The following is a 72089-nucleotide window of genomic DNA, read 5'->3' as shown; positions in this document are numbered from 1 at the left end:
GGTTCCCTTATCCTTTCTCAATACATTATATTCCTTCTATGATCCTCTCTTATAATCCTTTAATTTAAATCCTTTTTATCCTGCTACCTTATACTCAATTCTCTCCGTATGTTGTGGATTTCCGGGAAAAATCAAAGTGTTCGGAATTGGATTCTGACGATCTTTACATACACTTATATACCACATAGAGTACTAATAATATCCCATAAGATCAATAACAGAACCCCTACATAGCGTGGCATGAAAAGTTTTCTCGTTCAGCAAAACACTATTCATAAGGGTTTCAAAATTTCTCAAAAATTGGGGTTATTACACTAACCATACGGAGTACATACATGTCGTATCAAATTCTTCTAAGGAGGCAACATAATCACCATTCCATGATTCATGAAGAACACTCCTGAACTTGGCGTACATATGACATGAAGCAGATAAAATTGCAGAAGAGTTTCAATAAAAGCAACGATAGCAGGTTAATACCATTATTAACCATATGTCTTTATTAGGAGACATGAAGCTCAAAGGTTCATTTAGTCCTTTCGTAATATGGTCCTGGCTTATCTCAAGATATGACCTTATAAGATAGATAGCCCGCTCACGGAGATTATATAAATCAAATCTTTACCAAACTACTATCACGGTTGAGTATCGCACAATCATCAGAAGGAATGTCAATCTTTCAAACCATAATACAATCTTCACGGATTTAACCATTATCACTGTATTCCTCTGGCACGAGCGCCTATAATTGTCCTCTTACACTTAAAGTGTCGGCCACCTCTTTGGCCTTTCCTTATAGTAAAATTTCCTTACAATCAATATCATTTTAACCACCTCCAATTAAATTTTCTACCTTATTTCAAATCACTGCTTGTGTGAAAATGCTCTTCCTTAAGCATTGGTGAGAAAAAAAAATATCACCATTTTTCCATAAGTTATTGCCTCGGTCTTTAGAGGTTAACATTATCACGACTGACTCTTGATCATACTTAGGACGTCTCTTATCTTGGGTCCTTCTTGTTTTCACCAATCTTGACCTTCATTGGGTTCAATCTATACTTTCTCATGGTTTAACATGTGCCCCACTTGGCATTATTATTATTACGTCATATTTTCTTTATCAAAATTTCTATTCTTGAGAATTTTGAATATTACCTTTTCCCTTGTAAAACCTCTAAGGTTATCCTTAAATTCTTCATCATGTACTCTCTAGGTACATGGTATATCAAGATACCATTTACTAATACTAGAACTATTGTCTATATAGTTTGAAAACTTTCTCCACTGATCTTTAAAGGTTGTTTTTGCCTTAGTCCTTCATTCTGTACCGCCCAAACTTATAATGTCCCTATTAAGGGTGAAATGCCAACCTTTATGCATTTCCCCATGGTTCATCTCAAGTTATCGAAGTTCTATCCTTAATTCCACCTTTAAAAGGTACTTCCACTCTTCCATTGATAAATCAATTCATCTATCCCTGACAAGGGTATCTTATTCAATCATTCCCACCTCGATAGTCTATACTTAGTGTCATGGTAACATCCTTTTTCCAAACTGAGGTCAATCCATATGGCCTCCAAAAGATAACAATGGTTATCTTCTTTTCTTGCATGATTTGGTAATGATAGCAGGGATGTTCTGGAAGATATTGGGCGTGTTCAACGTGAACTTCTTAGTTCTAACTATTCATTTACCTCGGTTATTTATCTCAACAGTCATCTCAATGTTGGAATACCTTTTCTACCTGGCGTCTCCCTTTTTGGGTATCATACCACCGGTCTTACACTTCATATTGTTGAAGGTCACTTCCTTCATCCAATTTTCCTAATTTCTTACTTTCTTGTCTCATCAGTCTATCCGCGTCTCATTATTCATCCTTCAAACTATCTCAAGGTTTCCTCGAATCCTCCCCACTTACAGGGGATAAAATATATGTATCTCTTATGCCTTCAACCATCAACTTTAACTCATGGTGAATCACCCTCATCCTGACGATTACATACTTTTCTATTTCTATTGCTACGAGTCTTTAGGATTTCCTCATACCCAACTCCCTTATCATTCCTCAAAATCTATTGTCTTTATTTTCCTTTTCACTTCAGTTTCTTTTTATTTTCCTTTCTATTACAATCATTTCATGAACCCACTACTCATTGACTTCAAGCATCACGTCGTTCTAGGATTCTTGTCATCAGAACGAATCTTGACAACTTTTACAACTTAGCTTCATAATTCATCATACTCGTCCGCCTTTGATCTGGCTCTAAAGCTTTTACACTATCTCCATAACCTTGGGAATTACTTTCCCGAAAACAATTGACTGAACTTTAATCAGTTTATTCTAACCTCTGGCTCCGTGCCTTTCTTGGTCTTTCACCAGCGGGTGGCCTCTCTCTTAGGGAGGTAAGTGATAAAAACAGTCTCTTATGATTTATCAATCATTTAGAATCTCAAATGATTCCTATATTTCCTTTAGCCAGGCTCTTGCCTCGACTGGGTCAGCTTGTTCCTTGGAACTCTGAGAGCTTAGCGACTTAAAGGTCCTGAAAAAAATTTTAACCGCATTGTTTCCTCAAGGTGGTGGTTGGGGATAATAGTCTAAGTTCTGTTTAGGAAGGTCCATGAACTGCCCAATAGGAGTACCATCTTGGTTCTCCCTGTCTTGTTCGACTTCTGTTTTCTCAGTATGAAATGTTTTAACCTTCTCCCATAATTGGGATTATCTTATACGTTAAAAACCTTATTTTCCACTCTATTATATTATGGGTTCCTTCTTTCTTGATGGCGACCTCCCTGACTATCACATTCAGGGTCTGCCCTAATCTTATTCCTCAACTATGGCTTTCATCCAAGATCTCATCTTTAAGCTCTCGAACGTTTGGAACCCAAGTTCTGTAGGAATACCTTATTATTCCTTTATCATCTTTCTCGGTATTAATCTCTTCTCTATTCATTGGCTCTCTGCCTTCATTCATTACTTTCTCTAGGCACAATCTAATCTTTTCCAATAACTCTGGCTGCATCTAGATCTCAAACAGCTTTTCAATTCCGACTCTAGTTACCCTTACTTCTATTTCCATTCTCTCGAAATCTCTTATCAACTCTCCCAATGACATTATCATCTTGAGTCTCTCCTTTATACTAAGGGAATTAGCCACCATTTTGGCTTCCCATGGATGATAAAGAATCTCATAATCGTAATCCTTTATTAGCTCTAACCACCTCCTCTGGCGCATGTTGAGCTCTTTCTATGTGAAAATATACTAGAGCACTTATGGCTTATGTAAATCTCGCACTTCTCTCCATACAAGTAGTGCCTCCAATCTTTAGGGAAAAACTATTGCCACGAGCTCAAGCTCATGGGTGGGGATATCGAATTTTATATTCCCTTAATTGTCTTGACGCGTACGTGATTACATTGTTGTGCTGTATAAGAAGCACCCTAATTCCTTATGCGAAACGTCACAACACATCACAAAATCTCCTTTTCCATCCGGCAACGCCAACATAGGGGCTGTCACCAATCTTTGCTTCAGTTCTTAAGAGTTGTTCTCGCATTTCTCTGTCCATTCGAACTTCTCAGTCTTACGATTAAGCCACGTTAAAGGGGCTACTATCTTTACAAACTTGAACGAACCTCCGGTAGTGACCGGCCAATCCTACCTCTGGTAGTCACCCTAACCATGGTCAACAATTCCTCAGTGGTCCTTTATTCATTCTTGTCAGGATCCTCCTCAGCAACAATCCCTTCTAGGAAAACATCCTCAACCGCTACATCCTCAATATGAACATCATCCGGTCCCGCATTAGGACGCTCTATCGGATCCACAATCTGATCTCCAATTGTAATAAAACATCATCGCGTTGTTGCTCCCCAACTCAGGGTTCAGAGTCCCGCTACCAAATACGATAACGAACTACGCTTCTATCACGATATTTATAAGGGTTTCCAATAAAGGTTTTAACTATCAGTACTATGTTAGGTAGTCTGACTATGAACTTGGCAAGAGTTCTTATTATCTTATTAAACTTCTTATCTTAACGTCGCATCATCTCTGAGGTTTATAACTCTTAGCTCTGATACCATTTCTATAACGCCCCTAAATCCGGGGTCGGGGATCCGGGTAGTCACGAGTTCCATTTCCCTTAATAACACTTAATCTTAATAAACAACCAACTACTGCGTACTGTTACCCCACAATATACACACACACACCACAAGTTATAGTCTCAGAGATGAATACCAAAAATAACACAAGTCATTTTATTCCACATTTATAAGCCATTACACCTCAAAAGGGTTTCTGAATAAATTTACATTTCTTTGCCATTATTACAATTCATATAGATACATAAGTCCGATACAACAAAAGTTAAAAGTCTAGCCTACTGGTAGTTCCTACCTCAGCTACAACGGCATCAACGCCTACAGGAAACTGCGGAACGTTTCCTAATCGCTCACGAATTGGGAGCTTGATCCTATTCATCTTGTCTATCTGTTGTTGTGTGATGAAAGAAAAAGCATGGGTGAGCAACAAGCCCACCGAAATAATATGTATAATAACTAACAATATATGAGCACTCTCATAGTACTCATGAAAGTCTTGGTCAAAAAGAAATGAACCAAGTTTAATATCTTAACGCAACTAAGTCGCAAAATATTCAGTATATATGTATATATACTTTTCAAAATCTTGGAAGTCCTCTTCTATGCATAATATACACAGAGTTCCAGTTTATAACTGTATAAAAATATCGTTGCAAGGTGATCTCATATATCTAATCTTGTCTCAACGTTTTTCTGAAAATCTTTGTCATGCATAAGATAATCATTAACCAGATAAGTTGAAAAGATGAAGTTACGAGATACTCCAATATACTTATATTTTTTTTTCCGAATATTAATTGAACTACCACCGTTCAAGGTATAAATAGTTCATCCCATAGATGAAGCTACAAGATAAAACTTATATAGAATCAATCTTTGAAATATCATCAAAATGAAATGAAGTTACGAGATACTTCATTTGATGAAAACATTATTTTGAAAACTCGACCCTGCCAACACTCAACAATCGCCCAGCCGTAGCCTTTCTATCGAAGTGCTCTGGGTAGTGTTACAGAAATATCAATTGGATGATGAACTCATTACGGGAGTTTGCCGCGCCAGGAAGACCACTCACGATGATCAGTCGCAGTAGTGCAACCCTACCATTTTCTACATGCAGAGGAGAACAGTCGGATTTACTTGTCAACCGAACATTGGACTCCTAAGGAATGGACCGTCTTAGCGGATTTTCCGGGCTATTTGGGCCAATAAATAAGGACGGGCCTGCGCCACTCGACTACTTACGCCACTCCTAGTTCAGATGAAATCCATGACTCTGAAACGTAAAGTTCGTCCCCCTTTCCCAAAGTAGCAACTTGTTGATACGGCTCCACCAAGAAGTCGTATCTAGTTGGAAAGAAAAGCTCACCGATATTTCCCAGGTGATGCCTGTTAATGGATTAAACTCATTCCAAGAATTTTACTTCCCGAGTGTTGGGTAAGTAATCAAAAACCCTTTTTATCAAAATAACAACCTTGTTGCGAATATAAAAATACATCACGGAGCCGGATCCCTCAGATTTTTAAGCGAGTATTTAAATCCCCTTCGAAAGGAAGATCTTAAATCTAAAAACGAGTTTTGGGATCCGCTCTAACTTTTAAAATCATTTTGAAGACTCGAAAACATTTTTAAGAATGTTTAGTGTAATGCTGATTTAATAAAATAAATCAGTCCCAATATATTAGAAAATATCAGAATATTATTGTTTAAATAATATTCCCATAAAGGATAATCTTTATAAAAATAGTTGAAGTAGAAGTTTCAAAACTTATACTTGAAATGAATAATAATAATTAACCAAAGATATACTTATACGAAAGTACGATCTTTATTTGAATAATCGAAAATAAGTTTGATTATCGAAACATTATTCTTTAATAAAATAAAGAATATTATTTAACAAAATAAGTGGAGTCGTAAGTCCTCGAATGAATATTCAAAATAATATTCATCAAGTAAAATAAGCGGAGTCATAAGTCCTCGAATGTATATTCAAATAATATTCATTAAGTAAAATAAGCGGAGTCATAAGTCCTCGAATGAATATTCAAATAATATTCATTAAGTAGAATCAAGTTATCGAATAAACCTTATTCGATTAATAGTTTTGAAAACTATTCATATATATATATATATTATACTCGGGAACATCGACTCCCGGTTTAGAAAATGTTCACCTTTGGGTCCCCTATACTAAGGGTATACACAACTATTGTTTATCTCTAGCATAGGTATTATGCAATTTACAAGCATTTGTATCAAAAATTAGATATCAAGATTACGAAATAGACATGCATATATACCATATCAGCATGCTCCAATATATCGCAAGATTTGCTAATAACAATCATGCACTTATCACAAGATAATGCATATACATATATACATCACAACAACAGTATAACGGGTAGAAGATTTGCCTGAGCGACTGGGGGTGATAAAAGGCCTGGGATGAGTCTGGTAACCTATAAACATCATATAAGTTGGAATAAACCAAAGTCGCTTAAGAATCTATACTTTAACCAATAAGACCCTAACGTTCATTTTTGCGCTTGACGATTCTCTTAAGTCGCTCGAGTACCCTCGGCTCCACCATTTTTAATAAATTAACCATTAAGAATTTTAAGGCGATTATTTCGCGAGTGCCCTACCAACTGCCTAATCCACTTTACATAATTGTTTCATACCCCAATTAGTCATTTAAGGGCCTTAACCAAGGTTTCAAAGTAAGGCGAGGGGTAATGGTTCGTTCGCGAAACGCCATTACTTAAAACGGTCGTTTCTCCTAAACCGTACATCGGATTCAAGAGAACCACATACCAAAATGAATCTTGTAACATGAACTATCTAATAATAGCAATGGTCAAAACCTAACAGTGAGTTCACGGGTCCTGAAGTTAAGAACAAAAACAGTCTAAAGTAAATCGGGCATTACGACGACTATGTTTACGCGATTACCAGATTTATACCACTCCAATCAATCCACAAATCAACCAACAATCATTACTACAACCAAACTCCATCCATACTTTACTACAACAGCCCCAACATCTCAAGATTTCCAATTTATACTACTCTCAATCATGAACTAAAAGTTATACTTAGGTCCATTAATCAATAATCAAGATTTACAACTTCAAACTCATTACAAATCCAACCACACTCTAAGTATACAAGAATCATGCTTCTCATGAACCATACCAAACATAAAAACTCTAAATATACAAAAGCAGGGCTAGGGTATGAGATTATACCTTCCTTGGTCAGTAAAAGTAACTAAGGAGCTTAGAATCACCTTTGAAAATCCTTACCAAAGCTATATCTAAACAAAAACACAAGATCAAAATTTCAAGATCTTGAAAACACTATTCACCCTCTTCTTACATGAATTATTGGAAGAGATTGTGAAGGAAATGGAAGCTTAGATTCATAGGATAGCTATATCTATGCATAAGGAACCTTGGATAATTACCTCACAAATTAACAATGCTTGGAACTTGAATTTGGATTTTCTTTTCTTTGAAAATGGTGAAGAAACCGAGAGCTTCTTGCTTGGAAATGAGAAGTCAATTTTTGTGTTATGTTTTTCTTGGTTTGGTTGATATCTTTTTGTTTGTTAATTAACTTTTTACCATGGTAAAGAATGAATGGTTCACAATCAACCAACCAATCCCTCTTTTTTGTCATACTTAAGTCACCATGCTTATGTCATCTTCCCACACTTGTCTTCTTCTTGTTGGTGTGATGACATCATCATCCACTAACCTCTTTGATTAAATCCTAATTACTTGGCTAATGATCGCTGATCTATTATACGGTTCGCTTAACTTTCGTTCTCGTTTATCGTTTGAGGGATCATACCCGGGATCTCATTACTTAGGTTCCCTTAAACCTTTCTCAATATTTTATATTCCTTTTATGATCCTCTCTTATAATCCTTGAATTAAAATCCTTTTAATCATGTTACCTTATACTTAATTCTTTCTGTATCTGGTGGGTTTTCGGGAAAAATCAAAGTGTTCGAATTTGGATTCTGACGATCTTTGCATACACTTATATACCATATAGAGTACTAATAAGATCTCAGAATATCAATAAAAGAACCCCTACATAGTGTGGCATGAAAGGTTTTCTTATTCAGCATAATCAGCAAAATCACTATTCATAAGGGTTACAAAAAGTCCAAAATATTTGGGTTATTACACGTGCAGTTTGGGAAGATGTTCAATCGATGACACATTACCCCTGGGTCAACATCAACCATGTATGAATAACTCCATGCAAAGACGTCAAGATTTTTAATCAAAAAATGGGTGAGCCTTTCTCACATCTCACAGCTTAACTGAGATCCCACCTATAAAACCTTGCTTGGATCATCTTTATCGATTGGAATAGATATTGTGTCCTCGGCCGACCCCGTTTTCTCAACAGGCATAAGGATCCTAGGATCCAGATCCAAATCAAAGTCCCGGGGTCTTCGACTTCCATTCTTGTATTTGAGGGCGCGTCCCTACAGATGGGAGCATCCCCCTCGGGACAAGGCATAGTTTTATGTATTGCAGGTGTTGAGGATGCGTTCTCAATTGAAGGAGCATTATTCTTTGCAAACATGGAGGGCACGTCCTTCTGAGGAGCATCAACCTCATATTCATTTTCACACTCCAAGGGCGCATCCTGTCTTTGAGGAGCATCCACCTTGGGGTTACTTTCCAGGATCTGTAAAATCTCACTCCTTCCTTCCAACTTTTTTCCATTAATTGCCTTCTGCACAATATCCTCTTCATGATTCACCATGACTTCCTCCACACCGCGAATCCTCAAAACATTCCCCAGTGTCAAGGCAGGAGTGTTGGTTATATGAGTTTCTTCTTCCTCTGGATCCACCACAAAATAATGGGCATGAACCTCTCCATTCAGTTTCACCTGAATGTCTGTCGCATCTTCAACGGGAAGAACCTTTCCTTCATACCTTCTCCTGCGAAATTCTTTAACAGCCTTGTGATAGAAATCATGTGGTTCGTATTGTGACCCCCTCAGACTGCCCACTTGGCATTGGAAACTTTATCATCAGATGATGTATCGAGGTTATCACCCTGAATGCTCGCAAACAAGGCCTGCCCACCAGCACATTATGCACAGACTTGTTAGAGCGAAAACACACGCTAATATTCACGCAAGTATACGCGTTCGCAAGTAATATAGAATACTTTCTAGTTCATTCCCACAGAGACTCAGACTAATTTATTATCTAATTAAACTCACTCACCAATGTATGATTACTTCTCAATATTAAGACACTAACACTAAGAATTGTTGACTAAATATTAACTACAATTATCTACTTAATTAATCACTTAATTAACACTTCAAATTATCAATAATAAAACACTCATGAGATCACAACTTCATTACTACTTCCTTCAATAGTCATTGTTATTACCTTTAGCATGTGACAGTGATGATATTAATCGAATAACACAAAACTGATAAAAGCCAACTTTCATTGTACTAATACCATTCTACCAACATCCACAATCAAGATAGAAGTTGAATAGTCATCAATTATGTTGAGTTCCTATATGTCTACAGAAATTGACAACACAACGATTTAAGCACAAGTTATTCCTTTTGATTACATAGGGCAAATAAAACTGTTAGAGTTACCCACTAATCATGCACAACGTACATGAACCTATGCTAGCATGGCAAGTTCTAAATCTCAAGATCCACCGTCGCTTCACAAGAGATTAACACCCTATCTTATATGTTCGCGACGCACATAAGACGAATACGCACAACCAAAACTAGATATCATACAATCATCACACACTAAAGTATTAAACAATTAACTAAAGAATTCCATAATAAATCCGTTGCAACCCCATGATCACGATTAGCCCATAATAGCACTTATCGTCATCATGGGTTCATATGAAATCATGATAAACAAACACAAGAAAATATAACTAAACTAATTATATTAAATCAGAGTACGTCACAAGAGTAAATAGGTTCAAGGTAAGAAAACTAGCATCCAACGTTACAACGAAACAAGAATCACAAGAAAATATGCTTCTTCTTCGTTGCTGTGCACTAAACGGTCTTCTTCCTTATCTCCTTCGCTCCTTGCGTAATACCACGATCCTCCCTCTTGAAAACGTCTCCAAATCTACTTATATAATAGTCCCATAAAACTCAGATTACATAGAAGTGGAAGCCAAACAGAAATAGAAGTCCTAAAATAAATTATTTTTTTCCCCGACCCTGCGCGGCCGCTCAGGATAGCTGAGCGGGCGCTCAGGACCCTTCTGGAAGATTCCTGAGTTCGCTTCGTTCCTTCGCCGTAATCTGCCCATTTCTTCCCTCTCTCAATGATGAACACATGCCAAGGCTTATTCTTGACGATTACTCCCCCGAAATGCAACTAATACCCTGAAATGCATAAACACTAGAAAAACGCATCAAATACACAAAATACTTGATTTCAAGACACCAATTTAAGCCATTTTAAGAATAAGTGGTATAAAATGCCACTTATCACACCCCCAAACTTAAATCGATGCTTGTCCTCAATCGTCACAGACTCAAAAACAAATAAAAAACATGCATGAATGCAATCTATATGAAAATGCAGTGATCCCCCTTACTACGAATAAACCAACCAAATTTGCAAGATCTCAACAAATGCAGTTAGACAACTAAAGATCAATAAACTCATGCCAACAGACATACAGCCAGAAACGTGGTGTGTGCAAATGCTTAACATGATATGCTTCGGAACTAGACCAATTATTATGACTCGACTATCCTCAAGGCAATCACATGATCATACAAAGAATAAAAATTCTAGGCACAAAGTGATATACAACACTACAAGAATTCTGGAGCTTATTACGGAATCATGCTTTTTATTCACAACACAAATGCTTATTTGACCGTGCAATGAGTGAGGTCCACAAAAGACTTATACAATGGTATCCATGTAACGAGCATTAGGTTAGCGGATCCCAGACTCTAAAAGCCTTAGGTCACTAGGCACAAAGTCCCCTAAGAACTTAATAACTCGAATACCAAAGAGCCCACTCTTGATCAATTATGCATAAACAACACAATTTTTTTTTTTTTTTTGAACTTAAAAAAAAATTTCTGGCAGTCGACCCCTGAGCGGGCGCTCAAGGGGTCACTGGAAATTTTTTTTTCAGCCCTGATTTTCTGATTTTTTTGTGTTTTTGGATAGGTTATTAACTTCTAAGGGTTCCTGTAACAACAATTCATAGGTTGCCTCCCACGCAGCGCTTTTTTTTCGTCATTAGCTTGACGTTGCGTACCCTTCTCAAGTAGTCAACAAATTGGCGCTAGCCACTTCTCGGTTTGTCATGTCCGCATAGTAGTGCTTCAAACGCTGACCGTTAACCTTGAATGCTTGGTCAGGATCAATCTCAAAAAATTTCCACCGCTCCATGTGGAAACACAGTTTTGATAATAAAAGGTCCCGACCACCTCGATTTCAACTTCCCAGGAAAAAGTCGGAGCCGAGAGTTGAATAAGAGAACTTGTTGCCCCGACACAAATAACTTAGGATGTAGCTTCCTATCGTGCCACCTCTTCACCTTTTCCTTATACATTTTGTTATTCTCGTACGCTTGAAGTCGAAATTCATCAAGTTCATTAAGCTGAAGCATTCTTTTCTTACCAGCTGCATCTAAATCCAGGTTCAACTTTTTCAATGCCCAGTAGGCCTTATGCTCAAGCTCCGCAGGTAGATGACATCCTTTACCGTACACCAACTGAAACGGGGACATACCAAGTGGAGTTTTGTATGCTGTTCTGTAAGCCCAAACAGCTTCATCGAGCTTTAAAGACCAATCCTTCCTTGAAGGACAAACAACCTTCTCTAGAATGCGCTTTATCTCTCTATTAGACACTTCCGCTTGACCATTTGTTTGCGGATGATAGGCAGTAGCCACTCGATGATTCACATTATAACGCTGCATCATAGAAGTGAACTTACAGTTGCAGAAATGCGACCCTTCATCACTTATGATTACCCGAGGTGTTCCAAACCTTGTGAAAATTTGCTTATGAAGAAAATTTAGCACTGCCTTTGCATCATTTGTCGGTAAAGCTTTAACTTCTACCCATTTTGAGACATAATCGACTGCCAGCAAGATGTACTGATTATTGCAAGATGAGATAAAAGGCCCTATGAAATCGATTCCCCAAACATCAAAGACCTCGACTTCAAGCATCACATTTAATGGCATCTCATCCTTTCTTGTCAAATTTCCCACTCTTTGGAAACGATCACACCTTAAAACAAACTGATGAGCATCCTTGAACAAAGTGGGCCAAAAAAAACCTGCTTGCAGAATACGAGCTGCCGTCTTCTCACCACCATAGTGTCCACCATAAACCGTGGAGTGGCAGTCTCGTAATATCCCCTCCGTCTCACAGAACGGGATACATCTCCTGATGATCTGGTCAGCTCCCTGTCTAAACAAATATGGTTCATCCCACATATACCACTTCACCTCATGCAGAAACTTTTTCTTTTGAGCGGAGGTCAAATTAGGAGGCATTACATTGTTGACGAGATAGTTTACAATATCTGCAAACCATGGTTCTTCCTCCTGAACTGCAGACAACTGCTCATCCGGAAAAGATTCATTGATTAGTGTCCTATCTTGTGAAGTAGAATCGGGATTCTCCAACCTAGAGAGATGGTCAGCTACTTGATTCTCAGTACCTTTTCTATCCTTGATCTCTAACTCAAATTCCTGAAGTAAAAGCACCCAACGAATGAGTCTCGGCTTCGAATCCTTCTTGGAAACCAGATAGCGAATAGCTACTGTTACTTTTGTACCAAGTAGATAAGATTGAAATTTCTCGAAACCAAAGACTATAGCCAATAGCTCCTTCTCAGTAGTGGTGTAGTTCATTTAGGCCCCATTTAAAGTCTTACTCGCATAGTAGATCACATGGAAGAGATTTTTCTTGCGCTGTCCCAGAACTGCACCTACCGCATAATCACTCGCATCACACATCATCTCTAATGGTTCTTTCCAATCTGGTGCTGTAATAACTGGTGCAGTGATCAAACTCTTCTTGAGAGTCTCGAATGCTGACAAACATTCCTTATCAAATTTGAAAGGCACATCTTTCTCAAGCAAATTGCACAACGGCTTAGATATCTTTGAAAAGTCCTTGATGAATCGCCGATAAAAACCCGCATGACCAAGAAAACTACGAATTCCTTTCACAGAATTAGGTGGTGGAAGATTTTCAATGACTCCCACCTTGGCCTTGTCCACCTCCAGACCCTTGTTAGAGACCTTATGCCCAAGAATAATGCCACGCACCATAAAATGATATTTCTCCCAATTGAGCACCAAATTAGTTTCCACGCACCTTTTGAGTACGGCGCGCAGATTATTCAAACATTCATCATATGAATGTCCAAAGACGGAGAAGTCGTCCATTAACACTTCGACATTATTTCCAATCATGTCAGAGAATATAGCCATCATACATCTCTGAAAAGTGGCTGGGGCGCCACATAACCCAAACGAAACTCTGTGAAAAGCAAACGTGCCAAATGGACAAGTGAAGGTAGTTTTTTCCTGATCCTCTGGTGCAATACAAATCTGATTATACCCTGAATAACCATCCAGAAGACAAAAATACTCATGACCCGCCAACCTGTCAAGCATCTGATCAATAAATGGAAGATGGAAGTGATCCTTCCTTGTGGCTTTGTTCAATTTTCAATAATCCATGCATACTCTCCATCCTGTAACTGTTCGAGTGGGGATGAACTCATTCTTTTCATTTACTACCACAGTGATACCTCCTTTCTTAGGTACACATTGTACGGGGCTTACCCACGAGCTGTCAGAAATAGGATAAATGATGCCTGCATCCAGCCATTTCAGAATTTCTTTCTTCACCACCTCCTTCATGATAGGATTCAGTCTTCGCTGCTGTTCCACAGTCGGCTTACTACCTTCCTCTAGCAGAATTTTATGCATACAATATGAAGGACTTATCCCCTTGATGTCTGTTATGGTCCATCCAATAGCCGATTTGAATTCTCTCAAAATCCTTAAGAGCTTGTCTTCCTCACTACCTGAAAGGTCAGATGAAATAATAAAAGGTAAAGTAGATGCATCACCTAAAAAAGCATACCTCAAGTGTTCAGGTAATGGCTTGAGCTCCAAGGCAGGTGCTTCCTCTATTGATGGTTTGAGCTTTCCTTCAGCATTCTTGAGGTGAAGTACCAAGAGATTCAAATGGCATGTCCAGCTTTCGCTTCCAGGGAGAAGCGTTCAGATATTGTAATTGCTCATTGCCATCTTCATCGTCGCTGTCAAAATCCCCCACTAAGGCCTTTTCTAATGCATCAAACATTAGCATGCGATCGAGTTCCGAAGTAACCACAGAATCAATCACATTCACTTTAAAGCACTCCTCATCTTCTGTAGGGAATTTCATTGCCTTGAATACGTTGACGATATAATAACAAACTCACAAAGATAATAAGAACTCTTGCCAAGTTCATGGTCGGACTACTTAAAGTAGTGCTGATAGTTAAAACCCTTAGGGGCACCCTTATAAATATCGTGATATAAGCGTAGTTCGTTATCGTATATGGTAGCGGGACTCCGAACCCTGAGGTTGAGGAGCAACAACGCGATGATGTTTTATTAGTTATTGGAGATCAGATTGTGGATCCAATGGAACACCCTAATGAGGGACCGGATGATGTTCATATTGAGGATGTAGCGGTTGAGGATGTTGTCCTAGAAGGGATTGTTGCTGAGAAGAATCACCTGAAAACCCGTAATGGTTAATTTATTAAAAATGGTGGAGCCGAGGGTACTCGAGTGACTTAAGAGAATCAGTGAGCGCAAAACGAGCGTTAGAGTCTAAGTTGGTTAAAGTATAGATTTACAAGTGACTTTGGTTTAATTCCAACTTACTTGTTGTTTATAGGTTACCGGACTTGTCCTGAGCCTTTTATCACCCCCAGTCATTCAGGCAAGTTTTCTATCCGTTATACTGTTGTTGTGATGTATACGCTTGTATATGCATTATCTTGTAGTAGATGCATGATGGTTATATTAACAAATTCTTGCGATATATTGTAGCATGTGATATGGTACATATGCATGCCTGTTTCGTATTCTTGCTATATATATCTGTTGATTCAGTTGATAATACCTATGCTAGAGAATAGCGGTAATTTGCATATACCCTTAGTATAGGGACCCAAAGGTGAAAACATTTTCTAAAAACCGGGAGTTGAGGACCCCGAGTAGATTTGATATATATATATATATTTATATATATATATATATATTGTTATAGTTTTCAAAACTATTAATCGAATAAGGTTTATTCGATAACTTTATTTTATTAATGAATATTATCTTGAATATTCATTCGAGGACTTATGACTCCTTTATATTATTTATTGAATATTACTTGAATATTCATTTGAGGATGTATGACTCCATTATTTTATTTAATGAATATTAATTATAATATTCATTCGAGGTATTATGACTCCGCTTATTATTTAATAATAATCTTTAATTTATTAAAGAATAATGTTTCGATAATCAAACTTATTTTCGATTATTCAAATAAAGATAGTACTTTTGTATAAGTATATCCTTGATTATTTAATTTTCATTCAAGTAAGAGTTTTAAAACTTCTACTTCAATTATTTTTATACAAATTATTCTTTATGGAAATATTATTTAAATAATAATATCCAGATATTTCTTTTTATTGAGACTGATTTACCTTATTAAATCAGCATTATTCCAAACACTCTTTAAAGTGTTTTCGAGTCTTTAAAATGATTTTTAAAAGTTAGAGCGGATCCCAAAACCCATTTTTATATTTAAGATCCTCCTTTCGAAGGGGATTTAAATACTCGCTCAAAACCTGAGGGATCCGGCTCTGTGGTGTGTTTTATATTCGCAACAAGGTTGCTGTCTTGATAAAAGAGTTTTTGATTACTTACCCAATACTCGGGAAGTAAAATTCTTGGAACAAGTTATTCCATTAACAGGCATCGCCTGGGAAATATCGGTGAGTTTTCCTTTCCAACTAGATACGACTTCTTGGTGGAGCCGTATCAACAAGTTTCTACTTGGGGAAAGTGGGGACGAGCTTTACGTTTCAGAGTCATGGATTTCATCTGAACTAGGAGTGGCGTAAGTGGCCGAGTAGCGCCGGCCCAGCCGTATTATTATATTGGCCCAAATGGCCTGGAAGTTCCGCTAAGGCGGTCCATTCCTTAGGAGTTCAGTGTTCGGTTGACAAGTAAATCCGACAGGTTCTCCTCTACATGTAGAAAATGGTGGGGTTGTACTACTACGACTGATCATCGTAAGTGGTCTTCCTGGCGCGGCAAACTCCCGTAATGAGTTCATCATGCATTTGGATAATTCTGCAACCCTACCCGTAGCATTTCGATCGAAAGGCTACTAATGGGTGGTTGTCGAAGCATTGACAGGGTCAAACAGTTTTATTGGTGTATCCATTGAATGAAGTATCTCATAACTTCATTTCTTTTCAAAATATTTCAAAGATCAAATATTTTCAAGTTTTATTTGTGGTCTCATCTATGGGATGACCTCGTGAATCTTATTATACTTCATCATGTTATGGGTTCCTTCGATCTCGATGGCGACTGCCCTGACTATCACATTCAGGGTGTGCTCTAAATCTTATTCCTCAAACTAGCTTTCATCTAAGATCTCATCTTTAAGCTCTTGAACATTTGGAACCCAAATTCTGTAAGAATACCTCATTATTCCCTTATCATCTTTCTCGGTATTAATCTCTTATCTATTTGTTGGCTCTCTGCCTTCATTCATCACTTTTTCTGGCACAATCTGTTCTTTTCCAATAATTTGAACTGTATTGCAATCTCAACCAGCTTTTCGGTACCGGCTCCGGTTACCTTCACTTCTATTTCCATTTTCTCAAAATCTCTTATAAACTCTCCAAAAGACATTATCATCTTGAGTCTCTCCTTTTTACTAAGGACATCTGCCACCACATTGGCTTTCCCCGAATGATAAAGAATCTCCCACTCATAATTCTTGATTAGCTCTAATCGCCTCCAATATTTAGGGCAAAACTATTGCCACGAGCCCAAGCTCATGAGTGGGTATATCAAATTTTATATTCCCTTAATTGTCTTGACGCGTACGCGATTACCTTGCTGTGCTGTATAAGAAGCACCCTAATTCCTTATACGAAGCGTCACTACACTTTCACAAAATCTCATTTTCCATCCGGCAACGCCAACATAGGGAACGTCACCAACCTTTGCTTTGGTTCTTAAAAGTTGTTCTCGCATTTCTCTGTCCATTTGAACTTCTCAGTCTTACGAGTAAGCCGCGTTAAAGGGGCTACTATCTTTACAAACTTGAACGAACCTCCGGTAGTGACCGGCCAATCCTACCTCTGGTAGTTTCCCTAACCATGGTCATCAATTCCTCAATGGTCCTTTATTCATTCTTGTCAGGATCCTTCATGGGATCCTCCTCAACAACAATCCCTTCTAGGACAACATCCTCAACCGTTACATCCTCAACATCAACATCATCCGGTCCTGCGTTAGGACGCTCTATCGGATCCACAATCCAATCTCCAATTAGTAATAAAACATCATCGCGTTGTTACTCCTCAACCTCAGGGTTCGGAGTCCCGCTACCATATACGATAACGAACTACGCTTCTATCACGATATTTATAAGGGTTCACATAAGGGTTTTAACTGTCAGTACTACGTTAGGTAGCCCGACTATGAACTTGGCAAGAGTTCTTATTATCTTAGTTATTATCTTAACGTCCCATCATCTCTGAGGTTTATAATGCTTAGCTCTGAGGTGAATAACAAAATCTGCAGGAAAGAAGAGCTTATCCACCTTGATGAGCACATCCTCCACTATGCCCCTTGGGTAAGTAATGGAACGATCAGCCAACTGTAGAGACATGTATGTGGGTTTTGGATCAGGCAGATCCAGCTTTTTAAAGATCGACAACGGTATCAGATTAATGCTGGCTCCCAAATCATAAAGGCACTTGTCAAAAGTCAAATTTCCAATGGTGCAAGGAATGGTGAAGCTACCTGGATCTTTCAGTTTCTGTGGTAACTTTTGCTGCAGAACAGCGCTGCATTCTTCCGTGAGAGCAACGGTCTCAAGGTCATCCAGTTTCACCTTCCTTGAAAGAATACTCTTCATAAACTTCGCATAACTAGGCATTTGCTCCAGAGCCTCAGCGAAAGGTATATTGATGTGAAGTTTCTTGAACACCTCCAGAAACTCACCGAACTGTCTATCCAGCTTTTGTTGGTGCAATCTCTTAGGAAAAGGTGGTGGAGGATAGAGCTGTTTCTCCCCTGTATTAGCCTCAGGCAGAGTGTGTTCAACAGTAGTCTTCCTTGGTTCCGCCGCTTTCTCCTTTTGCTTAGCTTCTTCATCTCTAATTTCAGCTTCTCCTTCTTTTGCCTTTTCAGCATCAGCAACTTTTCCAGACCTTAAGGTAATAGCCTTGACTTGCTCTTTAGCTTCCTTCCTGCCTGGTACTTCTGTGTCACTGGGAAGAGTGCCAGGTTGATGATTGAGCACTGCATTGGCTAATTGACCGATTTGATTTTCCAAGGTCTTGATAGAAACCGCCTGACTCTTGCATAACAGCTTAAGTTCCTCAAAATCAGCACTAGTAGGTGCAGCTGTACTTCCCTGTTGAGGGTATGATTGCCTTGTAGCATACTGCTGTGGTTGCTGGAATCCAGGTGGGTTAAACTGTTTACTCACTCCTTGCTGATATGGTGGCTGAATAGCATTCTGATAATTCCCCCAGCTGAAATTTGGATGATTTCTGTTATTCGGATGATAGTCGCTGGCACAGGCTGCTATTGTCGCTGATAATTATTCACATACTGAACAGATTCGTTGACAAGAGAACACTGATCCGTAGCATCAGAACCTGCACAAAGCTCACAAACCATAGCTATTTGATTAACTCCATATGTAGCCAGAGAATCAACCTTCATTGATAGCGCTTGAAGCTGGGCTGCAATAGCGGTGGCTGCATCAACTTCCAGAATACCTGCTACCTTACCTGACGTCATCCTCTGAGTTGGGTTTTGATGCTCATTTGCAGCCATAGTCTCTATAAGATTATAAGCCTCAGTATAGCTTTTAGCCCATAAGGCGCCTCCAGCTGCTGCATCGAGCATGGGCCGTGATTGGGCCCCCAAACCATTATAGAAACCAGTGATCACCATCCAATCAGGCATTCCATGATGTGGACATTTTCTCAACATTTCCTTGTAGCGTTCCCAAGCCTCGCACATAGATTCTGTAGGTTGCTGCGCAAACTGAGTAAGAGCACTCCTCATAGCAGCAGTCTTTGCCATCGGATAAAACTTCACCAGAAACTTTTACGCAAGATCTTGCCACGTAGTGATGGACCCAGCTGGTTCAGAATGTAACCAGTCTTTAGCCTTGTCCCTCAGTGAGAATGGGAAAAGCCTCAACTTGATAGCCTCATCAGTCACGCCATTATACTTAAAAGTACTGCAGATCTCGACAAAATTCCTTATGTGCATGTTGGGGTCTTCAGTCGCCGCTACTCCAAAAGAAACAGAATTCTGCACCATCTGAATAGTGCCCGGCTTCATTTCAAAGGTGTTAGCTTGAATAGCCGGATGAAGAATGCTTGACTGAATGTCATCAATTTTTGGCCGAGAAAAATCCATAAGAGCTGGATCAGCTTGAACAATCAATCACCCATGTTTACTGGTTCTTTCCGCTCAGTTCCTGAAGCCGAATCTTCAAAATCTAACTTCTCCGGAATATCAAGAACTTCGTCTGTCTCCTCAGCTGTATCTAAAGTCCTCTTGCGAGTACGAGAACGAGTTTGCATAAACGCTTGCTAAAGTACCTGAAACACAACCGGAAACAATAAGTAACTACTATGTCCTAATCACTGAGTCCTAATGACCAATGATGGTAAGTACATAAACTAAACAAATACGCCGAGTCCCCGGCAGCGGCGCCAAAAACTTGTTAGAGCGAAAACACACGCTAATATTCACGCAAGTATACGTGTTCGCAAGTAATATAGAATACTTTCTAGTTCGTTCCCACAGAGACTCAGACTAATTTATTGTCTAATTAAACTCACTCACCAATATATGATTACTTCTCAATGTTAAGACACTAACACTTAGAATTGTTGACTAAATATTAACTACAATTATCTACTTAATTAATCACTTAATTAACACTTCAAATTATTAATAATAAAACACTCATGAGATCACAACTTCATTACTACTTCCTTCAATAGTCATTGTTATTACCTTTAGCATGTGACAGTGATGATATTAATCGAATAACACAAAACTGATAAAAGCCAACTTTCATTGTACTAATACCATTCTACCAACATCCACAATCAAGATAGAAGTTGAATAGTCATCAATTATGTTGAGTTCCTATATGTCTACAGAAATTGATAACACAACGATTTAAGCACAAGTTATTCCTTTTGATTACATAGGGCAAATAAAACTGTTAGAGTTACCCACTAATCATGCACAACGTACATGAACCTATGCTAGCATGGCAAGTTCTAAATCTCAAGATCCACCGTCGCTTCACAAGAGATTAACACCCTATCTTATATGTTCGTGACGCACATAAGACGAATACGCACAACCAAAACTAGATATCATACAATCATCACACACTAAAGTATTAAACAATTAACTAAAGAATTCCATAATAAATCCGTTGCAACCCCATGATCACGATTAGCCCATAATAGCACTTATCGTCATCATGGGTTCATATGAAATCATGATAAACAAACACAAGAAAATATAACTAAACTAATTATATTAAATCAGAGTACGTCACTAGAGTAAATAGGTTCAAGGTAAGAAAACTAGCATCCAACGTTACAACGAAACAAGAATCACAAGAAAATATGCTTCTTCTTCGTTGCTGTGCACTAAACGGTCTTCTTCCTTATCTCCTTCGCTCCTTGCGTAATACCACGATCCTCCCTCTTGAAAACGTCTCCAAATCTACTTATATAATAGTCCCATAAAACTCAGATTACATAGAAGTGGAAGCCAAACAGAAATAGAAGTCCTAAAATAAATTATTTTTTTCCCCGACCCTGCGCGGCCGCTCAGCATAGCTGAGCGGGCGCTCAGCTTTCTGCTGAGCGGCCGCTCAGGACCCTTCTGGAAGATTCCTGAGTTCGCTTCGTTCCTTCGCCGTAATCTGCCCATTTCTTCCCTCTCTCAATGATGAACACATGCCAAGGCTTATTCTTGACAATTACTCCCCCGAAATGCAACTAATATCCTGAAATGCATAAACACTAGAAAAATGAATCAAATACATAAAATACTTGATTTCAAGACACCAATTTAAGCCATTTTAAGATGTTCTAAGTGGTATAAAATGCCACTTATCAAGACTCATGATCCAGCACTTTGAAGTCTATCATTTCAGTTATAAACAGAGCCCCTTCCCCAAGCATGATAGGAAGTCTAATCAAACCCGTAACCCTTACCGCTTCTCTAGTAAAGCCGTAGACGTGTGCATCTTCAAAATTCATGTCACTATCTGGGAAACCCAATTTCTTGTACGTGCTGTAATACAAGATGTTCGCAGAGCTTCCGTTGTCCAAGAAGACCCGATGCATGTTCATCGTCCCAATGAGCATAGTTATTACCAAAGCGTCGTTATGAGGATGATGTACCCATCTCGACTCTTTTTCCCTGAAAGTATATTCAGCAGATTCCCCTTTGAATATTTTTGGAGGTCTATCTTCCAAGCTATGAATGTTGGTGAGTGTTAGGTGTCGTGCCTCTCTAGAGTTTTTCTCCAAAGCCCGATTACTATCTCCAACAAATGGATGTCCTCCAAAAATCACCCTAATACTACCAGCTCTTTGGAACTTAACTTCGGCTGGCTTTTCATCGATGTCTGTTTGTGGGGGATGTCTCTCATATTTCCCCTTATCGTTGCTTCCTTTGCGTTGCTTCACCTTGTCAATCCATTCTCCCAGATACCCAGTTTTTATCAACTCTTCAATCTCATCCTTTAAGTGACGACACTCGTGGGTATCATGACCGGTAGACTCGTGGTACTCGCAATATTTTTTCCTGTCTCTACTCTGGCACGAGGTAAGGCAGTCTGGTTTCTTGAAAATTCCTATGTCCTTATCTACCTCAAAGATGTGATCAATGGATGCTGCCAGCGGAGTGTAATTGTTTACCCTCTTTTCATAGTTCGACGGTGGACTCCACTCTCTCTGCACGTTCACGGCATTCACCCTATTAGGACTCCGAGCATTTCGTCAATAATTTGGACTCACTGACCTGCCTCTCCTCTTAGTTTGCCCCTTTGAGTTGTTGGTATAATCATTCTTTTTCGTCTCAGCAAGTGATTGCTCAATTGCTTTGAAGGACTCAGCATGCGCAAGTACATCAGCTAACGACACAGGGTCTTTTCCTTGCAAATGTTTCCAAAAATCTGTTCCACGCGCAGACCAGCTATAAGAAGTATTTTCAATGTTTCGTCGGTTGCGCCTCTCACCAAGATAGACTCTGCATTGAACCTTTTGAAGTATGAGGTCAAGCTTTCTACTTCCTTCTGTTTCACATTATCCAGTGTGGTAACAGGAGGCGTATACTTCACCGCAGCTTGGAACTGAGTCAAAAAAAGTTTTCATTTGTTCCCAAGATGTGACAACTCCTGGGCCAAGTTTCTGGAACCACTATTGAGCACCTTTTCTAAAGGTTGCCTCCAAAATATGGCACTATGCTAAGTCGGGTACCTGATATACATCCATATCAATGTTGAAACGTCCCAAGAATTCCACGAGGTCAGAGTTTCCATGAAATCGCAAGTTATTGGCCGTGTTCCTGTATCCCACAGGTAGCTCCGCTTCTCTTACAACAACAGAGAAAGGGGATGGGGCTTGCGCAGTTGATGTCACCCTACCTCCTTCAAGATGGTTGAGAAACCTCTTAAGATCATTCACATTCAATGTTCCTACTCCAGGAATGGTTTGAATGTTGACTTGTTGAGGTTGCTCCACAACTTGTTGTTGTTCCCCTTGGTTATCCCCCGGGTGTACCGGTGGATCTCGCCACCCCTCGCCCTGAGGCTGCGGCTATGGTATATTGCCATCTTGATTTTGAATATTCTCCTGTGCACAAGGTTCCTCCTGGCCGCGTCTTGGTATCTCATTATTTTTTACAACCTTTCTTGAATTTAGATGCCATCCCGGTCATGAGGAAGCGTCCTGTATCCATTACCCGTAGCACTGTGAGAAGCCACGAGAACAATGACAGGGGCTTCTTCAGTTGAAGGCGCGCCCTCTCGTCTCCCATTATATGGCGCTCTCCCATGCTGGTATCCCATCCTTCCTTGTTCATTCCTTTGATAGCCTCTGTTGTAATTTCCAAACCTTCCACGTGGAGGGGCACGCTTGTGTTCGCGGTGCCACACCCTATCATTCCTCGGATATGTAGGGGGCACACGTTGTATCACGGGGCCTCGCTTCTCCACTATTTCCTTCTTTTTACCATTCTAGCACCAACATCCTCAAATTGTCATCTTCCAACCTTATGCCAAGTCTCCTATTTAGAGTTAAAATATCTCTTCTTTCCTCATCTTGATTTTGAATATTTTTTGCATGATGACGCTCGTTCATCGGACGCCCAGACCTATGTGGGTGTGGAACAACCTGATTGTCGATATGAGGTCTTTCTCTCCCGTCAGTATCCTCATCGATAAGCTCCACAATAGCTCTATATCATCAGAGTATTCCAAGCGCCGTGGAGTGATTCACAGTTTTCCTCCGTTGGCCTGGCCACGAGCATCCCGGGCATCTCCTTCAACCACGGGTGCTTTCCCCACGGCGGGGCAAACGACGATCCCTCCTAGTTTTGCGACCCTCCACCGTGCTCAGCCTCGATTGAAAGTTGTTCAGAGTGTCCCCTATACGATACAACTGCTCCAAGATATCAGTGCTGCTGATGAGAACCGGAGGTATTCCCCCCATATCTGGAGCTCTCGGAGGATCTACTATATTTCTGGGGATGTAGGGTTCATGGCGAGTGTAGCCACTTTCATCATAAGAACTTCCATCATGACTATAAGACATCTTTTCCTCCCAAGACTATGATCTTAATCAGACCCCTCCTTCTAGTGCCAATTTGTTGATGAGGGAATCGGGTAACAACAAATTTCGAGGTTTCTCGCCGGGATTAAGATCTACGATGGTGATTCTTCGCCAGAAAATCAAGTGGTGTATAGTAGTTGTATGTTAATTAGTGGTTGAGATTGATTAGGGATAGTGGTGGCTCCTTTTCAGCTCTCAATTTCTCCCCCTCTCAATGTGCCTACGTACCCTTTATATAGGGATCAAGCCTGACGTAGTTCTTAGGGAACAAGAAATCGAATGGGCTTAGACTTCTTATTTCTAGGCCCGGTAGAAGCCCTTCTAGAATCCATCTTCCCCTAGCTTTAGGAATGTCCAACTATGAGGCCCAACCGCGAAGGCCCAAGGCTCGTCCGTAATCGTAGGACTTCACGGATAATGCATCTCCCTGCGCAAGGATAACACTCCGCTACAGCTATCTCCCTTGATTTACGAGCGCATGTATAGCCACGGTTCACCCCAAATGCCGGACACGTCCCTGTCCCCCGAATGAGGATAACCCACCAGATAACAGGACAGGTGATCCCAAGCTCTTGGGTGCAAAGTGCAGGATGATTCCAAAGTTCTCCAATGAGGAAACTCGTTGAATACAAGAACAGAGATCCCAGAACACACACCAGAGTTAACCCCACATCCCCAATGAGGATACCCATTGAATACAGGAGGAGGCCTTTAGTCATCAGGCATACCCCTGGAGGCCTTCAATCTTTTCACGGACATCCCCTTCCTTGACGGTCTCAAGGAGGGAATTCTTCCAAGAGTACCTACAACAAATACGTTAGTAAAAACAATCTCTATTCTCCTTTCCATGCTTGCCTTATCCTCAAGATGTCCCTGCTTTCCTTGTCCTAAATGAGGACAAGCCCAACTTATTCAATAGTATGCATCTCCCCAAGACATGACGCGTCCTCTATGTGTGGAATACACACAATTCCCTTGCATTGTAACCTTAATAAGCGGATAACCCATCTTGTCAATTTTACTCATACAAGGCCTTCAACACAAGCCTTGGGCCCCAGACGCGTCCTAGTTCCCTTGTCATGGCAACCTTGGCTTCAAAACGATTCATATCACACAATCCACTACAGGTTGGACGTGTCCTATGTACAGAGGGCGCGCCCTCCCTTGGTACATTGCAGTCCACGACTCTATTCTTCATCTTCTTGCCCCAATTCTATTCCAATTGATCCGTTTCTGATGCGACATGACCCAATGCCAAATTTTGGGTATAATAGACACCATAACAAATGCTCAGAAAGATCAACCCAATAATATAAGTATGAGCTATGAAATGCTCAGCAAATAGTATAAAATATGTGCTCGAAATAATAACAATAGTATTATGCTGATAAAGAAAGAACAACAGGTAATCAATAATATATGAATAATAACTAAAGCTAACAGTAAGCTTGTAAAATAGTAAGCCATAAGTTTAGATTGGAATCACAATATTCCGGCGGATGCATTATCACATGTTGATCAGCCACTATGATGGGGCTGGATCATGATTCATATAATTCATGTCCCAAACACGAGTACTCAAATAAAATATATATATCGGTCATGACCGGTATGTACTTAAATAAAAAGGCATGTTGTGGCCAAGGACAAAATTGTATTAAACATATTTTAGTTAATACAAAGCCCTAATGCTGGACCGTTCGCCCGGGTCACTTACGCATCATCCAATCAAAATATTTTTCTTTCATAAAGGAATTGAATCAATCGATATCCTATCATAATCAACTCCCCATTTCTCATGGTACGGAGTAATCTCAATAATTGATGGCGAGATAACTAGTAAGATTAGTTATTCGCTAAATATTAATATCACGTTCCACTGTATAGAGTAAAATGAGATAGAATAGTTATTTGCCATCTATAAAAAATAAGATCAATATTCTAGTAGAATAATTATTAGAATTATCTAACTCAAACAATATAAGAGTATTCGAAAGTACTGTATAAAAAGGATTTACCTAACATCAATATCAATCTCAAGTATATAACATTTGTCTATTCTGAAATTGGAATAGGACAGGGGTACTTGCTGATATACAAAGACTGGATTTAACCTTGTCAAGCCCTGACTGCCTTCCGGTTATTGATTTTGTAAATCAAATGCATTTATCTAATAAACTAGACAAAACTCGAATGACGTTTATACATCTTAGAGTCTACCCAATCGTTTATCTAATCATGGCATCGAAAGCTGTAAATAGAGCATGCATATCATATAGTACGTACTCATATTATGCACATAACATATAGGTCAGATCGTTAAAAGATAGGCCTCGGTGTTTTTAAAACTGAAATCGGGTCAAAATAGGGATTTTCTGATAAGTATTCGACTCAGAACGATTCGTAAAACAAATGACCTTCTGATACAAAAAGTATTTGGGCCTCGAAAGTATTTGAATGGAAACAAAATATTTTTCTGAGTCTAGACGCGTTTATTTCATATTAAACGGATAAACGGTCTATTTATTATGATTAAAATAAAAATAAATCAATTAATAATGATATTAATTGATTTTAAAATACTCAAATATATTTTTAAAAGCTTAAAATAATTTTTAGGAATTATTTGTCTTAATTATGAATAATTATACTTTATTTAACTATTTATAAATAAAATTAACTGATTAAATGAATGAATTAATTACTTAAATCATAAATAATTAATTAAAAGAAATTATAAATAATTAATAAAAACTGGATTTTTGAAAATAATAAAAGAAAATAATTTTTAGAATTTAAAATAATTTAGTTAATTATTAAAATAATTAACTAAATTAATTTTGAAATTAAAATGAATTTTTATAATTTAAAAATGAATTTTGAATTAAATTTAAAAAGAAATTGTCATAAACTGTTATAACCCCAATTTTTTGAAATTTTTTTGAAACCCTTATGAATAGTTATTTTGCTGATTATGCTGAATAAGAAAATTTTTCATGCCACACTATGTAGGGGTTCTTCTATTGTTATTCTGAGATCTTATTAGTACTTTATATAAGATATAAGTGTATGTAAAGATCGTCAGAATCCAAATTCGAACACTTTGATTTTTCCCGAAAATCCACCAGATACCGAAAGAATTGAGTATAAGGTAACATGATTAAAAGGATTTAAATTCAAGGATTATAAGAGAGGATCATAAAAGAAATATAATGTATTGAGAAAGGTTAAGGGAACCCAAGTAATAAGATCCCGGGTATGATCGCTCAAACGATAAACGAGAATGAAAGTTAAGCGAACCGTATAACAGATCAGCGGTCATTAGCCAAGTAATTAAGAGCTAATCAAAGAGGTTAGTGATAATGATGTCACCACACCAACAAGAAGATGACAAGTGTGGGAAGATGACATAGGAGGATGACATAAGCATGACCAAAGGGAAGGTATTGTTGGTTGATTTCAAGCCACACAAATTTTACCATGGTTAAAAGGTAATTAACAAAACAAAAGGATATCAACCAAGCCTTTTATGCACAAAGATCAATAAAACAAAGCAAGCTTCTCTCCCCCCCCCCTTTTCATCTTCTTCATTTTGAATTTTTCACCAAAATGGTGAATTAGAAATTCAAAACACAAGCTATACTCCATGGAAAATTATAAGGTTTATTTCTTTGGATCCTATATTTCATAACTAAGAAGAGCAAGTAGTTTGAGTGCTTGAATCAAAGGTTTTCTATCTCAAACAAATCATTTCAGTTTAGGGTGAATAATAACTTTCAAGAACAAATTTTTGATTCTTGATTTTATTTGCAAGGTCAAGGTAACTTAAGCATATATTAAGGCTTCCATGGACATTCCAAGGATCTTTCTTTGATTAAAAGCTTCAAGGAAGGTATAACTCTTCATGACCTTAGTATTAAGATTGTTTGATATAAATGATTATGATGATGGAATGATAGATTAAGTGTAGTAGTTGTTTTGTCATGTTGAGATCTTAGTAGTTAAGTGCTTTTGTTGATTTTGGAGTTAAAAAGTAGCACTAGTTGTTCTTGATGATTCATGGTATGATTTGAGATTGGTTTAAATGGTTTAAAGTGTTTGATGAGTGATATGGTCATATGGTTGTATTGGGATTGATTGGTGATGGTTTGGTGTTAAATTGGTTGGTAAAATTTTGGGAAATCGCGTAAATATAGTCATCGTAATGTCCGATTTACTTTAGGCTGTTTTTGTTCTTAACATTAGGACCCGTGAACTCACTTCTAGGTTTTGACCATTGCCATGATTAGATAGTTCATGTTACGAGCTTCGTTTTGATATGTAGTTCGTTTGATTCCGATGTACGGTTTAGGAGAAACGACCGTTTTAAGTAACGGCGTTTCGCGACCGAACTATTACCCCTCGCCTTATTTTGAAACCTTGGTTAAGGACCTTAAATGACTAATTGAGGTAAGAAACAATTATGTAAAGTGGATTAGGCAGTTGGTAAGGTACTTGCAAAAGAATCGCCTTAAAACCCTTAATGGTTAATTTATTAAAAATGGTGGAGCCGAGGGTACTCGAGCGACTTAAGTAAATCGTTAAGCGCGAAAGCGAACGTTAGGACTCTAAATGGTTAAAGTCTAGTTTCTTAAGCGACCGGGGCTTAATTCCGACTTATGTTGTTGTTCATAGGTTATCGGACCCACTCTAAGCTTAAGTCTATCCGGGAGCTCTCAGGCAAGTTTTCTACCTGTTATACTGTTGTTGTGATGTAAATATATGTATATGCATTATCTTGTGATAAGTGCATGGCTGTTATTAGCAAATTTTGCGATATATTAGAGAATGCTGATATGATATATGCATGTCTGTTTCGTAATCTTGATATATATCTGTTGATTCAATTGCTTATAAGTTGCATAATAACTATGCTAGAGATAAGCAGTAGTTGCGTATACCCTTAGTATAGCGGACCCAAAGGTGAACATTTTCTAAAACCGGGAGTCGATGTTCCCGAGTATATTATATATATATATATATATATATTTAAATATATATATATATTGATATAGTTTTCAAAACTATTAATCGAATAAGGTTTATTCGATAACTTTTATTTTATTTAATGAATATTATTACAAATATTCATTCGAGGGCTTATGACTCATGTTATTTTATTTAATGAATATTTTTACGAATATTATTCGAGGGCCTATGACTCCTTTTATTTTATTTAATGAATATTATTACGAATATTCATTCGAGGGCTTATGACTCCTTTTATTTTATTTAATGAATATTATTACGAATATTCATTCGAGGGCTTATGACTCCTTTTATTTTATTTAATGAATATTATTACGAATATTCATTCGAGGGCTTATGACTCCTTTTATTTTATTTATTGAATATTATTTGAATATTCATTCGAGGGCTTATGACTCAGTTTATATTATTTAATGAATATTATTTGAATATTCATTTGAGGATCTATGACTCCGATTATTTGCTGAGATATATTCTTTATTTTATTAAAGAATAAGGTGTCGATAATCAAACTTATCTTGATTATTCAAATAAAGATAGTACTTTCGTATAAGTATATCTTTGGTTATTTAATACTCATTTCAAGTATAAATTTTACAACTTCTACCTCAATTATTTGTATAAAGATTATTCTTTATGGGAATATTATTTGAATATTAATATTCAGATATTTTCTGATATATTGGGACTGATTTACTTTACTAAATCAGCATTACTCCAAACACTCTTTAAAGTGTTTTCGAGTCTTTAAAATGATTTTTAAAAGTTAGAGCGGATCCCAAAACTCATTTTTATATATTTAAGATCTTCCTTTTAAAGGGGATTTAAATACTCGCTCAAAACCAGAGGGATCCAGCTCTGTGGTGTATTTTATATTCGCAACGAGGTTGCTGTTTTGATAAATGAATTGATTACTTACCCAAGGTTCGGGAAGTAAGTCCATCTATTGAGTCGGCATAAGCAACATGGGCTCAGTGGGCGTCCATGAAAGTGTAAGTGGCTCAGTGGGAGTCCATCAAATGCGTAAGTGGCTGAGTGGCAGTCCAACATAAGGTCCTATTGCGGCCAGGGTGATGACCAGTGGGGAATTCATCCATCTACTAGTAGAAAAGGTTACTTATTGGTATCTTTGCCTGATCAGCAAGATATCAGGTTTATGCCAAGGTTTTCTCCTTTCCAAATTCATTGGATATTGCAACTCTATTTATAATTTTCATAACAAAGGTTTTCAAGGAGTGTATGAAATGTATATATATAGGTGTATATATATATCAGGACTTAATGAAGTATCTCGTAACTTTATTATTTATAATGATGTTCAAAGATTAAATCTATTCAAATCTTGTCTTTTAGTCTCATCTATGTGATGAACTTTTGAAACTAATTATAACTTGAACGGTGGTAGTTCAAGTAGTATTTGGAAAAGATATAAGTATATTGGAGTATCTTGTAACTTCATCTTTTAAACTTATATCTAGCAAATGATTATCTTATGCATGTCAAAGATTTTCAGAAAAACGTTGAGACAAGGTTAGATATATGAGATCACCTTGCAACGATAGTTTTATACAATTATAAACTGGAACTCTGTGTATATTATGCATAGAAGAGGACTTCCAAGATTTTGAAAAGTATATATGTATATATACTTAATATTTTGTGACTTCATCGCATTAAGATATCAAACTTCGTCCATTTCTTTTGACCAAGACTTTCATGAGTACTATGAGAAGGCTCATATATAGTTAATCATTATACATATTATTTTGGTGGGCTTGCTGCTCACCCTTGCTTTCTTCTTTCATCACACAACAACAGATAGAAAAGATGAACAGGACCAAGCTCCCAATTCGCGAGCGGATAGGAAACGTTCCGCAGTTTCCTATAGGCGTTGATGTCGCTGTAGCTGAGGTAGGAACTACCAATAGGCTAGGCTTTCAACTTTTGATGTACCAGACTTATGTATCTTTATCAATTGTAATAATGGCAAAGAAATGTAAATCTATTCAGAAACCCTTTTAAGGTGTAATGACATATAATTTTGGAATAAAATGATTCGTGTTACTTTTCGATATTCATCTCTGAGACTATAACTTGTGGTGTGTGTGTTTATTGTGGGTCACAGTACAGAGTAGTTGATTGTTTATTAAGATTGGGTGTTATTAAGGAAAATGGAACTCGTGACAACCCGGATTCCCGACCCCGGATTTGGGGGTGTTATAGAAATGGTATCAGAGCTAAGCGTTATAAACCTCAGAGATGATGTGACGTTAAGATAATAAGTTCACTAAGATAATAAGAACTCTTGCCAAGTTCATAGTCGGACTACCTAACGTAGTACTGACAGTTAAAACCCTTATGGGAACCCTTATAAATATCGTGATAGAAGCGTAGTTCGTTATCGTATATGGTAGCGGGACTCCGAACCCTGAGGTTGAGGAGCAACAATGCGATGCTGTTTTATTACTTATTGGAGATCAGATTATGGATCCGATAGAGCGTCCTAACGCGGGACCGGATGATGTTCATATTGAGGATGTAGCGGTTGAGGATGTTGTCCTAGAAGGGATTGTTGCTGAGAAGAATCCCGTGGAGGATCCTGACAAGAATGAATAAAGGACCACTGAGGAATTGATGACTATGGTTAGGGCGACTACCAGAGGTAGGATTGGCCGGTTACTACCAGAGGTTCGTTCAAGTTCCTAAAGATAGTAGCCCCTTTAACGCAGCTTACTCGTAAGACTGAGAAGTTCAAATGGACAGAGAAATACGAGAACAACTTTCAAGAACTGAAGCAAAGATTGGTGATGGCCCCTATGTTGGCATTGCCGGATGGAAAAAGGAGATTTTGTGGTTTGTATTGACGCTTCGCATAAGGAATTAGGGTGCTCTTATACAGCACAACAAGGTACTCACGTACGCGTCAAGAAAATTAAGGGAATATAAAATTTGATATCCCCACCTATGAGCTTGGGCTCATCGCAATAGTTTTTCCCTAAAGATTGGAGGCACTACTTGTATGGAGAGAAGTGCGAGAATTACCTAAGCCATAAGTGCTCTAGTACATTTTCACGCAGAAAAGAGCTCAACATGCACCAAATGAGGTGGTTAGAGCTAATCAAGGATTACGATTATGAGATTCTTTATCATTCGGGGAAAGCCAATGTGGTGGCTGATGTCCTTAGTAAAAAGAAGAGACTCAAGATGATAATGTCTTTGAGAGAGTTTACAAGAGATTTTGAGAAAATGGAAATAGAAGTGAAGGTAACCGGAGCCGGTACCGAAAAGATGTTTAAGATTGCTATACAGTCCGAATTATCGGAAAAGAACATATTGTGCCAGAAAAAGTGATGAATGAAGGCAGAGAGCTAACAATTAGATAAAAGATTAATACCAAGAAAGATGATAAGGGAATAATGAGGTATTCCTACAGAATTTGGGTTCCAAATGTTCAAGAGCCTAAAGATGAAATCTTAGACGAAAGCTAGTTTGAGGAATAAGATTTAGAGCAAACCCTGAACGTGATAGTCAGGGAGGTCGCCATCAAGATAGAAGGAACCCATAACATAATGAAGTGGAAAATGAGGATTTTAACGTATAAGATAACCCCAAGTATGGGAGAAGGATGAAACATTTCATACTAAGGAAACAGAAAGTCGAGTAAGGAAAGGAGACCCAAGACGGTACTCCTATACGAAAATTCATGGACCTGTCTAAAAAGGACTTAGACTATTATCCCCAACCACCACCTTGAGGAAACAATGCGGTAGGAAATTCTTTCATGACCTTTAAATCGCTAAGCTCTCAGAGTTCCAAGGAAAGGTTGACCTAGTCGAGGCAAGAGCCTGGCTAAAGGAAATATAGGAATCATTTGAGATTCTAAATGATTGACGAATCACAAAAGAATGTTTTGTCACTTACCCTCCTAAGAGAGAGGCCACCCGCTGGTGAAAGGCCAAGGAAGGCACGGAGACAGAGGTTAGAATAAACTGATTAAAGTTCAGTCAATTGTTTTCGGGAAAGTAACTCCCAAGGTTATGAAGGTAGTATAAAAACTTTAGAGCCAGAACAAAAGCGGACAAGTATGATGAATTATGAATTTAAGTTGTAAAAGTTGTCAAGATTCGTTCTGAGGACACGAATCTAGAATGACGGGATGTTTGAAATCAATGCTTATGTTGTGGTTGTAATGGAAACGAAAATAAAAGACTAAAAAGGGTAGGAGTATAAAGGGATATAAAGGAAATAGAGTTGAGAAGTGATAAGGGAGTTAGGTATGGGAAACCCTAAGAAACCCTTGCAATAAATATAGAGAAGTGTGTCATCATCAGCGCGATGGTGACTGATCATGAGATAAATTCAAGGTTTGAAGGCGTAAGCGATACGTATAGTTAATTCCCTTGAAGTTGACAGTATTCGATGAAACTTTGAGATAGATCGATTGATTAATAAGGAAACGCGGATGGACTGAGGAGTCAAGAAAGTAAGAAATTAGGAAAATTGGATGAAGGAAGTGACCTTCAAGAATATGAAGTATAAGACCGGTGGCTTGATACCCATAAAGGGAGACGCCAGGTATGAAAGATATCCCAACATTGAGATGACTGTTGAGATAAACAACAAAAGTAAATAAGGAATTATTAAGAAGAAGTTCACGTTGAACACGACCAATATCTTCCAGAACACCCTTGTTATCGTTACCCAATTTAGGCAATAAAAGCGGATAACCATTGTTATCTTTTGGAGGCCATATTGATTGACCTCATTTTGAATACATATGTTATTGTGAAATTAGGCATATACTATCGAGGTGGGAATGATTGAATAAGACACCCTTATCAGGGATGTATGACTTAATTTATCCATGGAAGGATGCATGTACCTTTTTAAAGGTGGAATTAAGGATAAAACATCAGTAACCTAAAACGAATCCTAGGGGAATGCATAAAGGTTGGCATTTCACCCTTCATAGGGATAGTATGAGTTTTGACAGTATGAATTGGAAAGGATTAAGGTAATAACAACCTTTAAGTATCAGTGGAGAAATTTTTCAGAAACACATAGACAATGATTCTGGTATTAATTAACGGTATCTTGATATGCCCTGTATCTAGGGAATACAGGAGGAACGATTCAAAAATAACCGAAGAGGTTTTACAAGAAAGAAAGGTAATATTCAAAATTCTCAAGAATAGAAATGTTAAAATTGTTCAGGGCAATTAGGACTTAAGATAAAAGATGTTCTAAGCATGATTGAGAGTCAGTCGTGACAGTGATTAACCTCTAAAGACTGAGGCAATAACTTATGGAAAAATGGTGATATTTTTTTTTACTCATCAGATTTTAAGGAAAACATCTTCACATATGCTGTTATTGAAATGAGGTAGAAAATTTATTTGGAGGTGGTTAAAATGACATTGACTGTAAGGAAATTTTACTATCAGGAAAGGCCAAAGAGGTGGCCGACACTTTAAAGGTAAGAGGATAATTATAGGCGCTTGTGCCAAAGGAATACAGTGATGATGGTTAAAGCTAAGAAGGTTGTATTATGGTTTGGAAGATTGACATTCCTTCTGATGACTGTGCAATACCCAACCGTAATAGTAGTTGGTAAAGGTTTAATTCGTGTAATTGCCATGAGCGGGCTATCTATCTCAGAAGATACTATCTTGAGATAAGCCAGGACTATGTTTCAAAAAGGACTAGACGAACCCTTGAGTTAAATCTTCTATTTAAGGCATACGATTAAGAATGGTATTAACCTGCTATCGTTGCTTTGACTGAAACTCTTCTGCAATTTTATCTACTTCATGTCATGAAAGTACGTCAGAGTTTGGAGTGTTCTTCATGAATTATGATTGGTGATAATGTAAACTCCTTAAAAGTATTCTATACGACATGTATGGACTCCGTATGGTTAGATATTAAGATTTCATAGAAAGTGAATGACGACAGTAGGTCAGTGGTGGACCATAGTAATGCAAAAATGATTCTGCGAGTAATGAGCTGATTACAACCGTGAGAGTTGTATTGGAATGGATGTTGAGATTGAGTACCACTAATCTGGTCGTGGTAGTGTATAAGTTATCATTGATAGAATAATTAAGAAGAGTATCTACCTACTGAATATTTATTCCCTCTTATGAAAAGAGAGTCGTATTACTATATGAGGAAGGTTGCGGTGCAAGCATAGAATTCTAGTAACAATGATGTCTAGAATGAGATCCCGGATTCGATTTTCGATATCGAGGGAGTTTCAAACGTGATTGTGTATAAGCTCGAGGAAAAGCATGGGTCAATAGAACGATGGACGGAATAGCAAAAATATTTAGGCATGTGAAATGCGATGCGATAATACTTGATATATATACACATATGTTTTATTCTCCTATGACAAACCTCTATAGTTCAGAGGTAGGTTCCAAGCCAGATATTTTGTGGCAGTATATTTTTTTCATATATACAATTCTCTTCAATTCGTTCTTTTCTCTTATTTTTATTTCATATAAACTGAGAAGAACAACCCTTCCAGAAGGGGAGGTTTTGCCGAATGACTATCTATCTGTGTGATAGAAGCCGGGTAGGATACCAGCTATTGTTTAATTGCTTGTCAAGTACTAAAGGCTGGCCACCTTCTGTACTAACTATGCAATGTAACAAGTGTTTATGATCATAGTGATCTCTCAATGAATTCTTTTACTTCTATATGATGGATCAAGCTTTCGAAGATGGAGGCAGCTAGAAAGGAAGTGGTACCAAGTATGGTGGTATTCCGATTCTAACGCGTTAGTGATACTAAGGTTGACGTGGTTATTAAAAGGTTATAGAATGCTAACGAGCAAAAGTATAACCAGTATAATATTAGGAACGGAAGGTAGTAGCGATTACGAACTGGAAAAGAGTGGGTATTGAGAAGCAAAACCTATAACACAAAAAGCTATAATAAGAGTCTATGCAATAGACTTGGAAGAATTTGGAATGATCACTTAACACGGATTGAGTTTTCTTACGACAATAGATCATATGTCAGTATTGAGATATCGCCTTATGAGATCCTTGAGGGAAGACAATGTCGATCTCCCTTATGTTAGGATGAAGTTGTAGAGCGCAAGATGCTCGGACCCGCAGTAGTCCAAAGGACCAGGGATATAATAGATCTAATCAGAGGATGGCTGGTAGTAACCCAAGATGGACATAAGAGGTATGCTGATTTGACTCGAAAGGACAAAGAGTATGAAATAGGGGACCTAGTGATGTTATAGGTATCCCTTGGAAAGGATTGATGAGGGTTAGAAAGAAAAGAAAGTTTAAGTCCACAAATTGTTGGACCCTTGGATATACTAAAACATATTGGGAAGTTAGCATACGAGCTAGCCCTACCCCCGAACCTGTAACAAGTTCATAACGTGTTCCACGTATCAATGTTAAGGAAGTGTAATTCGGATGCCAGATAAATAGGGGCATATGAGCGCATAGACATGCAACCCGACGTAACCTATATGGAGCAACCAGGAAGGGTTATAGATTGAAAAGGGACAAGTGCTTAGGAGAAGGGTTATCAAACTAGTCAGAGTTTGATGGTAGAACAACAATGTGGGAAAATTACTTGAGAGTTAGAAAGTGCAATGCTAAGAGAGTATCCCTATTCATTTTCTATCTGATTCTGGGACGAAATCCTTTTAAGGAGGGGAGACTGTAATAACCCCAATTTTTTGAAATTTTTTTGAAACCCTTATGAATAGTGATTTTGCTGATTATGCTGAATAAGAAAACTTTTCATGCCACACTATGTAGGGGTTCTTCTATTGTTATTCTGAGATCTTATTAGTACTTTATATGAGATATAAGTGTATGTAAAGATCGTCAGAATCCAAATTCGAACACTTTGATTTTTCCCGAAAATCCACCAAATACCGAAAGAATTGAGTATAAGGTAACATGATTAAAAGGATTTAAATTCAAGGATTATAAAAGAGGATCATAAAAGGAATATAATGTATTGAGAAAGGTTAAGGGAACCCAAGTAATAAGATCCCGGGTATGATCCCTCAAACGATAAACGAGAATGAAAGTTAAGCGAACCGTATAACAGATCAGCGGTCATTAGCCAAGTAATTAAGAGCTAATCAAAGAGGTTAGTGATGATGATGTCACCACACCAACAAGAAGATGACAAGTGTGGGAAGATGACATAGGAGGATGACATAAGCATGACCAAAGGGAAGGTATTGTTGGTTGATTTCAAGCCACACAAATTTTACCATGGTTGAAAGGTAATTAACAAAACAAAAGGATATCAACCAAGCCTTTTATGCACAAAGATCAATAAAACAAAGCAAGCTTCTCTCCCCCCCCTTTTCATCTTCTTCATTTCGAATTTTTCACCAAAATGGTGAATTAGAAATTCAAAACACAAGCTATACTCCATGGAAAATTATAAGGTTTGTTTCTTTGGATCCTATATTTCATAACTAAGAAGAGCAAGTAGTTTGAGTGCTTGAATCAAAGGTTTTCTATCTCAAACAAATCATTTTAGTTTAGGGTGAATAGTGACTTTCAAGAACAAATTTTTGATTCTTGATTTTATTTGCAAGGTCAAGGTAACTTAAGCACATATTAAGGCTTCCATGGACATTCCAAGGATCTTTCTTTGATTAAAAGCTTCAAGGAAGGTATAACTCTTCATGACCTTATTATTAAGATTGTTTGATATAAATGATTATGATGATGGAATGATAGATTAAGTGTAGTAGTTGTTTTTTCATGTTGAGATCTTAGTGGTTAAGTGCTTTTTTTGATTTTGGAGTTAAAAAGTAGCCCTAGTTGTTCTTGATGATTCATGGTATGATTTGAGATTGGTTTAAATGGTTTAAAGTGTTTGATGAGTGATATGGTCATATGGTTGTATTGGGATTGATTGGTGATGGTTTGGTGTTAAATTGGTTGGTAAAATTTTGGGAAATCGCGTAAACATAGCCGTCGTAATGTCCGATTTACTTTAGGCTGTTTTTGTTCTTAACATTAGGACCCATGAACTCACTGCTAGGTTTTGACCATTGCCATGATTAGATAGTTCATGTTACGAGCTTCGTTTTGATATGTAATTCGTTTGATTCCGATGTACGGTTTAGGAGAAACGACCGTTTTAAGTAACGGCATTTCGCGACCGAACCATTACCCCTCGCCTTACTTTGAAACCTTGGTTAAGGACCTTAATTGACTAATTGAGGTAAGAAACAATTATGTAAAGTGGATTAGGCAGTTGGTAAGGTACTCGCGAAAGAATCGCCTTAAAACCCTTAATGGTTAATTTATTAAAAATGGTGGAGCCGAGGGTACTCGAGCGACTTAAGTAAATCGTTAAGCGCGAAAGCGAACGTTAGGACTCTAAATGGTTAAAGTCTAGTTTCTTAAGCGACCGGGGTTTAATTCCGACTTATGTTGTTGTTCATAGGTTATCGGACCCACTCTAAGCTTAAGCCTATCCGGGAGCACTCAGGCAAGTTTTCTACCCGTTATACTGTTGTTGTGATGTAAATATATGTATATGCATTATCTTGTGATAAGTGCATGGTTGTTATTAGCAAATTTTGCGATATATTGGAGCATGCTGATATGATATATGCATGTCTGTTTCGTAATCTTGATATATATCTGTTGATTCAATTGCTTATAAGTTGCATAATACCTATGCTAGAGATAAGCAGTAGTTGCGTATACCCTTAGTATAGCGGACCCAAAGGTGAACATTTTCTAAAACCGGGAGTCGATGTTCCCGAGTATATTATATATATATTTATTTAAATATATATATATATTGATATAGTTTTCAAAACTATTAATCGAATAAGGTTTATTCGATAACTTTTATTTTATTTAATGAATATTATTACGAATATTCATTCGAGGGCTTATGACTCATGTTATTTTATTTAATGAATATTATTACGAATATTATTCGAGGGTTTATGACTCTTTTTATTTTATTTAATGAATATTATTACGAATATTCATTCGAGGGCTTATGACTCCTTTTATTTTATTTAATGAATATTATTACGAATATTCATTCGAGGGCTTATGACTCCTTTTATTTTATTTATTGAATATTATTTGAATATTCATTCGAGGGCTTATGACTCAGTTTATATTATTTAATGAATATTATTTGAATATTCATTTGAGGATCTATGACTCCGATTATTTGCTGTGATATATTCTTTATTTTATTAAAGAATAAGGTGTCGATAATCAAACTTATCTTGATTATTCAAATAAGGATAGTACTTTCGTATAAGTATATCTTTGGTTATTTAATACTCATTTCAAGTATAAATTTTACAACTTCTTCCTCAATTATTTGTATAAAGATTATTCTTTATGGGAATATTATTTGAATATTAATATTCAGATATTTTCTAATATATTGGGACTGATTTACTTTATTAAATCAGCATTACTCCAAACACTCTTTAAAGTGTTTTCGAGTCTTTAAAATGATTTTTAAAAGTTAGAGCGGATCCCAAAACTCATTTTTATATATTTAAGATCTTCCTTTTAAAGGGGATTTAAATACTCGCTCAAAACCAGAGGGATCCAGCTCTGTGGTGTATTTTATATTCGCAACGAGGTTGCTGTTTTGATAAATGAATTAATTACTTACCCAAGGTTCGGGAAGTAAGTCCATCTATTGAGTCGGCATAAGCAACATGGGCTCAGTGGGCGTCCATGAAAGTGTAAGTGGCTCAGTGGGAGTCCATCAAATGCGTAAGTGGCTGAGTGGCAGTCCAGCATAAGGTCCTATTGCGGCCAGGGTGATGACCAGTGGGGATTTCGTCCATCTACTAGTAGAAAAGGTTACTTATTGGTATCTTTGCCTGATCAGCAAGATATCAGGTTTATGCCAAGGTTTTCTCCTTTCCAAATTCATTGGATATTGCAACTCTGTTTATAATTTTCATAACAAAGGTTTTCAAGGAGTGTATGAAATGTATATATATAGGTGTATATATATATCAGGACTTAATGAAGTATCTCGTAACTTTATTATTTATAATGATGTTCAAAGATTAAATCGATTCAAATCTTGTCTTGTAGTCTCATCTATGTGATGAACTTTTGAAACTAATTATAACTTGAACGGTGGTAGTTCAAGTAGTATTTGGAAAAGATATAAGTATATTGGAGTATCTTGTAACTTCATCTTTTAAACTTATATCTAGCAAATGATTATCTTATGCATGTCAAAGATTTTGAGAAAAACGTTGAGACAAGGTTAGATATATGAGATCACCTTGCAACGATAGTTTTATACAATTATAAACTGGAACTCTGTGTATATTATGCATAGAAGAGGACTTCCAAGATTTTGAAAAGTATATATGTATATATACTTAATATTTTGCGACTTCATCGCATTAAGATATCAAACTTGGTCCATTTCTTTTGACCAAGACTTTCATGAGTACTATGAGAAGGCTCATATATAGTTAATCATTATACATATTATTTTGGTGGGCTTGCTGCTCACCCTTGCTTTCTTCTTTCATCACACAACAACAGATAGAAAAGATAAACAGGACCAAGCTCCCAATTCGCGAGCGGATAGGAAACGTTCCGCAGTTTCCTATAGGCGTTGATGTCGCTATAGCTGAGGTAGGAACTACCAATAGGCTAGGCTTTCAACTTTTGATGTACCAGACTTATGTATCTTTATCAATTATAATAATGGCAAAGAAATGTAAATCTATTTAGAAACCCTTTTAAGGTGTAATGGCATATAATTTTGGAATAAAATGATTCGTGTTACTTTTCGATATTCATCTCTGAGACTATAACTTGTGGTGTGTGTGTTTATTGTGGGGTCACAGTACAGAGTAGTTGATTGTTTATTAAGATTGGGTGTTATTAAGGGAAATGGAACTCGTGACAACCCGGATTCCCGACCCCGGATTTGGGGGTGTTACAGAAATGGTATCAGAGCTAAGCGTTATAAACCTCAGAGATGATGTGACGTTAAGATAATAAGTTCACTAAGATAATAAGAACTCTTGCCAAGTTCATAGTCGGACTACCTAACGTAGTACTGACAGTTAAAACCCTTATGGGAACCCTTATAAATATCGTGATAGAAGCGTAGTTCGTTATCGTATATGGTAGCGGGACTCCGAACCCTGAGGTTGAGGAGCAACAGCGCGATGATGTTTTATTACTTATTGGAGATCAGATTATGGATCCGATAGAGCGTCCTAACGCGGAACCGGATGATGTTCATATTGAGGATGTAGCGGTTGAGGATGTTGTCCTAGATGGGATTGTTGCTGAGAAGAATCCCGTGGAGGATCCTGACAAGAATGAATAAAGGACCACTGAGGAATTGATGACTATGGTTAGGGCGACTACCAGAGGTAGGATTGGCCGGTTACTACCAGAGGTTCGTTCAAGTTCCTAAAGATAGTAGCCCCTTTAACGCGGCTTACTCGTAAGACTGAGAAGTTCGAATGGACAGAGAAATACGAGAACAACTTTCAAGAACTGAAGCAAAGATTGGTGATGGCCCCTATGTTGGAATTGCCGGATGGAAAAAGGAGATTTTGTGGTTTGTATTGACGCTTCGCATAAGGAATTAGGGTGCACTTATACAGCACAACAAGGTACTCGCGTACGCGTCAAAAAAATTAAGGGAATATAAAATTCGATATCCCCACCTATGAGCTTGGGCTCATGGCAATAGTTTTGCCCTAAAGATTTGAGGCACTACTTGTATGGAGAGAAGTGCGAGAATTACCTAAGCCATAAGTGCTCTAGTACATTTTCATGCAGAAAAGAGCTCAACATGCACCAAATGAGGTGGTTAGAGCTAATCAAGGATTACGATTATGAGATTCTTTATCATTCGGGGAAAGCCAATGTGGTGGCTGATGCCCTTAGTAAAAAGGAGAGACTCAAGATGATAATGTCTTTGAGAGAGTTTACAAGAGATTTTGAGAAAATGGAAATAGAAGTGAAGGTAACCGGAGCCGGTACCGAAAAGATGTTTGAGATTGCAATACAGTCCGAATTATCGGAAAAGAACATATTGTGCCAGAAAAAGTGATGAATGAAGGCAGAGAGCCAACAATTAGATAAAAGATTAATACCAAGAAAGATGATAAGGGAATAATGAGGTATTCCTACAGAATTTGGGTTCCAAATGTTCAAGAGCCTAAAGATGAAATCTTAGACGAAAGCTAGTTTGAGGAATAAGATTTAGAGCAAACCCTGAACGTGATAGTCAGGGAGGTCGCCATCAAGATAGAAGGAACCCATAACATAATGAAGTGGAAAATGAGGATTTTAACGTATAAGATAACCCCAAGTATGGGAGAAGGATGAAACATTTCATACTAAGGAAACAGAAAGTCGAGTAAGGAAAGGAGACCCGAGACGGTACTCCTATACGGCAATTCATGGACCTGTCTAAAAAGGACTTAGACTATTATCCCCAACCACCACCTTGAGGAAACAATGCGGTAGGAAATTCTTTCATGACCTTTAAATCGCTAAGCTCTCAGAGTTCCAAGGAAAGGTTGACCCAGTCGAGGCAAGAGCCTGGCTAAAGGAAATATAGGAATCATTTGAGATTATAAATGATTGACGAATCACAAAAGACTGTTTTGTCACTTACCCTCCTAAGAGAGAGGCCACCCACTGGTGAAAGGCCAAGGAAGGCACGGAGCCAGAGGTTAGAATAAACTGATTAAAGTTCAGTCAATTGTTTTTGGGAAAGTAACTCCCAAGGTTATGAAGGTGGTATAAAAACTTTAGAGCCAGAACAAAAGCGGACAAGTATGATGAATTATGAATTTAAGTTGTAAAAGTTGTCAAGATTCATTCTGAGGACACGAATCTAGAATAACGGGATGTTTGAAATCAATGCTTATGTTGTGGTTGTAATGGAAACGAAAATAAATGACTGAAAAGGGTAGGAGTATAAAGGGATATAAAGGAAATAGAGTTGAGAAGTGATAAGGGAGTTAGGTATGGGAAACCCTAAGAAACCCTTGCAATAAATATAGAGAAGTGTGTCATCATCAGCGCGATGGTGACTGATCATGAGATAAATTCAAGGTTTGAAGGCGTAAGCGATACGTATAGTTAATTCCCTTGAAGTTGACAATATTCGATGAAACTTTGAGATAGATCGATTGATTAATAAGGAAACGCGGATGGACTGAGGAGTTAAGAAAGTAAGAAATTAGGAAAATTGGATGAAGGAAGTGACCTTCAAGAATATGAAGTGTAAGACCGGTGGCTTGATACCCATAAAGGGAGACGCCAGGTATGAAAGATATCCCAACATTGAGATGACTGTTGAGATAAACAACAAAAGTAAATAAGGAATTATTAAGAAGAAGTTCACGTTAAACACGACCAATATCTTCCAGAACACCCTTGTTATCGTTACCCAATTTAGGCAATAAAAGCGGATAACCGTTGTTATCTTTTGGAGGCCATATTGATTGACCTCATTTTGAATACATATGTTATTGTGAAATTAGGCATATACTATCGAGGTGGGAATGATTGAATAAGACACCCTTATCAGGGATGTATGACTTAATTTATCCATGGAAGGATGCATGTACCTTTTTAAAGGTGGAATTAAGGATAAAACATCAGTAACTTAAAACGAATCCTAGGGGAATGCATAAAGGTTGGCATTTCACCCTTAATAGGGATAGTATGAGTTTTGACAGTATGAATTGGAAAGGATTAAGGTAATAACAACCTTTAAGTATCAGTGGAGAAATTTTTCAGAAACACATAGACAATGATTCTGGTATTAATAAACGGTATCTTGATATGCCCTGTATCTTGGGAATACAGGAGGAACGATTCAAAAATAACCGAAGAGGTTTTACAAGAAAGAAAGGTAATATTCAAAATTCTCAAGAATAGAAGTGTCGAAATTGTTCAGGGCAATTAGGACTTAAGATAAAAGATGTTCTAAGCATGATTGAGAGTCAGTCGTGACAGTGATTAACCTCTAAAGACTGAGGCAATAACTTATGGAAAAATGGTGATATTTTTTTTTTACTCATCAGATTTTAAGGAAAACATCTTCACATAAGCTGTTATTGAAATGAGGTAGAAAATTTATTTGGAGGTGGTTAAAATGACATTGACTGTAAGGAAATTTAACTATCAGGAAAGGCCAAAGAGGTGGCCGACACTTTAAAGGTAAGAGGATAATTATAGGCGCTTGTGCCAAAGGAATACAGTGATGATGGTTAAAGCTAAGAAGGTTGTATTATGGTTTGGAAGATTGACATTCCTTCTGATGACTGTGCAATACCCAACCGTAATAGTAGTTGGTAAAGGTTTAATTCGTGTAATTGCCATGAGCGGGCTATCTATCTCAGAAGATACTATCTTGAGATAAGCCAGGACCATGTTTCAAAAAGGACTAGACGAACCCTTGAGTTAAATCTTCTATTTAAGGCATACGATTAAGAATGGTATTAACCTGCTATCGTTGCTTGGACTGAAACTCTTCTGCAATTTTATCTACTTCATGTCATGAAAGTACGTCAGAGTTTGGAGTGTTCTTCATGAATTATGATTGGTGATAATGTAAACTCCTTAGAAGTATTCTATACGACATGTATGGACTCTGTATGGTTAGATATTAAGATTTCATAGAAAGTGAATGACGACAGTAGGTCAGTGGTGGACCATAGTAATGCAGCAATGATTCTGCGAGTAATGAGCTGATTACAACCGTGAGAGTTGTATTGGAATGGATGTTGAGATTGAGTACCACTAATCTGGTCGTGGTAGTGTATAAGTTATCATTGATAGACTAATTAAGTAGAGTATCTACCTATTGAATATTTATTCCCTCTTATGAAAAGAGAGTCGTATTACTAATGAGGAAGGTTGCGGTGCAAGCATTGAATTCTAGTAACAATGATGTCTAGAATGAGACCCCAGATTCGATTTTCGATATCGAGGGAGTTTCAAACGTGATTGTGTATAAGCTCGAGGAAGAGCATGGGTCAATAGAACGATGGACGGAATAGCAAAAATATTTAGGCATGTGAAATGCGATGCGATAATACTTGATATATATACACATATGTTTTATTCTCCTATGACAAACCTCTATAGTTCAGAGGTAGGTTCCAAGCCAGATATTTTGTGGCAGTATATTTTTTTTCATATATACAATTCTCTTCAATTCGTTATTTTCTCTTCTTTTCATTTCGTATAAACTGAGAAGAACAACCCTTCCAGAAGGGGAGGTATTGCCGAATGACTATCTATCTGTGTGATAGAAGCCGAGTAGGATACCAGCTATTGTTTAATTGCTTGTCAAGTACTAAAGGCTGGCCACCTTCTGTACTAACTATGCAATGTAACAAGTGTTCATGATCATAGTGATCTCTCAATGAATTCTTTTACTTCTATATGATGGATCAAGCTTTCGAAGATGGAGGCAGCTAGAAAGAAATTGGTACCAAGTATGGTGGTATTCCGATTCTAACGCGTTAGTGATACTAAGGTTGACGTGGTTATTAAAAGGTTATAGAATGCTAACGAGCAAAAGTATAACCAGTATAATATTAGGAACAGAAGGTAGTAGCGATTACGATTTGGAAAAGAGTGGGTATTGAGAAGCAAAACCTATAGCACAAAAAGCTATAATAAGAGTCTATGCAATAGACTTGGAAGAATTTGGAATGATCACTTAACACGGATTGAGTTTTCTTACGACAATAGATCATATGTCAGTATTGAGATATCGCCTTATGAGATCTTTGAGGGAAGACAATGTCGATCTCCCTTATGTTAGGATGAAGTTGTAGAGCGCAAGATGCTCGGACCCGCAGTAGTCCAAAGGACCAGGGATATAATAGATCTAATCAGAGGACGGCTGGTAGTAACCCAAGATGGACATAAGAGGTTTGCTGATTTGACTCGAAAGGACAAAGAGTATGAAATAGGGGACCTAGTGATGTTATAGGTATCCCTTGGAAAGGATTGATGAGGGTTGGAAAGAAAAGAAAGTTTAAGTCCACGAATTGTTGGACCCTTGGATATATTAAAACATATTGGGAAGTTAGCATACGAGCTAGCCCTACCCCCGAACCTGTAACAAGTTCATAACGTGTTCCACGTATCAATGTTAAGGAAGTGTAATTCGGATGCCAGATAAATAGGGGCATATGAGCGCATAGAGATGCAACCCGACGTAACCTATATGGAGCAACCAGGAAGGGTTATAGATTGAAAAGGGACAAGTGCTTAGGAGAAGGGTTATCAAACTAGTCAGAGTTTGATGGTAGAACAACAATGTGGGAAAATTACTTGAGAGTTAGAAAGTGCAATGCTAAGAGAGTATCCCTATTCATTTTCTATCTGATTCCGGGACGAAATCCTTTTAAGGAGGGGAGACTGTAATAACCCCAATTTTTTGAAATTTTTTTGAAACCCTTATGAATAGTGATTTTGCTGATTATGCTGAATAAGAAAACTTTTCATGCCACACTATGTAGGGGTTCTTCTATTGTTATTCTGAGATCTTATTAGTACTTTATATGAGATATAAGTGTATGTAAAGATCGTCAGAATCCAAATTCGAACACTTTGATTTTTCCCGAAAATCCACCAGATACCGAAAGAATTGAGTATAAGGTAACATGATTAAAAGGATTTAAATTCAAGGATTATAAGAGAGGATCATAAAAGGAATATAATGTATTGAGAAAGGTTAAGGGAACCCAAGTAATAAGATCCCGGGTATGATCCCTCAAACGATAAACGAGAATGAAAGTTAAGCGAACCGTATAACAGATCAGCGGTCATTAGCCAAGTAATTAAGAGCTAATCAAAGAGGTTAGTGATGATGATGTCACCACACTAACAAGAAGATGACAAGTGTGGGAAGATGACATAGGAGGATGACATAAGCATGACCAAAGGGAAGGTATTGTTGGTTGATTTCAAGCCACACAAATTTTACCAAGGTTAAAAGGTAATTAACAAAACAAAAGGATATCAACCAAGCCTTTTATGCACAAAGATCAATAAAACAAAGCAAGCTTCTCTCCCCCCCCCCCTTTTCATCTTCTTCATTTCGAATTTTTTACCAAAATGGTGAATTAGAAATTGAAAACACAAGCTATACTCCATGGAAAATTATAAGGTTTGTTTCTTCGGATCCTATATTTCATAACTAAGAAGAGCAAGTAGTTTGAGTGCTTGAATCAAAGGTTTTCTATCTCAAACAAATCATTTTAGTTTAGGGTGAATAGTAACTTTCAAGAACAAATTTACTTTAGGCTGTTTTTGTTCTTAACATTAGGACCCTTGAACTCACTGCTAGGTTTTGACCATTGCCATGATTAGATAGTTCATGTTACGAGCTTCGTTTTGATATGTAGTTCGTTTGATTCCGATGTACGGTTTAGGAGAAACGACCGTTTTAAGTAACGGCGTTTCGCGACCGAACCATTACCCCTCGCCTTACTTTGAAACCTTGGTTAAGGACCTTAAATGACTAATTGAGGTAAGAAACAATTATGTAGAGTGGATTAGGCAGTTGGTAAGGTACTCGTGAAAGAATCGCCTTAAAACCCTTAATGGTTAATTTATTAAAAATGGTGGAGCCGAGGGTACTCGAGCGACTTAAGTAAATCGTTAAGCGCGAAAGCGAACGTTAGGACTCTAAATGGTTAAAGTCTAGTTTCTTAAGCGACCGGGGTTTAATTCCGACTTATGTTGTTGTTCATAGGTTATCGGACCCACTCTAAGCTTAAGTCTATCCGGGAGCACTCAGACAAGTTTTCTACCCGTTATACTGTTGTTGTGATGTAAATATATGTATATGCATTATCTTGTGATAAGTGCATGGTTGTTATTAGAAAATTTTGCGATATATTGGAGCATGCTGATATGATATATGCATGTCTGTTTCGTAATCTTGATATATATCTGTTGATTCAATTGCTTATTAGTTGCATAATACCTATGCTAGAGATAAGCAGTAGTTGCATATACCCTTAGTATAGCGGACCCAAAGGTGAACATTTTCTAAAATCGGGAGTCGATGTTCCCGAGTATATTATATATATATATATTTATTTAAATATATATATATATATATTGATATAGTTTTCAAAACTATTAATCGAATAAAGTTTATTCGATAACTTTTATTTTATTTAATGAATATTATTACGAATATTCATTCGAGGGCTTATGACTAATGTTATTTTATTTAATGAATATTATTACGAATATTATTCGAGGGCTTATGACTTCTTTTATTTTATTTAATGAATATTATTACGAATATTCATTCGAGAGCTTATGACTCCTTTTATTTTATTTAATGAATATTATTACGAATATTCATTCGAGGGCTTATGACTCCTTTTATTTTATTTATTGAATATTATTTGAATATTCATTCGAGGGCTTATGACTCAATTTATATTATTTAATGAATATTATTTGAATATTCATTTGAGGATCTATGACTCCGATTATTTGCTGAGATATATTCTTTATTTTATTAAAGAATAAGGTGTCGATAATCAAACTTATCTTGATTATTCAAATAAAGATAGTACTTTCGTATAAGTATATCTTTGGTTATTTAATACTCATTTCAAGTATAAATTTTACAACTTCTACCTCAATTATTTGTATAAAGATTATTCTTTATGGGAATATTATTTGAATATTAATATTCAGATATTTTCTAATATATTGGGACTGATTACTTTATTAAATCAGCATTACTCCAAACACTCTTTAAAGTGTTTTCAAGTCTTTAAAATGATTTTTAAAAGTTAGAGCGGATCCCAAAACTCATTTTTATATATTTAAGATCTTCCTTTTAAAGGGAATTTAAATACTCGCTCAAAACCAGAGGGATCCAGCTCTGTGGTATATTTTATATTCGCAACGAGGTTGCTGTTTTGGTAAATGAATTGATTACTTACCCAAGGTTCGGGAAGTAAGTCCATCTATTGAGTCGGCATAAGCAACATGGGCTCAGTGGGCGTCCATAAAAGTGTAAGTGGCTCAGTGGGAGTCCATCAAATGCGTAAGGGGCTGAGTGGCAGTCCAGCATAAGGTCCTATTGCGGCCAGGGTGATGACCAGTGGGGAATTCGTCCATCTACTAGTAGAAAAGGTTACTTATTGGTATCTTTGCCTGATCAGCAAGATATCAGGTTTATGCCAAGGTTTTCTCCTTTCCAAATTCATTGGATATTGCAACTCTGTTTATAATTTTCATAACAGAGGTTTTCAAGGAGTGTATGAAATGTATATATATATGTGTATATATATCAGGACTTAATGAAGTATCTCGTAACTTTATTATTTATAATGATGTTCAAAGATTAAATCTATTCAAATCTTGTCTTGTAGTCTCATCTATGTGATGAACTTTTGAAACTAATTATAACTTGAACGGTGGTAGTTCAAGTAGTATTTGGAAAAGATATAAGTATATTGGAGTATCTTGTAACTTCATCTTTTAAACTTATATCTAGCAAATGATTATCTTATGCATGTCAAAGATTTTGAGAAAAACGTTGAGACAAGGTTAGATATATGAGATCACCTTGCAACGATAGTTTTATACAATTATAAACTGGAACTCTGTGTATATTATGCATAGAAGAGGACTTCCAATATTTTGAAAAGTATATATGTATATATACTTAATATTTTGCGACTTCATCGCATTAAAATATCACACTTGGTCCATTTCTTTTGACCAAGACTTTCATGAGTACTATGAGAAGGCTCATATATAGTTAATCATTATACATATTATTTTGGTGGGCTTGCTGCTCACCCTTGCTTTCTTCTTTCATCACACAATAACAGATAGAAAAGATAAACAGGACCAAGCTCCCAATTTGCGAGCGGATAGGAAACATTCCGCAGTTTCCTATAGGCGTTGATGTCGCTGTAGCTGAGGTAGGAACTACCAATAGGCTAGGCTTTCAACTTTTGATGTACCAGACTTATGTATCTTTATCAATTGTAATAATGGCAAAGAAATGTAAATCTATTCAGAAACCCTTTTAAGGTGTAATGGCATATAATTTTGGAATAAAATGATTCGTGTTACTTTTCGATATTCATCTCTGAGACTATAACTTGTGGTGTGTGTGTTTATTGTGGGGTCACAGTACATAGTAGTTGATTGTTTATTAAGATTGGGTGTTATTAAGGGGAATGGAACTCGTGATAACCCGGATTCCCGACCCCGGAATTGGGGGTGTTACATAAACATTTTTCAGAAATGAATTTTGCGAAATTAGGACAAAAACGGTTTATTTTTAAAACAGAAACGAGTCTTGAAGAAGGTGGCCGGGTTGGGTTTGAAGCCGACCGGAAACTGGGTTGAACCGAAAATCTGGTGACATATGCTGGATTCCAGCGACACCAATCGGAGGCCAAATTGCCTCCAAACTTCACTGTTTTTCATCCTAATTGATTAAATTTCTCCTCAACAACTCAGTCAACAAATCAACTGCAGTAAACAACCTTTGGATCGTGAATTCCGATCAAAACACCATGAACACCGGCGAACCATCGAGTTCTCCGGCTAACTTATCGTTTTTACTCATTTCTATATCATAATTCACGTTCTAACTATCAAATCAAAGCTCTGAAGGTGCATAATCTATTCATGAGCTTATAAACACCAAATAATCACGAGCAACTCCAGAAATTCAAATTAAAAATCTGAAAAAAACCCAAAATTCGGTTTCAATTAAAACAGAATCAAAATCATACAAACTATATATCAAAATGATCCATGTGATCTCACGAACAATAATCAATCCATAAAACAATCATTCAAACTCAAAAATGAATTTAAAGAAATAATTTGAAAAATCGAAATTCAAGAATAATAAACCTTAATCGATATTATTAGTATGAAATTGACCGTCTCAATGCAAGCTTCGCAACGGTATCAAAAACACAATCAACAGATTCTTGGTTTGATCAGAAAACTTGATTCTTTGAATTTGGTATTTCGAAAACTAAAAACAAAAAATAAAATGAAAGAAACTGATAGATATATGTTTGTTGAGGATATGTACTGACTGAATCCAGATAAATACGAAGCGTATTTATATTTACACAAACGGTCCTGATAAATCTCAAAGCGGTACCTTTTCTCGTTTAATTTAAATCACAAGACCGGACAATAATAATTTATGGGGAAAAACTATAAAACTAAATATATAGATAAATACATTATTTATGTCAATTTTTCCCAAAAATTACGTACATTTCAAAAATACGAAAACACGGACTATTAGGGGAGTCCTTGATTTAATAAAAATATAAGTACAGATTTTGTGGGCTTTTATGTCCCGGTCGGGTCCCGGTCCGATAACTTTTGGGAAACCAAAATACTTTCTAAATTTAATATAAACCCCGAAAATAACGATAATGCGCATATACAATCATAAAACAAGTTTTAACACGTAACACCAAAGAAACGTAATCTGACACGCGTCCAGATTGCGGATCGATTTATATAATTGCATTTAAAACACATAATAATTACTAGAAAAATGCCATGGTCCTTGCAGGAGTAAAATTAATACCTACTGCATAATAAATCATGGCATCACATTTTAAATTTAATTAAAAAGAGAATATTTATTATATATAACACAAAATATGTATAGAAATTTCCCGGTTATTACAACCTTCCCCCTTAACAGGATTCTGTCCTCAGAATCTATTTGGGAAAACAAATTAGGATACTTAGATAACATTTCACGTTAACTACCAGGTCGACTCTTCAACCTTGGGATTCCTCCACAAAACTCGTACCAAAGCTACAGACTTATTTCTAAGCACTTTCTCCTGTCGGTCTAGAATTTGCACCGGTCACTCTACAAAAGACAAGTCTGGCTGGATCTCAATTGGCTCATATGCTATCACATGATTAGAATCAGGAAAATAACACTTTAACATGGACACGTGAAATATATTATGGATATACTGCATGTGTGGTGGTAAAGCTAACTCATATGCAACTCTTCCCACACGCCTCAAAATTTCAAAAGGTCCAACATAGTGAGGACTCAACTATCCTTTCTTTCCAAATCTGGATAAGCCTTTCCAAGGTGAAATCTTTAATAATACAGCTTTTCTAACTTCAAATTCCATATTTTTTCTGGCAGGATCAGCATATTTGCATTGTCGATCTTGAATTGCCACTAACCTTTTCCGAATAAGTTCCACTTTTTCTTTTGTCTGCTGGATCAACTCTGGACCAAAATCTTTCTTTCACCAACTTCGTCCTAACAGATTGGAGATCTACATCTTCTACCATATAGAGCTTTGTACGGCGGCATTTCGATACTTGTATGGTAGTTGTTGTTGTAAAAGAATTTTGAGGCGGCATTTCCATTGTAAGATGTTCCCACTTCCATTCTGGAATGTCCAATGCTTGTTTCAATCCATTGGGCCGTTGATGTTCCGCTTTAACCCTTTGGCAAGTGTAACACTTACTTACCCACTCCGCAATCTCTTTCTTCATACTTGACCACCAAAAGTTTTCTCTTAAGTCCTTGTATATTTTTGTACTTCCCGGATGAATGGAATACCTGGAGTTGTGAGCATCTCTAATAATTTCATCCTTCAGCTCTGCCATATTAGGTACCCATATCCTGGAAGAAAATTTTAGGATTCCTTTGTCATCTTTTTGACTTCCTCGTTCTACTCTTGCCAATTCTTCTTGTTCATGGCTCATTGTTTCCTATTGACATCTTCTTATCTTCTCAAACAATTCTGGTTGAAAAGACATAACATATACCATATCTATAGACATACTTGAAATACTGACCTCTATTTCAAGCTTCTCAAATTCCTTGATCAATTCCTCAGATGAAGCTTTTCAAAGGTTTCAAGAAAATTCATGGTATAGACTATGATGAGACTTTTTCACCAGTTTCTATGGTCAAGTCCATCAGGATTTTGTTAGCAATAGTTGCTTACTTTGACTATGAGATTTGGCAAATGGATGTCAAAACCGCTTTCTTATATGAGAGCCTTGAAGAGGATGTATATATGATACAACCTGAGGGTTTTATCGATCCAAAGTTTGCTAAGATGGTTTGTAAGTTTCTTCTATCTATCTATAGATTGAAGCAAACCTTAAGGAGAATGAATATTCATTTTTATAAAATGGTCAAAGAGTTTGGCTTTATTCAAAACGAAGGTGAACCATGTGTTTGCAAGAAGGTTAGTAGGATCCATATTACATTCCTAGTATTATATGTAGATGACATATAACAGATATGGAATGATATACCTTCTCTACAGGTTGTTAAGACTTGGTTGAGAAATAATTTCTCGATGAAAGACTTAGGTGATGCTACCTATATATTAGGGATCAAGATCTATAGAGATGGATTAAAGAGATTAATCAACCTAGTCGGAGTACATACATTGATAAAATAATGCATCATTTTAGGATGCAGAAGACAAAAAAAGGATATATTTCGATGTCTCATGGGATAGTGATCTCAAAAGATAATTTCCCCCTAAATCATTAGATGATAAGGGCCATTTGAGAAAGTTTCATATGCTTTAGCAATTGGATCTATAATGTGTATAATAATATATATTTATACTGATGTTTCGTATACTCTGAGCATAACGAGTAGATACCAGTCTAATCCAGAGGGTCAGTGGATAATTTTCAAGAATATTCTTAAGTACTTAAAGAGGAATAAAGATTTATTTTTGGTGTATGGAGAAGATAGGGAACTAGTTGTAAAGGGTTACACTGATGCTGGTTTATGAACCTAATTTTTGGATAGACAAGGATGATTATGTGTTTATGTTTGTTTTGTGTTTTGTCTAAATATAAGTGATGTTAGCTGGAATAGTTCACAGCAAGAACATTGATGATTCTATAATGGAAGCCGAATATATTGATATTTTTGAAACAGCCAAGGAGACTGTTTAAGCATGTCCTTAAGCGATATCACCTTATTAATGAGATTAATGATGAAGGAGATATAAATGTAAAGTGCATAGTAATGATAGTGTTGCAGACCCACTGACTAAGGCTTTATCGCAGCAGAAGCACGATGGTCATACTAGTTCCATGAGTATTAGATACCTGGGTGATTGGCTCTAGTGCAAGTGGGAGATTGTTAGTGTTTGTTCCCTGGAGAAAACACTATAATATTTTAGTTTAAGACATTTGGATTAGTAATGTTTATGTTCTATCGATTATTCCCTTTATAATTTTTTAATTCTTAATTTACTGCGATATAAATGTTAGATTAATAAATGTCCTTGGAATATGAAATGCAATTCTATATCTCTAAGTACGTGACTTAGAAATGAGATTATGAGAATAGTATCAATATTCCTAAAGGTCCCTAGTTAAGTATTATCATTAAGGGACAATAATAATGCATTAAGACTGGTGTGTTTGTTGACTGATGATCACATCTTATTGATCATAGGTATAGTGATACTAAAGTCAAAAACACGGGCATATGTAAATGTACATGGTGCTGGAAAGACCCGATGTAAAATTTTACATGTCTGTTGTGTCATAAGTAATTCTCACAGTGATAATGATGTAATGGTCCTTAGACCTGAAGTCATTATACTTCTATACGAGAATTAATATACATTGATTCCATCAAAAGTTATCATTGACCGGGTAATGATAAAAGTGGACATTGGGTATATTATGAATCGTATGAGAAATATGAATTATCCAGATGGGATTTAACCCACCTATTTTAGGAGTGATATTATTGGCCTCTTGTGTGAGCTAGACTATGAAATGCGTGGTCACGCTCAAATGTTGATTTGATATGATAGTCTACTCATTGATCAAGGAAACCTGAATTAAACATTGATGAGGATGACACATTACATGCCTCTTGTTTTATCTATAATATGTAGTTAAATTAATTATATTATATTGTACATTATTCACGAAAGGTTTAATCGATCACTGATTCAATTATTATTACTTGGGTGGTAATGATGTATTACTAGATGCCGCTCATTGTTTACGATTTTAAATTAGATTTAAAATTCGTTGCCAACGTAATAATAACCTATAGGGTCACACACAAAGAATGCTTGAAGGATTATTTAATTTAAATTGAATTTAAATTATATTAAAGTAATTCGAGTTATTTATAATATTAATTAAATATGACTTAATTAATTAGATAAATATTGATATTCAAATTTACTAATATTAATTATGAAATTCAGTTGTCGAATAATTAAGTGTGACTTAATTATTATACAAATAGGAATTTCCAATTAATAATAACTCCTAATTAGTTAAGAGTTATAATTATTTTCCTACTCTCTATATAATATCTCTTGTGTGGCTTATTTTGGTACAAGAAACGAGTTTGTGCTATTACACATCCAATTCTTGCGTTCAAGCATTCGTGTGGATACTAATAGAGCGTAGATCGCGGGAGCGGGATGCGTGGTGGTTGAACAAGCTTTGGATCTCCATTAATTTATAAAGCTTCTTAAGGTAAACAATCTTATCTATGAATTAAATATCTATTTTTCGCATGGATCCTGAGGTGGGTTTCGAAAATTCTGTTTTTTTCACGTTTTAAACTACTGTTTCCGTTGCGTTTATGTGCTCAAACCCCTACAGATACACAGTCGCATACTTCCATCTTTCTTCTTGACAAACAAAACTGGTGTGCCCCATGGGGATACACTTGGTCTTATAAATCCCTTATCCAAAAGATCTTGTAGCTGAATTACCAATTCCTTCATCTCAACTGGGGCCATACGGTATGGATCTTTGGAAACTGGTTCCGTCCCTGGTGCTGATTCAATAGCAAACTCAATTTCTCCGTTGGGAGGTAGTCCTGGTAAATCATCTGGAAATTCATTGACTATTGGAACAACTTCTAGCTTTGAATCTCCTTCTTAGTATCTATTATATTGGCAAAAAATGCTTCACAATTCTGGCGCAATAACTTCTTCGCTTGAGCTACCGATAAGAATTTATTTTTTTGTTTATTCCCTTGAAATACCACTTTCTTCTTTTTATCCACCGTTTGAAGTCTCACCTTTCTATTCTTACAATCAATCTGCGCATTATTTTTTTACAACCAATCCATCCCTAGAAAAACATCAAATTCTCCCAACTTAAAAGGTAGCAAGCTAGCATGAAAATGATGTCCTCCTATCTCAATATCACACCTCGGACGCACTTGATCTACTGCAACTTGATTCTTATTTTAGTGCTTCGTCTAACAGTTTTATTTTATAATGCAATTTATCAACAAAATCCATAGAAATAAATTACCTTGTAGCTCTGGAATCAATTAAAACTTTAGACTCTACGAAGTTTATTGGAAGCGTACCTAAAACCACATCCGAACTTTGAACTACATCCTTCATAGACATATTAAATTTTCTGGCCTTGGGTTGGGCCGGTGGTCCTTCAATTCTTGGAACACTCTGGGATGGAACACCTGCAATCCTGGGTATGTTATTGTTCATTCCTGATGTAGGGCAATTTATGGAGTGATGCCCTGACTTTCCACATGTAAAACAATTATTCCCTGGTCTCTGGCCTTGAATCAAACTCTGACACTTATTGGCAAAATGCCCTTTCCTTCCACACTTGAAACACAGCATATTGGTTGGACAGTTCCCAACATGCCTTCCCCTATATTTCCTGCAATATGATACAGGCGGTGAATTGAACCTCTGCTAAATTTGGCCTCTGAACTTAGTATTTTCACCTCCATTTCCAATTGGTGTTCTCCTAAATTCCAAACTTCTGTTTGTTGAAATGTTGTCCTTTTATTAAAAACGGCCCTGAAAATTACTCTGTTGTGGTCTTCCTCCTGAAGGTTTAAATTTCCTTTTCCTTGCATCCCTTTATTTTTGAGACGTATCACTTCTGCTTTCAATAACCATTGCCTTCTGAACCACTTCCGCATAGGAAGTCATTTCAAGCATAACTACTTTATCTTGAATCAAGTATTTTAATCCCTGCTGGAATCTCTTTGCCCTCTTCTCATTTGTGTCAACTTGATCTGGAACAAATCATTCCAATTCTGTAAACTTGGCCTCATACTCCGAAACACTCAAATTATCTTGCAATAAACTCAAAATCTTAATCTCCATTTGTTTTTTCATATGCGTCAGGAAATATTTTTCCAAAAACAACTCTGTAAATATTTCCCAAGTCACCACCTGATCTCTCTCCAATTATTTCTTAGATTCCCACCAATATTTTGCCTCCCCTTTCAGAAAATAACTGGCAAACTTGGTCTTCTGCTCATTTCCTGCACTAACCAATTCAAAAGCTTTTTCTATTTTCTTAAGCCATACATTGGCTTCCACTGGATTTGCACTCCCCTTAAACTTTGGTGGATTAATAGCTTGAAAATTCTTAAAAGTCACCGCAGGTGGAGCTGCTGGTTATTGTTGCTGTTGCGCAAGCTGTGTCACTTTTTGTTGCATGAGTCCCAGCATTTGGACAACTGCTGGATCATTACGACTTTCGGTATGATTCCCCCGGACTTACTACTCTTCTTGGGACCCATTTTATGAAAATAAAATAAGAAATATTAATCTGCTAAGCATGGATATAACTATGTAGCAATTTATTAACATGACTAAAAAGTTTTTATGCATAAAATCTTTTTATCCACCTTATAAATTTACCGACATTTTTAGTATGTGCTGCATAATGATTATATCATTCTGCTCAAAATCGCATAGAATGATAACACAATAAAGAAAAGAAAGTAAATGGGCAACTACTACAAAGTGCTCAAATGAACAATGATCTAGATATGAATAACCATAATCTGAACAATCATCCGAAAACTTAAACTGAATTATACTATCTTTCAATCTAGTGAATCTGGATAATATGAAAGAAAATTAATACTAAATAAGAAAGAAAAGAAATAAAATAAAGCTGATACAACAAAACAGGGATTGTTGTACAAACCAAAATATATATATATAAGATACGGATACAACCATCAAAAGTATTGTCTCGACTAGTCTGATAAAAACTTAAGAAAACATACAACTCGATAATAATAATGACAGAATAAAGGAATATAATATGATACAAAAGATATCCCTACTCTGCCAGACTGACCCAACTGTTGCTGGCACACTCCCCGCATCACACTGCATCATATGTCACTGGCTGACGCCACCATATACAACAAAACAGGAGACAGATACCCTCCGTACTATACTGGGTCTCTCATCTCCTAAACCAACTCATCTCTCATCCTCTAACCACGCGGATCATGCGCTACGCGTAACTCTGAAAGAATCTTGCTCACAAGTCGAGTAACTCTATGGGCCTCTGCGTCCCACTCACTGCTGGATGGAAACTCTGTCAACCTCTTTTTGGCAAGCTACTCAATAGCTTGGACCCTAGACTGCACCTCAGAACTCGAAACACCTGCCCTTGTAGTGATTGTCTGCGGCATCTCCGGAATAGTCTGACTCATTCCGGCATTCTGGCCTCTGAGAAACTCACACTCCCTGCCCATGGTTGCATATAGATGATACAGAATCACGCTAGGAGCCACTTCTATTAGGGCCCTCGAAGTAACTGAAGCTATAGAGGCCGCGGGACTCTGCCCCCGGGTATGCCTGGTCCAAGCATGAACAACCTCTCTAGTCACGGCCATACGGGCCTCTTCCATGATCCTTATGACACGAGTCTAACCAACCTCGGAGATATCCACAGCCACCTCTGTACGAACAGAAAACACTGCCCTCTGAGCCACCCTAACTAGCTCTGGGTCTGCCACTACCTCCTGAACCATCTCAACCACCAGGTCTGCCGGTATCTCAACTCTAGGCTCTATAACTCCTACCATAGGCTCACTCTGAACCGACTCCTCTGAATCTGATGAAGGGGATGGAGGTCCTACCCATCTACCAGAATAACCAGTCTCATCAGAACTATCCTCCTCAACCAGCTCCTCTTGGAATCATATCACAGCTCATAGATAAGAAATTTGAAACTATGACCAAAGACTATATCTGATAGTCTGAACTGAACTCGATATGAGTTAGACATATACTTATCTCATGTGATCTTCTGATAACTCAAATAAGATAACTCCTAAGTCTATTTCAGTGACCATAACCTATAGCTATGATACCAACCTGTGACACCCTCCAAATCTGGGGTCTAGATTTGGGGGTCTGATAAGTGGAATTTATATCCACTTGGAACACTTCATATCGGCTTAAGTTGGTGTTTTGGACTTAAGTATTTGGAATTTTTGATGTGTTTTATGTTGAGTCGTTTCAGGGCACAAGTCAGAGGTGAAAATGAGCTTTCAAATGATTTTATGTTGATAAGAGATCAGGGAATGGAGTTGCGAAAGTTTGTGCGAAGATCAGAGCAAGAATCAAGAAATTCAGAAAATTCTCCAGAGAGCAGGCGTGCCCGCGCCTGAAGGAGCGCGCCCGTGCCCATATTGACAGAGAGAGAGCGCACCCATGCCAGAATCCTGTTTCTACTCTAATTTGGTTATTTGGAGCGTCCAAGTGATCCATGGGCTTATATATACGGATAAGAAGACATTTTTTAAAACAAGGAAGCGAGGGAGAACATTAAGAAGACCTAGATCACACGAGACGGCTAAGGAAAAGAAGAATTAGTTCATTCTTTTATATTCTTCGATTTAGGCGATACTTTTAGATGCTTGATTTTGATTTGTTTTAAACCCTAGTACTTTTATATTATCTCGTAGTATTCTGAACTTATTTATTATCATATTTTCATTGGAACCCATGGTGACGATGTGTTCGATCATGAACTAATCATTGTCATGGGGTTCTAGCGGATTTATTTTTGGATTTCAATATTTGGTTATTTTAAATCTTTAGTGTGTGGTGATTTATGATTTCCTAGTTTGGTTGTGCTTATTCATCTTTGATGCGTATCTAACATCTAAGATTGTTTGTTAATCTCTATTGAAGCGACAGTGAATATAGAGGTTTAGAACTTGCCATGCTAGCATAGGTTTATGTATGTTTGTCATGCATGATTCGTGGAGTAATTTTAACCATCTTACACACCCTATATAATCTTAATAAATAACTTGTTCTTAAACCGTTATGTTTTCAAATCTTATAGACATATATGGTCTAAGCATAATTGGTGTCTACTCAACTTCTATCTTGATTGTGGATGCTTAGTAGTAGGGTATACGTATATCGAAAGATAGCGTATACTAATTTTGTATAATCTGATTAGTTATCATCACCATCGCATACTATTGATAAAGACATAAACTTTGAATAAAGTATTTAATGAAGTTAGAATCTCATGTTTTATCTCATATAAGTAATCAATTTTATTCTCTTAGTTAATGCATGCTAGTATAATCTCTTAAGTAGTTAATCAACTTAAATTTGTTACTTGTCTTAGCTGTGAACGATAATCATACATTATTGCATAAGTGCATAATCTGAACTTAACCTAAACCAGTCTCTGTGGGAACGAACTTGACTTAAATCTTATACTACTTGTGATCGCGTACGCTTGCGTGTTTTATTGCGAATAGGGTCACTAACTGCTAAACAATAAAATAATATACACAACAGAATTAAAATACTATTTATAACCCATTCATGCATAAGGATCGAGAACATGTTATAATATGAAACATACACTATATCAAACCATTAGTTATTACAACTACTAACCTGATTAGGATAACCTCTACATGAAGTTATGCTAATCCTCAAAAGTCTAATAAGTTTTACAAACTAGTTCACTTTTATTATTACACTACAAACTAATTTACAAACTACACCAACTCACAGATCCTACCTGCTGCTGTTGAGGCACCTGAAATCTAAAGATCTGAGGATGCACAAGAGGCACCCTCTCCTTAGCATTATGCAATAAGTGAGGAATCTCAATCCATCTCTGAAAGATCAGCACAATAAAACAAGTTTGAGCTATGAAATGCTCAGCAAGCAGTATAAAATATGCGCTCGAAATGATAACAACAATATCATGCTAATAAAGAAAGAACAACATGTAATCAATGATATCTTAATAATAACTGAAGCTAATAGTAAGCTTGTAAAATAGTAAGCAATAAGTTTTAGATTGGAATAACAATATTCCGGTGAATGCACTATCATATGCTGATCAGCCACTGTGATAGGGCTGGATCATGATTCATAGAATTCATGTCTCAAACATGAGTACTGAAATAAAAGCTACATATCGGTCACGACCGGTATGTACTTAAATAAAAAGGCACAATATGGCCAAGTACAAAATTTTATTAAACATATATCAGTTAATACAAAGCCCTAATGCTAGACCGTCCGCCCGGGTCACTTACGCATCATCCAATCAAAATATTTTTCTTTCATAAAGCAATCGAATTCGTCGATATCATATCATAATCAACTCCCCATTTTTCATAGTCCGGAGTAATCTCAACAACTAATTGAGAGATAACTAGTAAGATTAGTTATTCGCTAAATATCAATATCACGTTCCACTGTATATAGTAAAATGAGATAGCATAGTTATTTACTATCTATCAGGAATAAGATCCATATTCTAATAGAACAATTACTAGAATTATCTGACATAAACAATCTAAGAGTATTCAAAAATACTGTATAAAAAGGATTTACCTAACAGTAATATCAATCTCAAGTATATAACATTTGTCCATTCTGAAATTGGAATAGGACAGGGGTACTTTCCTCATATGAAAAGACTGGATTTAACCTTTTCTAGCCCTGACTTCCTTCCTGAACTTGATTCTATAAATCAAATGCACTTATTTAATAAAGTAGACAAAACTCGAATGACGTCTATACGTCTTAGTGTCTACTCGGTCGTTTATCTAATCATAGCATCGAAAGCTCTAAATAGATAGCATGCATATCACAAAGCACGTACTCATGTTATGCACATAACATAAAACTCATATCATAAAAGATAGGTCTCGGTATTTTTAAAACTGAAATCGGGTTAAAATATGGATTTTCCAATAAGTATTCGATTTAGAACAATTCGTAAAACAAACGACCTTTTGATACAAAAATGATTTGGGTCTCGAAAGTATCTTAAATGGAAGCGGAATATTTTTCTGAGTCTAGACGCGTTCGTTTCGTATTAGACGGATAAACGGTCTATTTATTATGATTAAAATCAGAATAAATCAATTAATAATGATATTAATTATTTTTTAAATACTTAAATATATTTTTAAAAGCCCAAAATAAATTTTAGGAATTATTTGGCTTACTTATGAATAAATATATTTTATTTAACTATTTATAAATTAAATTAACTGATTAAATGAATTAATCAAATAATTAATTAAAATAAACTATAAATAATTAAAATAAATCTGGATTTTTGAAAATAATAAAATAAAATGATTTTAGAATTTAAAATAATTCAGTTAATTATGGAAATAATTAACTATATTAATTTTGGAATTAAAATAAATTTTTAGAATTTAAAACTGAATTTTGAATTAAATTTAAAAAGAATTTGCCAGAAATATTTTCCAGAAAGGAATTTGGGAAATTAGGATTAAAACCGAGTTATTTTTAAAACAGAAACGGGTCTTGAAGAAGGTGGCCGGGTCGGGTTTGAAGCCGACGGGAAACTGGGTTGAACCTAGAATCCGGCAGCCGGCGACACCAATCGGAGGCCAAATCGCATCTAAACTTCACCATTTTTCATTCTAATTTATTATATTTCTCCTTAGCAACTAAGTCAACACACCATGAACTCCAGCGAACCATCGAGTTCTCCGGCCAACTTATTGTTTTTACTCATTTCTACACCATAATTCATGTTCTAACTATCAAATCAAAGCTTTGAAGTTGCATAATGTATTCATGATCTTATAAACACCAAATAATCAAGAACAAGTCCAGAAATTTGAATTAAAAATCTGATAATAACCCAAAATCCGGTTTCAATCAAAACGGAATCAAAATTATACAAACTATATATCAATATGGTCATTGTGATCTCGGGAACAATAACCAATCCATAAAACAATCAAACAATCATTAAAACTCAAAAACAAATTTAAAAAAATAATTTGAAAAATCCAAATTCAAGAATAATTAACCTTAATAGATGTTTTTGGTATGAAATTGACCGTCTCGATGCAAGCTTCACAACGATATCAAGAACACAATCAACAGATTCTTAGTTTGATCAAAAAGCTTGATTTTTTAATTCGGTATCTCGAAAACTAAAAACTAAATATAAAATGAAAGAAACTGATAGATATTTGTTTGTTGATGATATGTACTACTGAAACCAGATAAATATGAGACGTATTTATATTTACACAAACGGTCCCGATAAATCTCAAAGCGGTACCTTTTTCTTGTTTAATTTAAGTCAATAGCCCAGGAAATAATAATTTACGGGGAAAAACTATAAAATATTTTTTAATTTATAGATAAATACAATATATATATCAAAATTTCCTGAAATTTACGTACATTTCAAAAATACGGAAATACAAACTATTAGGAGAGTCCTAGATTTTTTAAAAAATATAAGTACAGATTTTGTGGGCTTTTACTTCCCGATCGGGTCCCGGTTCGATAACTTTTGGAAAAACAAAATACTTTCTAAATTTAATATATACCCCGAAAACAACGATAATATGCACAGACAATTATAAAACAAGTTTTAACACGTAACACCGAAGAAACGTAATCTGACACGCGTCCAGATTGCAGATCGATTCATATAATTGCATTTAAAACACATAATAATTATTAGAAAACTGCCCGGGTCCTTGTAGGAATAAAATTAATACCTAGTACACAATAAATCATGGCATCACATTTTAAATTTAATTAATCAAAGAATATTTATTACATATATCACAAAATATGTACAAAAATTTCCCGGTTATTACATTATTAATTAAGTAAGATTTAATTAAATAAATAAATAAGAAATTTGAATTTACTATTAAATCCGAAATTGAGTTATTGGGTGATTAAATAAGACTTAATTAATAATAACTAGGATTTTCGTATTTATTAAAAGTCTAAATTATTTAGGGTTAGAAATCTTTTTCTCTTGCCTATATAATATCTTTTTAAGTCTCAACTAGGGTTGGATATTTTAATAAGATTAAAACACAAACCCTAGAAGCTTGAGAGAGAGAGGGAGGTGGCTTCTGATTTATGAGTGCTAGTACACGCTCATCCTCCGTTCGATCATTCGGTTGGATACCTTCAAGGCGTAGATCGTTTCACGATGGGATACATGGTGATTGTTTCGCGACGAGATACAATAGGGGACTGGAACATATAGTATGTATATGATACATGCTTCTGAAACTGCATATGATGGAGTATTGGCAAAGACTGGCGAAGATATGATATGTAGCTCTGAAATTGAGTTTTCTGTATAATACCAGTCTTCCGGAAAAAAATATTTTCTTTCCGAGCTCAACCCCAGCCTGGGGCTGCCGCCCTCGGACCTCTCCCGGGGAAAATTGGGAATCTCTTTATGATGGAATCATGATTATTTTAATACTAACAAAACCCTAATAATAATATAAAGTTGTTTAGATGCCTTCCAATATGTCCAACGCGTTAACCCCTAGATCGATAAGGAGTGGGTTCGCTAGAGCGAAGTACTCCCATCTATCATGGGAAGGCGGTTGAAGTATATGATACTTTTAGACCTTTAGGTTTGACTTAACTAAGTTACCACAATAGGATTATGAACTTAGAGGCATAGAGTTTGGAGAGATTTGTTGGATAGATACGAACAAATGTTGTTGCACAAGACTATCCAAGAGTTATATAGTTGATATAATTGACAAATGTTGTCTATATAAATAATCTTATTTTGGGAGAAAAGCCAAAGTTGGCCTAAGATATGATGAAACATGGATCTTGGCTCACTAGAAAGTATATAGAAGATATTCTTTCTGAATTAATAGTTAGGGCTATCAATTTGATAAAAATAGTAGGAGATATATATTTTGAATATATATAAATAATTAATTGAACATAATTTAATAATCATTTGTAGACTAATTCATTTTATGCATTTTAATATTGTAGATAACAAATAGCAAACAACTCAAACAACTTCTCTGTGCGATCAGTCCTTGAGAAGGACAAGCTGACAGGAACAAACTTCCTTGATTGGCAAAGGAACTTGAGGATAGTGTTCAGGCAGGAGCGAAAGCTCCATGTCATTAATGTTCCTCACCCTGGACCTCTTCCTGAAGGTGCAACACGTGTTTAATAGGCTGCTTATCAGAAGCATATGGATGATGACACGGATGTCACATGTTTGATGCTAGCGACTATGAGTCCTGAGCTTGAGAAATAACATGAGCATATTGATGCTTATGTCATGATTAAGCACCTTAAACGTATGTTTAAAGGGCATACTCGTCAAGAGAGGTTTGATACAAGCAAAGATTTGTATGCATGCAAACAGGGCGATCGTGATCTGGTTGGACCGTATGTTCTTAAGATGATTGGATATATGGAGTACCTTGCTACTCTGGGTTCCGCGATTGGTCCGGAAGCCCAGATAGATCTAATCTTACAATCTTTGAACAACAACTATGCTCAATTTGTAATGAATTACAACATGAATGAGATAGACAAGACACCTATCGAATTGTTGGCTATATCAAAAACTACTACTCCCATAATGATGGTGAATAAAGGGAGTTCCAAAGGGAAAGATAAATGGAAAGGCAAGAAGAGGATGGGATCCAAACCTGCTGCTACTCCTAAAACTGCTCCTAAACAGGCTTTAAAGCCTGGAGTTGGTGTTGCAAAGGGTGATACTTGTCACTATTGCAAAAAACCGGGTCATTGAAAGAGAAACTGTCATGCTTATTTGGAGGATCTGAAGAAGAAGGCTACTGGAGCTTCTGATTCAGGTATTTATGTTATAGAAGTCAATTTGTCTACTTCTACATCTTGGGTATTAGATACTGGATGTGGTTCTCATATTAACATAAATGTGCAGGAACTGTTGGGAAGTAGGACATTAGCGAAGGGAAAAGTCGACCTACGTGTTGGAAATGGAGCAAAGGATGCTGCTTTAGCTGTAGGGACTTATCATTTATCATTGCCCACTAGGCTTGTTTTAGAACTAGATTACTGTTTTTTACATTCCTGCAATTTACAGAAACATTATTTCGGTTTCTTGTTTGGACAAAAAAGGTTTTTAATGTTTGATTCAGAACAATAGTTGTTCCTTTTCATTGAATAATGTTACCTATGAAGTTGCACGTTTGTTTAATGGTTTATATGCTCTTGATTTAGATACTCATGTCTATAACATAAATAATGATAATAAACGTATTAAGATGAAAGACTCAAATCAAACATACCTCTAGCATTGTCGTTTAGGTCACATAAATGAGAAACACATTTCCAAATTATATCAAGATGGTTACTTGGATAAGTTTGATTTTGAATCATAAAAAGAATGCAAATCTTGTCTCATTGGCAAAATGGCTAAAGCTCCTTTTACCGGACATGGTGAAAGGGCCACCGAACAATTAGGACTTATACAGAGTGATGTATGTAGTCCAAGGCGTATGATGGATAAAAAATGATTTAAAAATTCCGAAAAATAGTTTCGAGCTTTAAAATATTATTTTAAATTGTTTCCAAGGCTCGATAATTATTATAAAATTGTTTCAAAGCCAGAATTGGCCAACCGAACCCTGTTTATTATTCTGAAATTGATCCAACGACCCATTTTAGTTCCGAAAAATGTTTTAAAAATCATTTTAAATACCAGAAAACTTGCTTATGACCCGAGACTTATTTATAAATGATATATTATTGATTATGTGACGTGCTATATGTTATATGTGACTTGTTGATTGACTGTCGGTCTGTATATTCGATATTTACTTGTTTATTGCGTAACTTTCAATCCGTTAATCGGATTTGGGTAAAATGAAGGGTAGATAGGAGTATGTATTAAATAGAATCATATGACTTGAATATTGATAGATGCTTATGATATGTGAGCAGAAGAGGCAAGACGTAGGAAAGGGAAACAGGTAGTTGAGGAGTAAGACGATTGTGATTAGAAACGAGTGCAGTGTAGTAAGCTAATACCAGGCAAGTGTTCTGAACTTTCTCGAGATATTATAGTGATTGATATTCCTGTTTTATATTAAAGGTGCTTTGAAGCACTGGACCCTAACCATGAATCCAACTATTGATCTTGAGCCGTAAACCTGATTCTTTCTAGACCATTGATTATTGTATACCCATATATGAACCACAAATATACGATACTACTCCACAAATACATACAAACTAAATACCATACACTGAATTGAATTACCTACATACTCAAACCATTGTATCTTATGCTTTGAAAGACCAAATCCTTGAAACTTTGAAATGTCATTTCCTTTGTTATCCAATTCTTTCCTTAGCCAGCATCCAAGCTTTGAAATTTCCTTATTGATCCTTACGAAGATTGAAACCCTTTCATTATTGAACACTCAATGTTGTTAATGATTTTGTTTATTGTTTATTATTGTTTATTCTGTTATTATGTTAGAATTGGATTGTTTTTATAAAATTGTGGACCAGATTCGTGGTCAGACCATATAATGGTCAAGTTAGGCAAATGTGTGCCTTGGATCCAGTTGTTAGAGCAGTGCTGTGTGCTTTGCTCGGGGTTAGTGTGTGACTGATCAGCAGCCTAATATCCAATTCTAAATCATAATCCATTGTTCACTTGTTATCATAACCATGTTCACCTGATGATCATTATTCTCAGTTTTGTCATTGTGACTTGCTGAGCTAGTTAGCTCATTTGGGCGATGTTGTTTATATTCTTTTCCAGTTAAAAAGGAACCAGTTGGTAGCGAGGATCCCCAGTCCAGCGCGAGAGCTAGGGGTACAGGTTGATCAAGTTGAGCTAGTAGGCTTCTTTTGGGATAATTTAAGTTTGTAAAAGTTTGTAATAATGTTTAATACTCAGTTCTGAGTTTGAATAGTTGGGATTTGAACAGTTTGTAATATAAGTAGATGTGATTGGCTTGTGTGCATACTTTAATCTGTTACGATCCATGGTAGTTGGTAAGTACGGTCACTGCGTATTATTATTATCTTTATTATTGTTATAAGCGGGTTATAAATAAGGTGTGTGTGTGGACCCCAAACTTCTGACCCGGGTTTGGAGGGCATCACAGGTTTAGTATCAGAGCTACAGGTTATAAGTCACTGACACAAGCCTAGGATAATGGGAATGGGTAGAGGGTTAGGATTTGAAGTAAAGAATAGAAAGATAGAACGTCGAGAGGTTGAATGCTATGGTAGAACATGTATTAGTGTAATTCGCGTCATGGTTCAAGATTCTTATATTGCGATATGATTTCAGATAACAGTGAAGGCCGACTCTTTTATCCCCGTATCAGCTGATCATTCAGAGCCTTCAGTTGGAGCGCCATCATCAGATCCACGTCCTGTTGTTCCACCTATAATGGCTATTCTACTTCCACCTGTGTTGCAGCCCGTACCACTGCAGGCTATTCCACCTCCAGGCATGAGGCCGCCTATCAGAGAACCCCCACCAGCTGATTCAGATTCCACTGGGCATTCAGTTGCAAGTGCCCCATTACAGTCTACATTGTCCCCAGTTCCTTACTACCGGTATGAGGCTCTTCTATTGGAGCGTGATTCCTTGTTGGCCCAGATCAGAGAGCTAAAGCATATTATTAGGACTACTGACGTTGATCGTGGTGTGAGGGAGCTTCGAGAGGAGATTCATGTGACACGGAGGGTACTTGAGGCTAGGCTACATGGAGCTACACTACCTGGCAGAGGCCCTGATGCACTGATGGGCTGGGCTACTGAGGTGATGGAGGACTTTGAGAGGCTGGCAGGACCAGAGTTTCCTTGGAGTTGAGTCAGAGATCCAGAAATGGAGATGCTGAGCAATGTTGTTATGGTTGTGTAGTATGTACAGTAGTGTGTAGTATGTATTAGTAGACTTTTGAGTTGTATTTATAGACTAGCTATGCTGACTAGTGAGTAGGTTGTTGTACCCTTTTTTCTTTTACTTTCGAAGCGTCTTTACGCTTGTACTACCCAAAACTTTTGATCTATATATATCAGCACCTTTCCTTTCCAGTATTGTCATTCATTTTACTGCACCTGTTTTAATTTACCTTATTTATTGCACCAGTTATACCCCTGTGATACCATGTACCTTGTTTTCCATAACTGTTTATATTCTGTAAAGAAGCATGCAATTTACATAGTTATAACTGTTTTCAAAAAGGAGATATTTATGTATTACAAAACTTTTCTTTTCTACAAAGAATTTGATTTAAAAGCTAAATAAGTTGTTTGATTCTTTACAGAGAATGCCTCCCAGAAGAAATACCCGCACCAACACCCAGAATGAAGAAACCAACAACAACAATAACAACCAAGATGATGCAAACCAGAATGTGAACCCAGGACCCATAGACCCAGCAATAGCCCAGATTCTTCAAATCTTGGCCCAACAAACAGTTCACCTGGCACAACAACAACAAAGACCGACCAATCCCCAAGTAACTTTCAAAACTTTTCAGGCAGTAAACCCACCAGAATTCAAGGGTTCCTTAGAGCCGATTGAAGCAAATATTTGGTTAAAGGAAATAGAGAAGGCATTTGCCTTAGTAAAAGTAAAAAAGGAGCAGAAGGTTGAGTTTGCAAGTTACTATCTGAAGAATGAAGCCACCTATTGGTGGGAGATGGTGAAGATATTGGAAGGTACAGATGTTATTACTTGGGAGAGATTTAAGGAATTGTTTTTAGAAAAGTATTTCCCTCGGTTTGTCTAGGATCAGATGGAGTTGAAGTTTTTAGAACTAAAGCAAGGAAACATGTCGGTGACAGATTATGAGAGTAAGTTTGAGGAATTGTCAAGGTATGTGCCGACGTATGTGGATACTGAAAAGAAGAAGGCTAAGAGATTTCAGCAAGGTTTGAAACCATGGATCAAAGGGAAGGTAGCCATTTTTGAATTGGATACCTATGCAGGAGTAGTACATAAGGCTATGATCGTGGAGACAGAGAGTGAGATGTCACAGAAGGAGAAGGAAAGCAAGAAAAGGAGATTTGAAGGGAATGAGGGTCAGTCACAACCAGGGAAGTTTCCAAATTTTAAGAAGGGCAAATTTCAGCCAGGACGAAATTTTAATTTCAAGAGACAGAATGCAGGCGACGGAGGCCAGGGCAACCGTCCAGTTAATGCAAATCAGCCGAATCAGTTGAGACTAACTTTTCCAGATTGTCAAGTATGTGGAAAGAAGCATGGAGGAGTTTGTAATAAGTTGAATGTGGTATGTTTCAAATGCAACCAGAAAGGGCACTATTCGAGGGAGTGTTGAAATCAGCCAGCAGGAGAACCAGCAAGGATCAGCCTATCCGGAATCCAGCAGTGAAGGTTCCAGGCATTGGATTTACGTGCTTTAAATGTGGAAAGCCCGAACATATAGCCAGGGATTGCAAGACACCAGCCCCGGTCAGTAATACATTGAGGATTATGGGATTTTCCCCAGCAGTAAATGAGACTCCGAGGGCTAGAGTTTTTGACATGTTTGTGAAGGATGCTATCCAGGATACGGATGTCGTGGCAGGTACGCTTAATGTGAATTCTTTATGTACCAAAGTGTTAATAGATTCGGGAGTAACTCGATCGTTTGTTTCACAAGATTTTGTTAGTAAGTTAAATTACCCACTTGAATATTTAAATGAAATAATGACTGTGGAATTGGCAAATCAAGAACGAGTCTATGTTAATCAAGTTTGTGGGAGTTGTGAGATTGAGATTTCTGGTAGTAAATTTTGTGTAGATTTGATACTGTTTAAGTTAGGAGAATTTGATGTTATATTAGAAATGGATTGGTTATCTAAGCACGATGCCCAGATAGATTGTCGAAATAAGAAGGTAATGGTGAAAATGCCAGACGAAAGAATAGTAACGTTCAAGGGTCAGAAATAAGTAAAGAATTTCTTAACGATGATTCAAGCTAAGAAGTTATTACGACAAGGATGCGAGCATTTCGTGGCATATGTGATTGATAGGAGTCAGGAGCCAGCGAAACTTGAAGATATTCCAGTAGTGAATGAATTTCCAGACGTGTTTCCCGATGAGTTACCAGGACTTCCTCCAGATAGAGAAATTGAGTTTGCAATCGACTTAGCACCTGGAACGGAACTGGTATCCAAGGCCCCGTATAGAATGGCGCTCCTTGAGATGAAAGAGCTAGCGAAGCAATTGCAAGAGTTGTTAGAGAAAGGAGTAATCAGACCCAGTGTGTCCCCGTGGGGTGCACCAGTATTATTTGTTAAGAAGAAAGATGGAAGCATGAGACTGTGCATTGACTATAGGGAACTCAATAAGCTTACAATCAAGAACAAGTATCTGTTACCCAGAATTGATGATTTGTTTGATCAACTGAAGGGAGCTAAGTTTTTCTCCAAAATTGACTTAAGATCGGGATATCATCAACTGAAGATCAAGCCAGAAGATATACCAAAGACAGCTTTCAGAACAAGGTATGGACATTAAGAATTTCTAGTGATGTCTTTTGGATTGACCAATGCCCCAGCAGCATTTATGGA

At 36.8% G+C, this 72089-nt stretch overlaps 1 non-coding gene across 1 annotated transcript; it reads left to right on the top strand.

Annotated features, from left to right (window-relative positions):
* The first annotated feature begins 19436 nt into the window (after positions 1–19436).
* Positions 19437–19543, top strand: LOC141709575 (small nucleolar RNA R71). Its single transcript, XR_012570143.1, has one exon. It is a non-coding gene; the product is annotated as a small nucleolar RNA R71 (small nucleolar RNA).
* Positions 19544–72089: the final 52546 nt, after the last annotated feature.

The sequence above is a fragment of the Apium graveolens genome, chromosome 2, assembly GCF_009905375.1.
Source record: "Apium graveolens cultivar Ventura chromosome 2, ASM990537v1, whole genome shotgun sequence".
NCBI classification, from domain to species: Eukaryota; Viridiplantae; Streptophyta; class Magnoliopsida; order Apiales; family Apiaceae; genus Apium; species Apium graveolens.
This window is presented reverse-complemented; position numbering and strand designations above follow the sequence as displayed.